Consider the following 72089-nt stretch of genomic DNA (forward strand, 5'->3'; position numbering starts at 1 on the left):
GTGACAACCATATTCAGATACTTGGTTTCTGTACTGTTTTTTTCATTATGGTTATTTTTGCTATAATGTACCAACTGTTCAATTTTCAGTTTGCTTTTAAAAAAAAAAACAATAAAAAGAGAATTGAAAAGAAAAGAACCTGGGTTAACCAGTCCGATGCTGTGTATATGTTAAACGTGGGACAAAATGTGATATAAACCTCCCCTAAAGTGTATGTCCACCTTTGAGCTTATAAAGATCATCCACATTGAGTGACTTAGTAAAACATGAAGACCAAATAAATTTGGTGTCTTAATAATTTGTAGTAAAAAGTGATTTTCCTTTTTACCATACCGACATCACTTTAAAAACCCATACAGAAGCCAAATGTTAACAGGAACATGAAAAACAAGAACATGAAGTAATTTAGAACGTACAGGGAGTGCAGAATTATTAGGCAAGTTGTATTTTTGAGGATTAATTTTATTATTGAACAACAACCATGTTCTCAATGAACCCAAAAAACTCATTAATATCAAAGCTGAATATTTTTGGAAGTAGTTTTTAGTTTGTTTTTAGTTTTAGCTATTTTAGGGGGATATCTGTGTGTGCAGGTGACTATTACTGTACATAATTACTAGGCAACTTAACAAAAAACAAATATATACCCATTTCAATTATTTATTTTTACCAGTGAAACCAATATAACATCTCAACATTCACAAATATACATTTCTGACATTCAAAAACAAAACAAAAACAAATCAGTGACCAATATAGCCACCTTTCTTTGCAAGGACACTCAAAAGCCTGCCATCCATGGATTCTGTCAGTGTTTTGATCTGTTCACCATCAACATTGCGTGCAGCAGCAACCACAGCCTCCCAGACACTGTTCAGAGAGGTGTACTGTTTTCCCTCCTTGTAAATCTCACATTTGATGATGGACCACAGGTTCTCAATAGGGTTCAGATCAGGTGAACAAGGAGGCCATGTCATTAGATTTTCTTCTTTTATACCCTTTCTTGCCAGCCACGTTGTGGAGTACTTGGGCGCGTGTGATGGAGCATTGTCCTGCATGAAAATCATGTTTTTCTTACCTTGCAGACTTCTTCCTGTACCACTGCTTGAAGAAGGTGTCTTCCAGAAACTGGCAGTAGGACTGGGAGTTGAGCTTGACTCCATCCTCAACCCAAAAAGGCCCCACAAGCTCATCTTTGATGATACCAGCCCAAACCAGTACTCCACCTCCACCTTGCTGGCGTCTGAGTCGGACTGGAGCTCTCTGCCCTTTACCAATCCAGCCATCTGGCCCATCAAGACTCACTCTCATTTCATCAGTCCATAAAACCTTAGAAAAATCAGTCTTGAGATATTTCTTGGCCCAGTCTTGACGTTTCAGCTTGTGTGTCTTGTTCAGTGGTGGTCGTCTTTCAGCCTTTCTTACCTTGGCCATGTCTCTGAGTCTTGCACACCTTGTGCTTTTGGGCACTCCAGTGATGTTGCAGCTCTGAAATATGGCCAAACTGGTGGCAAGTGGCATCTTGGCAGCTGCACGCTTGACTTTTCTCAGTTCATGGGCAGTTATTTTGCGCCTTGGTTTTTCCACACGCTTCTTGCGACCCTGTTGACAATTTTGAATGAAGCGCTTGATTGTTCGATGATCACGCTTCAGAAGCTTTGCAATTTTAAGAGTGCTGCATCCCTCTGCAAGATATCTCACTATTTTTGACTTTTCTGAGCCTGTCAAGTCCTTCTTTTGACCCATTTTGCCAAAGGAAAGGAAGTTGCTTAATAATTATGCACACCTGATATAGGGTGTTGATGTCATTAGACCACACCCCTTCTCATTACAGAGATGCACATCACCTAATATGCTTAATTGGTAGTAGGCTTTCGAGCCTATACAGCTTGGAGTAAGACAACATGCATAAAGAGGATGATGTGGTCAAAATACTCATTTGCCTAATAATTCTGCACGTAGTGTATTATATATTAGTGTGTATTCAGCCCTGCAGGTTTTATTGCTTTTTATCCAGTAATTATTACAGAAATTGCAGCAAAAATCGGACAATAACGCAAGGGCACTGCATTGGTTTATATAATTTTCTGATACCAATGGTTTTTTTTGCAAATATTTTCTGATATTTGTGGTAAAAAAAAAGCACAAAGCCTGCACCTAGAAATAAGCCCTAATGACCATCACATTTGTTCATTTTATCTGGCTTTTTATTTTTTGGCAACCTGTGTTTTCTTCATGTTACTTTTTTCCATATAGAAAAGGTAATGTGAGCTCCAGCCAAAAAGACAAAAAATTGTATCTAATAGAAAAAAAAACAACTAGCAAAAAAGACTTGTGTCCTGCATTTCATATTTCTCATAGCAAATATCTGGAGCTGCACCAAACATTCCATTAAAATGCAAACAAGCACAAAACATATCCATAAACCTACATATGAACCCACTGTTAAGAAATATTTATCCACGCTAAACTCAGGGGCCAGCCCGTAGCGGCATGACGTGAGGACGTGCTGCGCTCCCTCCCCTCCTCCCTCCCCCCCTCGTGTGCGATGGGTAGCGGCGTCTGAGCGTCCGAGCGTCCGAGCAGGAGCGGAGCAGAGCCTTACCGTGGTGTTCTCCCAGAGGGCGCCCTGGAGCCATGCCTGGTGGTGAGATGCCTGATACAGCCGTGGTCGGACAGGACGTGAGCGGCGACATGCAGTGAGCAGCATGAGCGGTGACATGCAGTGATTTCCCCGCTTCCCATGAAATGAAATGAGAAGACCGGTGCTGCTTCCCCCCCCCCCCCCCCCTGCTGGAGCGAGGATTTGGACGTGAGACGGTCGGAGGCGCCTCTCTACAGGCTTTACAGGCTCGTATCAAGTGTTATGTTGGTGATCTACGGCTGTGTATGTGGAGAATGGGCCATATAGGTGCCGAAGTCATTGAGTTGCATGGGGTACCTGCAGGGGGGTCAGAGTTGCAGTGCTAGAGGGTAACCCTGGTGGTATACCGCTGCGGATCTGAGTTGGAGAAGAAGGGGTTAAGTGGTTAAGCAGCATCGCAGCATTGCAGGAGTACAAGGTGAACCTGTGAGGTTCTTCATTAGCCGTAAAGAGGTGCAGCCCTTAAGTCCACACAAAAACGGTGGGGTATGCATATCTGAAGAACTGAGTACAGCGGTTAAAGAAGCTAAAGAAGTAGTATATTCGACCGAAAACGGGCTGGGGGCTGTGTCATCTGTTTGTACTTAAGCTCAGCCACAGCACCATTGAGTGGGACTCTGTACTGTACTGGGAGGATTTCGGACTATACTTCGGGACTCAGCACCTGCATCTAGGCTCATAAGTTTGATCTACTCTTTTTTTTTTTTTGCCCTTCCTCTCACCGCGGGAGCGAGAGCGCTTTTTGTACTATCAGAGTTGGGAAGGAGGTTAAATAGGAATGGACATTTTTGGTTCGGTTGATGAGCTGGACTGATAACGGAGAAGTGTCATCTGGATTGGAAGAAAAAGGAGAGAGAACTAACTGGGTTTTCCCTCTTACTTATTTCTTTTTTTTTTTTTTTTTTTTCTTTTTTGGGGGGGGGGAACCCACGGCATTCTTTGATTGTCCAATTTTTGTTTATTCTGTTTGTTGTTTCAGGTTTTGGGTATAGCTCTGGGGTACAGCGCTGTAATTATGCCACCCAAAACATATAATAGAAAATCAGTGGGTACATCCTCGCCGGGAGGAGGAAAGGGAAATAATACGATGACAGGTTTAGAAAAATTCCTCAAATCCCCCCCAAAGAGTAGAGGTACGCTTCGGGGAAACAAGGAAAGTCAGAGAGAAGTTGGTGACGTACAGATCTCGGATAAAGGCATGGGGGTGGATAGGGGGATAGATAGCGGAGAGGGGATGGAAGAAAGAATAAACTCAGTGGATAGGAAACTGGTTGAAATATTGGGGGCAGTAAAACAGTCCAATCACAGTCTAGAGGAACTGACCTTAAAGATAGCATCAGCACAGGTGGACCTCTCCCTTATTAAAGAAGAGATGAACAAAGTTAGGGAAAAGGTGAAAGAGCTTCAGATTTCCTCAGGTGGAATGAAAAAGGATATGGAGGGAATAAAGAAGAGAGTTGAAGGTATAGACTGGGAAAAGAAAATCTTGGTAGATAGAATTACTGTAATGGAGGATATGTCACGCAGAACGAATATCAGATTAGTGGGATTTCCAGAGGGTGTGGAAGGAGAGGATACAACGGGATTTATTCAGCAGTGGCTGCGAGATAGTTTTGATAAAGAGATTTTCTCTCCATGGTTCCTAGTGGATAGAGCACATAGGATACCGGGGAAACCGCCTCCGAAAGGGAGCCCGCCTAGGGCAATTTTAGCTAGAATCCTATGTTCAAAGGATAGAGATGCAATAATGAGGACTAAAAGGAAAATGCAAACTATAGAGTATAATGGAACAAATATAGAGCTTTACCCAGATTACTCTAGGGCAACACAGGCAAAAAGACGTGAGTTTAAAGAAGTAAAAAAAAGGTTAGCAGCTGCACAGATACAATACTCATTGATATATCCTACTAAGCTGCGTGTAATATATCGTGAACAAGTTAGCTTTTTTGGCTCCCCAGAGGAAGCGGTGGAATGGTTGGATGCCAAGGGAATAGGATTATGAATTAAGGTGAAACACACGAGGGGGGGGGGAGGTGAGGGGGGAGGGAAGGGGTATAGTGTAAGAGGTGGGGGGGATCTTCGATCTCGCCGATCAGTTGGGGGTAGAGGGGGGGGAGTATGGGAGGGGGAGGTGGGTGGGTGAAGCGTGGGCTGGTTGTCTTGGCGGGTCTAGTGGGGAGAGAGGGGGAAAATATGATATCACAGGTGGGAGGTACACATGAGTAGGATTGTGACATGGAATGTACGAGGTCTGGGAGACAGGGTTAAGAGGGTTATGGTTTTTGACTTGGTTACTAGACATCTCCCGGCAATCGTGGGATTATTGGAGACACACAATACAAAGGATAAGACAAATTTATTTATGAAGAAATGGGCGAAGTACCAGTATCATTCATGTTTCTCTACCTACTCATGTGGTGTTAGTGTATATATCCATCATAAAGTAGACTTCCTCCCACTTGATCAGAAGATAGACGATAGGGGTAAATATGTTTTTTTACATTGTCAGTGGAATGGGATAGTCTGTATTTTGGCCTTTGTGTATATACCACCGCCATTCTCCCCATGCGTAATTCACCGTTTGGTGGAATTTGCTGACTCTCGAGGTAAATGCCCCATACTTATTATGGGAGATTTTAACAATGTCATGAACAGTAGGTTGGATAGATATTCAGTGCTCTCAAATGATAAATATGACACAAGTCAACCAACACTCCTTAAAAGAATATCCCAGGAATTGTTATTAATAGATGTGTGGAGGTATCTATACGAAGACAAGCGAGTGTATTCATGTTTCAGCCGCGGGAGTAAAATAATGTCAAGAATAGACATGGCATTAGCCAGTCCGGAACTGGTAGAGCAGATAGAAAGAATGAGGTATGAGGCTAATAGTATCTCCGATCACTCGCCAATTAGCCTGGCATTGAAAACGAATGCAAGGTTAAAAAGTCGAGAGTTTCGGTTAAATCCGCACTGGCTGAATCTACTAGACAAGGATGAAAGTATTATGGAAGACATTTCGGAGTATTGGAAAATTAATTTGGGATCTACACAAATAGGGTATGTATGGGATGCATTTAAAGCATACCTACGGGGCATCCTTGTCGGCAGAATAAAGGGGTTAAAAAGGGAATTTGCTAAAAAGGAGAAAGAGTTGGAAGAGAATATAAAGGAAATAGAGGAGACTCTCCAGGTAAAAAACCTCCCCGAAACGGTGGGCCAGTTAGAAGAGGCTAAGACTTTATTAAAAGACTATCTGATGGATAAGGCACAACAAAAAGTGTTTTTTGAGGGGGCACGATATTTCAGGGAGTCGGGGAAATCTGGGAGACTGTTGTCCTCACTTATACAGAATCAAAAGGGGGGCTGTAGAATCAAGAGTGTTGAGAGGAGAGATGGGGGGATGACATCCAATCTGGGAGAAATGGAGAAGGAATTTGTTAATTACTACAGGGACCTCTACTCCTCGGAGGGAGTGGGGGGGTCCGGAGATATTGAACTGTTTCTGGAGGGAGTGTCGCTCCCTAGACTCTCCGGGGAGGAGAGGGAATTGTTGAATGGCCCTATTAAATTGGAGGAATTATGGGAAACTTTGAAATCTATACAGGGGAATTCTAGTCCCGGGTTGGATGGCCTCCCCTTTGAGATATATAGAAGATATGGAAAGGTTATCCTCCCAGTCTTCTTGCAGGTTCTCAATGAATCAATGGATAGGGGTGAACTCCCGGCCTCTCTATCGGAGGCTGTAATAACCCTGATAGGGAAGAAGGGGAAGGATGAGAGCAAGGTTGAGTCGTATCGCCCCATCTCTCTTCTCAACACTGATTTTAAAATATGTGCCAAATTATTGGCAAATCGTTTGAAAAGAGTTATAGAAAAAATAATACACCCAGATCAATCAGGGTTTGTTCCAAAACGTCAGGCCCAAACTAATATTCGTCGGACCCTGTTGAACATCCAGATGAGCGGGGAGGGTGCCCATTCCATCCTGTCCTTGGACGCGGAAAAAGCGTTTGACAGGGTGGAGTGGGCCTATCTCTGGAAGATAATGCACAAACTGAACTTAGGGGAAAAATTTATTAGCTGGGTACAGGTGCTTTATCGTCACTCGAAAGTGAGGGTGAAAATTAACGGTCAGATATCCGACTCGGTAATGCTACAGAGGGGAACTAGACAGGGGTGCCCACTTTCCCCACTGCTGTTTGCCTTATTTGTTGAACCATTGGCGTGTAAGATAAGAGCAGATGACAAAATCAGGGGGTTTGGGGGAAGGGGTGCATCAGATAAAATATGTTTATATGCGGACGACATTCTGTTTTTTCTGGAAGGAGACGTGTCGATAGTCCCATATCTGACTGGGATAGTAGAACAGTTTGGACAGATTTCTGGCTTTAGGGTCAACTGGACAAAGTCTGTTCTGCTCCCAATCGGATATGAAATAACGCAGAAGGATATAAATATCAAAACTTTGAAACCCACAGAAACATTTGATTATCTCGGAATAAAAATCAGTTCCAGGATCCAGGAATATATAGAATTTAATATCACCCCACTGATTAAAAAGGTTAAAAATTAAATAAGCACATGGCAAAGGTTATTGATTCGTCAGGCAGATCGAATTGCTATTGTTAAGATGGTTGTGTTACCGCAGATTCTATATGTTCTCTCCCCTTGTCCGGTATGGATAGACGATCATTTTTTTTATGTACTGGAGGGATTGATAAATGATCTCATATGGGGGAGAAAAAGGGTAAGGCTGAAACAAAAATATTTATGGTTAGATGAAGAAGATGGTGGTTTGTCCGTTCCCTGTTTTCGTGGCTATTACTACGCATCCCAGCTGCAATGGTTAATGACGGAAGATGACAGATTGCGACGTTTTCTGCTGGATAAGAGTGAAGGTACACATTATAACATGGTTAGTGTCTTAGAGACAGGGATGTTAAAAATAAAGGGCAGGAGGTGCCCAATTAGCAATATGATATATCTAATATGGGTTAAAGTTAAGAAATTACTGGGTATAAACTACTCATCAAGGATTACCCCTATATGGGGAAATATATATTTAGGTGAGTTTCAGAGGTTAGATGATTATTTATTTTGGGAAAGAAATGGTATAAAGTTTATTTCACAGATTGAGGTGGAAGGAAAGATGAAGACACTAGAAGAAATTGGGCTTAGTATAGAGGTAGACACCCTTACACGATTTAGATATTATCGATTAAAACATGCATTTGAGTCAACTAAAAATAAAGAATATTTAAACACAAAATATTCAGAATTTGTAGAATTCTGTTATTATCGTAATGGGACTAAAATATCAATTTCACAGATATATAAAAAAATCAAGAAGGGGTTAGGTGGGGTGATCAAATTTAAAAGTGAGAGTAAATGGGCACAGGAAGTGGAGTCTAATACTCTAGATTGGGGTGTTATTTATAAAAGTATAAAGAGGTGCACTATATCGAGTAATTTTCGGCTGATACAGTTTTTCATTCTCCATCGAACCTATATAACTCCCTGGGTGGTGAGTAGGATGTACAAAACCAACGATTCTAGATGTTGGAAGTGTAGAATGTACAATGCAGATTTCATTCATGTGATCTGGCACTGTCCTCGAATGCAGGTTTATTGGACCCAGGTATTCCAGGAGCTTACTGGAGTAACCGGGTGTAGTGTGCCACTGGAGATCTCGACGGCGGTGCTGGGCTACATGAAGGAAATTGGTTTGGATAGAAAAAGTGAAAGTAAATGGGAAAAGGGTCTAATGCTGGCGCGGGTTGTGGTGGCCAGAGAGTGGGGGGCGGATAGACCACCAAATATTGAAGAGTGGAAGAAGTTATGTGAGAGGGTGCAGAGATATGAATATGCCTGCAAGAAAACGAAATAGGAAACTTAATAGTATGAAAGGTAGGAAGAGTTTAAACCTGGAAAACCCAAAACCCCGATATGAGATCACGAAATCAAACTCTCTATAGAAACCACCAAGACAACCACGGGTGGGGGGGAGGGGGGGAGGGATAGGGCGGGGTCACAGATGTTTTGTATATGAAATGAGAACTGTGGACTAAATGTGCGAGCATATTTTTTTTTTTTTTTTGCTCCATGATCAATTATCTTGTTCATGTTCGTTTGTATTTTTATATGTTGAAAATAATAAAAAATTTATTAAAAAAAAAAAAAAAAAAAAGAAATATTTATCCACCAGTAACTTAGTTAAGCCATCTTTCTTAGTGGTCATTGGTAAAATTTAAATTTTATAATTCATTTGTTCCAATTTTGTTAATATTTAAACCTTAAAAAAGACAGCTGAAGCTAAATTTACTCAATATGTGTAATTTGCAATACCTTTGGAAATGCCCAGGTTTGGTTTATGAGTCCTCTTGCCAGGCTCTACTCAATTTATATTGTATGTCTCCTTTACATTACTTTCTCTGGGGGAAGTTAAAAGAATAAACAAAGCCATGTACAGGTATTCTCTATAGACACAGTTTTTTTTTCCCTCAACAATAAGTGGCAATAACTACTGTAACTGGAAATTATTTCTTTAGTTAATAAAATGGATTTATGAATAGCATCTCCAGAGTTTAACCCCTTATTGTATAATTTCTTTTTCATTTTTTCATGATGGGCTCTCAAGGGCTATAACTTTTAAATTTTTCAAACTATGTAGCCACATGGGGACTTTTTTTTTTTTTTTGCTGGGCAAGTTTTAGTTTTTAATGGTGCCATTTTGGGCTGCACATAACTTATTGACTAACTTTTGGTAAATTTCTTGGAGGGGGAGAGGAAAAAACAGCAAAACGGCCACTGTGTTTTTATTTTGCAGCGTTAATTTTTTTGGCATAAATAATATAAGTTTATCCTCAGGGCAGTACAATTCCAGCGATACCAAATACATATAGATTTTTTAACATTTTACTACATTTGCAAAATAAAACCTTTTTTTAAGAAGAAAATGTTTTTGCATTGCAACATCCCAAGACTAGGGATGAGCGAACTCGAACTGTATAGTTCGGGTTCGTACCGAATTTTGGGGTGTCCGTGACACGGACCCGAACCCGGACATTTTCGTAAAAGTCCGGGTTCGGGTTCGGTGTTCGTCGCTTTCTTGGCGCGTTTGTGACGCTTTCTTGGCGCTTTTTGAAAGGCTGCAAAGCAGCCAATCAACAAGCGTCATACTACTTGCCCCAAGAGGCCGTCACAGCCATGCCTACTATTGGCATGGCTGTGATTGGCCAGAGCACCATGTGACCCAGCCTCTATTTAAGCTGGAGTCACATAGCGCCGCTCGTCACTCTGCTCTGATTAGCGTAGGGAGAGGTTGCGGCTGCGACAGTAGGGCGAGATTAGGCAGATTAACTTCTCCAAAGGACTTGATTAATCGATCGATCTGCAGCTGTGCATCATTGAGCTGCTGAAATTCAATTGCTCACTGTTTTTAGGCTGCCCAGACCGTTTGTCAGTCACTTTTTTCTGGGGTGATCGGCGGCCATTTTATGTCTTGTGGTGCGCCAGCACAAGCTGCGACCAAGTGCATTTAACCCTCAATGGTGTGGTTGTTTTTTGGCTAAAGCCTACATCAGGGTGAAGCTGTCACACCAAGTGCATTTAACCAGCAATAGTCTGTTTATTTTTTGGCCATATACTACATCAGGGGCAACCTGCGCCTGTCACCAAGTGCATTTAACCCTCAATGGTGTGGTTGTTTTTTGGCTAAAGCCTACATCAGGGTGAAGCTGTCACACCAAGTGCATTTAACCAGCAATAGTCTGTTCATTTTTTGGCCATATACTAAATCAGGGGCAAGCTACGCCCGTCACCAAGTGCATTTAACCAGCAATAGTCTGTTCATTTTTTGGCCATATACTACATCAGGGGCAAGCTGCGCCCGTCACCAAGTGCATTTAACCCTCAGTAGTGTGGTTGGTCAAGCTGTCACACCAAGTGCATTTAACCAGCAATAGTCTGTTCATTTTTTGGCCATATACTACATCAGGGGCAAGCTGCGCCCGTCACCAAGTGCATTTAACCCTCAGTAGTGTGGTTGGTCAAGCTGTCACACAAAGTGCATTTAACCATCAATAGTGTGGTTATTTTTTTGACATATCCCAGTCTAATTCTGTCAGTAAACGTATACCTGTCACCCAGCGCCTAAATACTAGGCCTCAAGTTTAAAACCAGCTAAATCTGTCGTTACTGGTGTGGCTGGTCAAGTTATTTAGTGTCCGTCAAAGCACATTTTTTGTTCTGGGTTGAAATACAATTCCCAATTTAGCAATTTCATAATTTAGTGGTTTCTGCTATATCAGAGCTATTTGAAATCTATCCCTAAAAGGGTATATAATATTCAAGGTGCACATAGGGTCATTCAGAATAACTTCACACACACGCAACTGTGCATTTCCAAGTCTAATTCTGTCACTAAATCCATACCGGTCACCCAGCGCCTAAATACTAGGCCTCAAATGTATATCCCGCTAAATCTGTCGTTACCGCTGTACTGTTGTGGCTGGGCAAGTTATTTAGTGTCCGTCAAAGCACATTTTTTGTTCAGGGTTGAAATACAATTCCCAATTTAGCAATTTCATAATTTAGTGGTTTCTGCTATATCAGAGCTATTTGAAATCTATCCCTAAAAGGGTATATAATATTCAAGGTGCACATAGGGTCATTCAGAATAACTTCACACACACACGCTACTGTGCATTTCCAAGTCTAATTCTGTTAGTAAATCCATACCGGTCACCCAGCGCCTAAATACTAGGCCTCAAATTTATATCCCGCTAAATCTGTCGTTACCGCTGTACTGTTGTGGCTGGGCAAGTTATTTAGTGTCCGTTAAAGCACATTTTTTGTTCAGGGTTGAAATACAATTCCCAATTTAGCAATTTCATAATTTAGTGGTTTCTGCTATATCAGAGCTATTTGAAATCTATCCCTAAAAGGGTATATAATATTCAAGGTGCACATAGGGTCATTCAGAATAACTTCACACACACACGCTACTGTGCATTTCCAAGTCTAATTCTGTTAGTAAATCCATACCGGTCACCCAGCGCCTAAATACTAGGCCTCAAATTTATATCCCGCTAAATCTGTCGTTACCGCTGTACTGTTGTGGCTGGGCAAGTTATTTAGTGTCCGTTAAAGCACATTTTTTGTTCAGGGTTGAAATACAATTCCCAATTTAGCAATTTCATAATTTAGTGGTTTCTGCTATATCAGAGCTATTTGAAATCTATCCCTAAAAGGGTATATAATATTCAAGGTGCACATATGGTCATTCAGAATAACTTCACACACACGCTACTGTGCATTTCCAAGTCTAATTCTGTCACTAAATCCATACCGGACACCCAGCGCCTAAATACTAGGCCTCAAATTTATATCCCGCTAAATCTGTCGTTACCGCTGTCCTGTTGTGGATGGGCAAGTTATTTAGTGTCTGCCAAAGCACATTTTTTGTTCTGGGTTGAAATACAATTCCCAATTTAGCAATTTCATAATTTAGTGGTTTCTGCTATATCAGAGCTATTTGAAATCTATCCCTAAAAGGGTATATAATATTCAAGGTGCACATAGGGTCATTCAGAATAACTTCACACACACGCTACTGTGCATTTCCAAGTCTAATTCTGTCACTAAATCCATACCGGTCACCCAGCGCCTAAATACTAGGCCTCAAATTTATATCCCGCTGAATTTGAATACAATACATTGGGCAAAATAATATTTTTGTTGTTGTGGTGAACCATAACAATGAGGAAAACATCTAGTAAGGGACGCGGACGTGGACATGGTCGTGGTGGTGTTAGTGGACCCTCTGGTGCTGGGAGAACACGTGGCCGTTCTGCCACATCCACACGTCCTAGTGTACCAACTACCTCAGGTCCCAGTAGCCGCCAGAATTTACAGCGATATATGGTGGGGCCCAATGCCGTTCTAAGGATGGTAAGGCCTGAGCAGGTACAGGCATTAGTCAATTGGGTGGCCGACAGTGGATCCAGCACGTTCACATTATCTCCCACCCAGTCTTCTGCAGAAAACGCACAGATGGCGCCTGAAAACCAACCCCATCAGTCTGTCACATCACCCCCATGCATACCAGGGAAACTCTCTCAGCCTCAAGTTATGCAGCAGTCTCTTATGCAGTTTGAAGACTCCGCTGGCAGAGTTTCCCAAGGGCATCCACCTAGGCCTTCCCCAGCGGTGAAAGACATAGAATGCACTGACGCACAACCACTTATGTTTCCTGATGATGAGGACATGGGAATACCACCTCAGCATGTCTCTGATGATGACGAAACACAGACTGAACAGGAGGTTAGGGAGGAAGACGATGCAGGGGACGATGAGGTCCTAGACCCCACATGGAATGAAGGTCGTGCCACTGACTTTCACAGTTCGGAGGAAGAGGCAGTGGTGAGACCGAGCCAACAGCGTAGCAAAAGAGGGAGCAGTGGGCAAAAGCAGAACACCCGCCGCCAAGAGTCTCCGCCTGCTACTGACCGCCGGCATCTGGGACCGAGCACCCCAAAGGCAGCTTCAAGGAGTTCCCTGGCATGGCACTTCTTCAAACAATGTGCTGACGACAAGACCCGAGTGGTTTGCACGCTGTGCCATCAGAGCCTGAAGCGAGGCATTAACGTTCTGAACCTGAGCACAACCTGCATGACCAGGCACCTGCATGCAAAGCATGAACTGCAGTGGAGTAAACACCTTAAAACCAAGGAAGTCACTCAGGCTCCCCCTGCTACCTCTTCTGCTGCTGCCGCCTCGGCCTCTTCCTCTGCCTCTGGAGGAACGTTGGCACCTGCCGCCCAGCAAACAGGGGATGTACCACCAACACCACCACCACCTCCGTCACCAAGCGTCTCAACCATGTCACACGGCAGCGTTCAGCTCTCCATCTCACAAACATTTGAGAGAAAGCGTAAATTCCCACCTAGCCACCCTCGATCCCTGGCCCTGAATGCCAGCATTTCTAAACTACTGGCCTATGAAATGCTGTCATTTAGGCTGGTGGACACAGACAGCTTCAAACAGCTCATGTCGCTTGCTGTCCCACAGTATGTTGTTCCCAGCCGCCACTACTTCTCCAAGAGAGCCGTGCCTTCCCTGCACAACCAAGTATCCGATAAAATCAAGTGTGCACTGCGCAACGCCATCTGTAGCAAGGTCCATCTAATCACAGATACGTGGACCAGTAAGCACGGCCAGGGACGCTATATCTCCCTAACTGCACACTGGGTAAATGTAGTGGCAGCTGGGCCCCAGGCGGAGAGCTGTTTAGCGCACGTCCTTCCGCCGCCAATGATCGCAGGGCAACATTCTTTGCCTCCTGTTGCCACCTCCTCCTTCTCGGCTTCCTCCTCCTCTTCTTCCACCTGCTCATCCAGTCAGCCACACACCTTCACCACCAACTTCAGCACAGCCCGGGGTAAACGTCAGCAGGCCATTCTGAAACTCATATGTTTGGGGGACAGGCCCCACACCGCACAGGAGTTGTGGCGGGGTATAGAACAACAGACCGACGAGTGGTTGCTGCCGGTGAGCCTCAAGCCCGGCCTGGTGGTGTGTGATAATGGGCGAAATCTCGTTGCAGCTCTGGGACTAGCCAATTTGACGCACATCCCTTGCTTGGCGCATGTGCTGAATTTGGTGGTGCAGAAGTTCATTCACAACTACCCCGACATGTCAGAGCTGCTGCATAAAGTGCGGGCCGTCTGTTCGCGCTTCCGGCGTTCACATACTGCCGCTGCTCGCCTGTCTGCGCTACAGCGTAACTTCGGCCTTCCCGCTCACCGCCTCATATGCGACGTGCCCACCAGGTGGAACTCCACCTTGCACATGCTGGACAGACTGTGCGAGCAGCAGCAGGCCATAGTGGAGTTTCAGCTGCAGCGCGCACGGGTCAGTCGCACTGCTGAACAGCACCACTTCACCACCAATGACTGAGCCTCCATGCGAGACCTGTGTGCCCTGTTGCGCTGTTTCGAGTACTCCACCAACATGGCCAGTGGCGATGACGCCGTTATCAGCATTACAATACCACTTCTATGTCTCCTTGAGAAAACACTTAGGGCGATGATGCAAGAGGAGGTGGCCCAGGAGGAGGAGGAGGAGGAGGAAGAGGGGTCATTTTTAGCACTTTCAGGCCAGTCTCTTCGAAGTGACTCAGAGGGAGGTTTTTTGCAACAGTAGAGGCCAGGTACAAATGTGGCCAGACAGGGCCCACTACTGGAGGACGAGGAGGACGAGGATGAGGAGGAGGTGGAGGAGGATGAGGATGAAGCATGGTCACAGCGGGGTGGCACCCAACGCAGCTCGGGTCCATCACTGGTGCGTGGCTGGGGGGAAAGGCAGGACAATGATGATACGCCTCCCACAGAGGACAGCTTGTCCTTACCCCTGGGCAGCCTGGCACACATGAGCGACTACATGCTGCAGTGCCTGCACAACGACAGCAGAGTTGCCCACATTTTAACCTGTGCGGACTACTGGGTTGCCACCCTGCTGGATCCACGCTACAAAGACAATGTGCCCACCTTACTTCCTGCACTGGAGCGTGATAGGAAGATGCGCGAGTAAAAGCGCACGTTGGTAGACGCGCTACTGAGAGCATTCCCAAATGTCACAGGGGAACAAGTGGAAGCCCAAGGCCAAGGCAGAGGAGGAGCAAGAGGTCGCCAAGGCAGCTGTGTCATGGCCAGCTCCTCTGAGGGCAGGGTTAGCATGGCAGAGATGTGGAAAACTTTTGTCAACACGCCAAAGCTAACTGCACCACCACCTGATACGCAACGTGTTAGCAGGAGGCAACATTTCACTAACATGGTGGAACAGTACGTGTGCACACCCCTCCACGTACTGACTGATGGTTCGGCCCCATTCAACTTCTGGGTCTCTAAATTGTCCACGTGGCCAGAGCTAGCCTTTTATGCCTTGGAGGTGCTGGCCTGCCCGGCGGCCAGCGTTTTGTCTGAACGTGTATTCAGCACGGCAGGGGGCGTCATTACAGACAAACGCAGCCGCCTGTCTACAGCCAATGTGGACAAGCTGACGTTCATAAAAATGAACCAGGCATGGATCCCACAGGATCTGTCCGTCCCTTGTCCAGATTAGACATTAACTACCTCCCCTTAACCATATATTATTGGACTCCAGGGCACTTCCTCATTCAATCCTATTTTTATTTTCATTTTACCATTATATTGCGAGGCTACCCAAAGTTGAATGAACCTCTCCTCTGTCTGGGTGCCGGGGCCTAAAAATATCTGACAGTGGCCTGTTCCAGTGTTGGGTGACGTGAAGCCTGATTCTCTGCTATGACATGCAGACTGATTCTCTGCCGACATGAAGCCAGATTCTCTGTTACGGGACCTCTCTCCTCTGCCTGGGTGCCGGGGCCTAAATATATGCCAATGGACTGTTCCAATGTTGGGTGACGTGAAGCCTGATTCTCTGCTATGACATGCAGACTAATTCTCTGCTGACATGAAGACAGATCCTCTGTTACAGGACCTCTCTCCTCTGCCTGGGTGCTGGGCCTAAATATCTGACAATGGACTGTTGCAGTGGTGGCTGACGTGAAGCCTGATTTTCTGCTATGACATGCAGACTGATTCTCTGCTGACATGAAGCCAGATCCTCTGTTACGGGACCTCTCTCCTCTGCCTGTGTGCTGGGCCTAAATATATGCCAATGGACTGTTGCAGTGGTGGCTGATGTGAAGCCTCATTCTCTGCTATGACATGCAGACTAATTCTCTGCTGACATGAAGCCAGATTGTCTGTTATGGGACCTCTCTCCTCTGCCTGGGTGCTGGGCCTAAATTTATGAAAATGGACTCTTACAGTGCTGGCTGACGTGAAGCCTGATTTTCTGCTATGACATGCAGACTGATTCTCTGCTGACATGAAGCCAGATCCTCTGTTACGGGACCTCTCTCCTCTGCCTGGGTGCTGGGCCTAAATGTATGAAAATGGACTCTTACAGTGGTGGGTGACGTGAAGCCTGATTCTCTGCTATGATATGAAGACTGATTCTCTGCTGACATGAAGCCAGATTGTCTGTTACGAGACCTCTCTCCTCTGCCTGGGTGCTGGGCCTAAATTTATGAAAATGGACTGTTGCAGTGGTGGGTGACGTGAAGCCTCATTCTCTGCTATGACATGCAGACTGATTCTCTGCTGACATGAAGCCAGATCCTCTGTTATGGGACCTCTCTCCTCTGCCTGGGTGCTGGGCCTAAATATCTGACAATGGACTGTTGCATTGGTGGCTGACGTGAAGCCTGATTCTCTGCTATGACATGCAGACTAATTCTCTGCTGACATGAAGCCAGATTGTCTGTTACGGGACCTCTCTCCTCTGCCTGGGTGCTGGGCCTAAATATCTGACAATGGACTGTTGCAGTGGTGGCTGACGTGAAGCCTGATTCTCTGCTATGACATGCAGACTAATTCTCTGCTGACATGAAGCCAGATTGTCTGTTACGGGACCTCTCTCCTCTGCCTGGGTGCTGGGCCTAAATTTATGAAAATGGACTGTTGCAGTGGTGGGTGACGTGAAGCCTGATTCTCTGCTATGACATGAAGACTGATTCTCTGCTGACATGAAGCCAGATTGTCTGTTACGGGACCTCTCTCCTCTGCCTGGGTGCCGGGGCCTAAATATCTGAGAATGGACTGTTTCAGTGGTGGGTGACGGGAAGCCAGATTCTCTGCTATGGGACCTCTCTCCAATTGATTTTGGTTAATTTTTATTTATTTAATTTTTATTTTAATTCATTTCCCTATCCACATTTGTTTGCAGGGGATTTACCTACATGTTGCTGTCTTTTGCAGCCCTCTAGCCCTTTCCTGGGCTGTTTTACAGCCGTTTTAGTGCCGAAAAGTTCGGGTCCCCATTGACTTCAATGGGGTTCGGGTTGGGGACGAAGTTCGGATCGGGTTCGGATCCCGAACCCGAACATTTCCGGGAAGTTCGGCCGAACTTCTCGAACCCGAACATCCAGGTGTTCGCTCAACTCTACCCAAGACCCATAACTTTTTTTTTATTTTTCTTTCGACAAAGCTGTGATTTTTTGGGGGACATCTTGTTGTTTTCAGTATCATTTTAGGGTGCATAACACTTTTTAAATTGCTTTTTATAACTTTTTTGGTGGCAAATAAGCAAAATTCGGCAATTCTGGATTATTATTATTTTTTTTTATGGCATTGACCATACGTGAAACATTACATGATAATTGCGTAGTGCGGGTCATTATGGACATGGTGATACCAAATATGTGGAGGAAATTTTATTTTTCAATTTTATCTATTAAAAAAATGGAAAAGGATACTTTTATTGGGATTTTTTATTTAAAAGTCCCATGAGGGGATCATAATAGGTGATATTCTGATCACTTCTAAAATACAATACACTATTTCTATAGTGCACTGTATTTTAATGTCAGTGCTATGACATTCACCAGCAGGCTGTGTCACAGAGCTGCAGCCTGCTGGGAAATGCTGAAGGCCAACACTAGGCCCAAACATGTAAGGGGTTATGCAGCCCAGACCTGTACAGTGCTTAGACTGGCCATCATAAAAAGGTGTATTGGTGGCCACTAGAGGGTTAAGGCCTATTTTACACAGGTGAGTTTTCCGCGCGGGTGCAATTGCACCCGCACTGAATCCGGACCCATACATTTATATGGGGCTGTGCACATGAGCGGTGATTTTCATGCATCACTTGTGCATTGCGTTAAAATCACAGCATGCTTTATATTGTGCATTTTTCACGCAACACAGGCCCTATAAAAGTGAATGGGTCTGCGTGAAAATCGCAAGCATCCTCAAGAAAGTGATTTTCACACATGGTTGCTAGGTGACGATCAGGATGGGTACCCGATCTTTATGATATTCCCTTATAACATGATTATAAGGGAAAATAATAGCATTCTTAATACAGAATGCTAAGTAAATTAGTGATGGAGGGGTTAAAAATAAAATATTAAATTCAACTCATCCACTTGTTCGCGCAGCCCGACTTGTGTTCTTTCTTCTTCTTTGAGAACCTAGGAGAAAAGGACCTTTGGTGACGTCACTGCACTCATCACATGGTCCATCACATGATCCAGAAGAAGAAAGAAGACATGGCGGGCTGCGTGAAAGAGGCCTAACAGATGAAGCTAAACAAATGAAATGTGAAAATGTTATTTTTAATCTAGTTACATAATTATTCTCCACTAAAGGCTAATAATTCTGCATACATAGATATTTTCCTAAGAAAGCCAAAACCTCTCTTTTACTTTCTTAAATATTCAGGTTTGTGGTTGATTAACAATTTTTAATAAGACCAACATCACTGTAGTTGTTCAATAATAAAATTAATCCTCAAAAATACAACTTGTCTATTAATTGTACACACATTGTAGACCATTTTTAAATGCAGCAAGGAACACCAAATGTTGCAGAAAATGGTACAATTGTCATGACTTGTGACTTTTTTTAAAACCCAAAACTGACATATCTGATTTTATAAATGTCTCTCTATGTGTTTAAGCCCTTCCCGACATCTGCCATACATGTACTGTGGATGTCGGGTCCTTAAAGATGGCATGCGTTCTAAAGTGGAGCAAGCTCCATAGCAGCTGTCTGTTGTTTCGCACAGCAGACACCCGGGGCTAATGTCTACAATTGGGGTATTGCTGATCACGAACATTTAACCCCTCCGATGCCATGATTAAATGTGACAATGGCATCTGAGAAGCCAAAAATGCGGAAGCATTTGCTTACCAGGCAGGAACGCCTACACCAGGTGGAGATATAAAAAGGTGTTCCATTAAAGTAATAAGCCATAGCCTGCGCTAGGCTTCAGGTGGAAGCACCGAATTATAATATACTGATCTTTGTATATGGTAATGGATAAAGTTCCATTACTTTATAGAAATTGCAATCTAATGATTGCAAGTTAGGGTTCACTTCGGGTCTTTAAAATAAAAAAAATAGGTAAAACAAATTTGAAAAAAAAAAAATATATATATAAAAAATTAAAATATAAAAATTTTAATCACCCTCCATTTCCCAAAAATACAATTAAACAATAAAATGTAACATCATAGGCAATGCTGGGTCTGAAAATGCTCGTAGAATTAAGATATCAAAAATGTACAGTGAATACAGTGAATGGCGTAATGAAAAAAAAATGGCTGATTTGCAGTTTTTTTCTATAAAAAGTACAGATTGTCCCGCAAAAAAATTAGCCCTCACACAGCTCCATAGACTTAACTATAAAAAAATGTTATAGGGGTAAAAATATGGTGATGGAAAGAAAAAAAAATGTTTTTTTTCAAAATCTTTTATTTTTATTTAGTATTAAAACACAAGAAAAATTCTATAAATATGGTATCACTGTAATCATACTGACCTGGATAACTAAGAGCACGAGTCAGTTTTCCCGCATAGTGAACACCGTAAAAACAAAACCCATACAACTGAGGCAGAATTGCTTTTTTTTTCCAATTCTACCATACTTGGTTTACCCATAGCTACATATGTAAGTGTCACTCTGACATTATTTGCTATTGCTTATTGCTGTTGTTGCATTCATGAACTTAAAAGAGTTGTCTGCTTGTTTAATATTGATGACCTATCCTCAGGATAGGTAATCAATATCAGATCAGCGGGGGTCTGACATCCAACACCCCCAATGCTCGCTTGTGCGAGCGCTTTCTTCCCTTCATTGTTTACCTGCTCACTGTCGACATCGCAGCGGTGAGCAGGTGTACTTACAACCGGTCCCATTCACTTCTATGGGACAGCTCCTTCCTCTTCAAATGTATAGGAACAAGCCGCCCTAAAGAAGTGAATGGTACAGCAGTGTAATCACATCTGCTCGCCGCTGCGATGTCAACGGCAAGCAGGTAAACAATGAAGGTCACAAATCAAATTTTTGGAAAAAAACTGCCCAATCAGACATGAGACAAACATCAAGAAGTTTGCTCATCTCTAGTCATTTTTGATCACCTCATCTCCCCCAAAAAATGTAATAAAAAATTATACATTTATCCAAAGGTTACATGTATCTCAAATTGGTATCAATGAAAACTACAGCTCACCTCACAAAAAAAAAACTGATCTCACATAGTTCCATCAGCAGCAAAATTAGAAAATGATGGGTATCATAATATGGAAACACAAAGCAATCTTTAAAAAATAAAAACTTTAAAAACTTGTACTTATTTTAAATGTAATAACACATTACAAAAAAGATATCAATTTCATATTTACATTACCATATTGACTTGGAAAATTAAAAATTAAAAAAACAAACACAAAAAATAAGGAATTTTGTGGTTTTTTTCACGCCAACACCCTAAATATTTCTGAAAACTTATACAATACATTAGAGGTATTCCAAACTGGTGCCATTAAACATAAAACTATGTAATCCCACATAGAACAAACCCTTACAAGGCCATGTCAATAAAAAAATGAAATAATTGTCGAGCTTTAAAGGGGTTGTCTCATCTCAGACAATGGAGGTATATTGCTAGGATATGCCCCCATTGTCTTATAGGTAAGTGTACCACGGGGACCCACATCGATAACGAGAACAGAGTACCGGAAAGTGGTGACTGGAGGCTGGAGGACTCCAGGCCGGCCACCGCCATGCGCTCTCCCCGTAGAAGTCAATGGGAGTGCACTTCGCATGACCCGCCACTGCTCTCATTCGCTTCTATGGGCCTGACAAAAAATGTCGAGCCAGTGCTTCATAGAAATGAATGGAGGGAGGCTGTGCAGGGCTCTGTCCTCAATATTGGTGTGGGTCTCAGAAGTGGGACCCGCACCTATCTGAGATGAGACAACCCCTTTAAGTATCAAATTAGGCTTTGTCCTTAGAAGGTTAATACTTTATCATACAAAGTCATCTTTTGTTGCAATCACACTTTTATGTTCACAATATATATATTTTTTTTTAAGTATTGTGGGGATTTGCTCTGGTAGTTAGGACTAGCGGATGCATTATAGAGGCAAAGTACACAGTTCTTGAATCAAACAGCGGTGTTTATTCACACATTGGTGTATAACAAAATGCAGATAAGGTGTATCACAAAACCCAGGTGGCTTGGTGATTGTTCACACACAAGAAAAGTCCATCAACAATAAAAGTCACCTTTTCTCCTGGGTTTTAATTCACACCCTGTTAGCAGTTTATCCTCTTCAAGTCCATAGCTGGCCTGTTCGCCTTTAGAGGGGCCTGAGTCCTCCAGTCAGGCTCAAACCTCAAATCCCAGCACAACCCTCAGTTCACAGCACACAGACTCCTTATCTCCACTGTCATAGGGAGGTAAATCCACCCACCTGGCAGTGCTGGATGGCTTTTATGCCTGGCAAAACCTGGCCTGGAACATGGGGAGTAGTCATCCACCCAGCACTTTGACTACTCCCAGTAAGAGCTGTCCCGGATCAGCTATGACAGCCATGCTAAATCTCAAGGTGTCAATTAGAAATTGCTGCTGCTGACACGTAAAATACCGGCTCTTACTTTACCGAGGCCAGGAACCTCGGTGACACATACCTTCCATCCACGATGATTCCAGGTACCATCTTACATATATTGTCAGTGTTTTCCATGTAACTATCTATATTAAAAATTAAATTAAAATCTTGCCATTTGCAAATTGGCCACTGAACCTCATAATAGGTTAACACTTTGTGTTCTGTAGAGGTCACTTCCCATCAGTTATCTTGGACTGGATTACAATTAAAGGTAACACATAGTTTTAGTGATAACACAGGATCTTCCATTAACAATTCATGCTGGGGACAACAAACACCTCCTTTAATCTAAACAGTGGCTCTTTTATCTGTCACAGACCATGATCAGAATACTGTACCACAGAAGGGAATTAGTCATTTTCAGTCTTCATATTCCAATGTCCTTATGGCTGCTATAAAGTAAATATTTCACATCCCAGAGTAGCAGCTCAGGTTTTATTGATGTCCCATAATTATAGGCTGAAAATACAATTAAAAAAGTAAAATAAAATCAACAATTAGAAAAAAAAATGTTGATAACAGTCTGTAAGGGACTTTTTAATAGAAATGTAGAGTAAGTATCACTTCATAAAATAAGTTCACTTAATAAAATAAATTACTTGGTCCTAAGAAGAATTAATAGCTGCTGGCAGGGGCGTGGCTATAGGAGGTGCAGAGATAGCAGTCGCTACCGGGCCCAGGAGCCTGAGGGAGTCCAAAGATCTGTGTGCTGCATAAGAAGAAACTGGTATTATAGAAAGTCCAAGTTACACCTCTGGCTGGAGGGAAGAAGTTAGGTCAAGAATATTGCATGGGTGGGTGCAGTTTAAATTTTTGTCTCAGGCAGCACAGAGGCTTTGTGCTTTTGTGCCCCTGGCCAAAACCACTGAGGAAAGGGGGCCCAAGCTGAACTCTTGCACCAAGGCCCATGAGCCTTTAGCTATTACGCCGCTTGCTGCTGATATGGTGATTATTCACAGTGTGTTGGCTGTTAGCACACTCATTCCGCCTCCTGTGGATCATCTATCAGGAGAGAGATAGGTCCCTTAGTTATTTCCATAGCAGGTTTGGGCAGTACAGTTTTCTTAGAGGACTAGGTCACACAAATCTGCCAGGAGAAGCATCAACAGTGACTGGTATAGGTTTCCCTTTTGGCATGACCTCTTTAGTGAGGTGAATATTGGGTAATTCTGTTGGTCTACTGATGGTCTCTGGAGCACTGGGGTGTAGCTGCCTAAGTCGCCATGCCAAAGCTGAGACCCTTTTGTACTAACATAAATTCAGATGTATTTTCTTAGGAAATGTTTGGGGAGAGCATGTAAAAGGCAGATTATTATGGCTAGGGTGTTGGAAAAGGACCACTAGTCTTGGTTTGACTAGAGGAAAGATCAGAACTAAGCTCTTGTCATGAACAGGTGAAGGGCATCCAAACAGCACTTACCTTTTGTTTTGTAAATGGAAGGAAATGCTAACAGTATTGAGTCTGCTGCTGTGTTAATCTCTTCACTTAGTAATAATGAATCCCATTCCAGGAGTCAAGTGAAAGAAGAAGGTTGGTTCTTCTGCTATTGGATGGTTATATGGAGACTGAAGGTGGAACAACAGTGGGCAGGTTTTGTGATCAGGCTGGTTAGTAACAAATTGAGATGTGGGTTGCTCCCAGTGCTTTAGGCCGTGATCTTGTGACCTAACCAAATACAACCATACACCCATTGTTCTGCTCAGGAGGTTCTAGTAGGCAAGTTGGTAAATGTGAGATTAGTTCATGTATATTGGTTGATTGGGTTCAAGCAATCGTGGGCAAAATGGCCAAAATTTAGGTTCCAGGTGGCTGTGTGCCAGCTGATATCAGGGGAGGGGAGGGGTGGAAGTGTTCAGGCACCAAATGATCCCTCACTGAGCAAAAGAATGTACCACATATGCAAGAGAGTTTGGGTCCATTCACATGTCCGTATGTGTTTTTGCGGTTCCACAAAACACAGACACCGTCCATGTGCATTCCACATTTTGCGGACCACACATCACCGGCACTTATAGGACATGTTCTATGTTTTTTTGTGGAACAGAAGTGCGGATCCGCAAATTTGGATGCGGACAGCACATTCCGGCCTCATTGAAAATTAATGGGTCTGCACCTGTTTTGCAAAATTGCAGAATGGATGCTGACCCATTTTGCGGACCCTACTAGGGTTACAAGTAGGGAACAGGAGCTACATGGAGACAAGTATGATCAGTTCCCTTTCATTTGTAATTCTACCTTACTTAGAGTCCTAACCATAAATCTTGTTGTGTTCCCCTCACTACTTACATTTTTCTGTTTTCCATTTCCCATTATAAAGACCTCGGGGGTATTGCTTCTCTATGTGGACATCTCAAGAACTGCTATAGAAAATAATAGAGACCAAGCGATGCTCACTGGGAAAAAAAGATATGCAGATTGGCCAGAAATAAACTATAGGGATGCTATGTCCATCAGGTGGTACTATAGAGGCAGCTTTCTTCCTCTTGGTGAAGAGCTAACCTGCATAATCAGTAGAAGCAAAAGAGGAAAGAATGCCAGAGGTGGAACAATCTAATGGATCTTCATCAATGTTCCCACTGAGCTGTGGGGTCTGGAAAGAAAACATTTGAAATAGTATTCTAATGAAGTCAACAAGCACAAACACAGCTCTACCTGTCTACAGGGCATGTGATTTTTGACTGTATAATTTCCAGAGAACACAGCTTATGTCATTACGTTGTCTACTATGCATGCTTTGTCACTACTGCACAAGATACTGTAGAAAGATCAATGTATTGCAGTCAATAACTTTGCTGAAGCTCGTACGGTAAATGTAGTAACATTGGGTGCCCACTGCCTAACAGTGTTCTGCTCCCTAGGTGTATGAAGGGTTTCTGAACCATAAAATTGTTTTTGAATTTGGTATAGCATATCACCTACCCAGGAGTGCGGCCTCATCTGAGTGTTTACTACTGATGAGCTATACTAATGATATGTCATCAGTACCTGATTGTTGGGGGTCCTACTTCCAGCACCCCCACTGATCAGCTGTTTGAAGAGACTGCGGTGCTCTGTGATCTCAGTTGACTCTTCCTAGTCCAGTTATGTTACTTTCATTGGTCACATGGCTTTGGCACAGATCAGTCCCATTAAAAGGAATGGGGCTGAGCTGCAATAACAAGCACAGCCGCTATCTAATGTACAGCCCTGTGCTTGTTAAGCTGTGAGGAGGCCATGGAGCACACCAGAATCCTCTTCAAACAACCGGCCATTGGCTTTTCCTGAGGATAGATCATTAGTATTAAATCCTTGGACAACACTTTTAATTTTCTTGTTCAATTAGCAGAATATTTTTATTTACTTTTTTTTTGGGGGGGGGGGGGTTCTAAAGGATTTATTAATTTATTAAGTGATGTGTGCCATTTTTATGATATTAAAGAAGTTGTGCATTTTGGAGCATGTTAGTTTATTTTAGTCCACTTTCTAGCAGTGCCCACAAGAAAACCCCTTTAAATATCTAGATTTTAAAAATTTCCAGCACATTTTTTTCTATAATTCAGCATATTATAATCTCAGCACAGACTTATATTTAAAAAAACGTGTTTGAAAGTGAATATTCATTGTATACATGTGTTAAATGATTTCCTTTGTTACAGAGGAGAGAGGAATGTTGCTATGGCACGAGACAAATGGCATAGGATTGCTGGAGGATACCATGATGCCGACTATGCTACAGAACCCAGGAGCTTTACAATGCACCTTTGCAGACACTGATGCCTTTGTAAAAAAAATTGCTGAATAAAATATTATGTATGGCATTTTTTACTTCTTTATTCCTTAGACTGTAAATCAAAGGGTTTAGTGTAGGTGTCACTGCTAGGTAAAAGACTGAAAATATCTGGTCAAGTTCCTCTGAGTATTCTGATGGTGGTATCATGTACATACAGAGTAGGGTCCCATAAAACATTAAAAGGATGGTAAGGTGAGAGGTACACGTGGAAAAAGTTTTTCTCCTTTGATGAATAGAACTTAAGCCTAGAATATTTGCTAAAATGTTACTGTAGGACATCAAAATCAGCAAGAAAGGGCATAAACCCATGAGAAAAGCCTCTACCAATATCATTGTTTGGAACTCATGTATGTCACCACAAGAAATCTTTGTCAATGTTTTAATGTCACAAAATATTTGCTTGATGTATGTGGATCTGCAGAAGGACAAGCGAGAGGCAAAAATTGTAACAAAAAGAGAATTACAAAATCCAGAAAGCCAGCAACCGGCCACCATTAGGTCACACTTTTTCTTCTTCATGATTAACACATAGTGCAATGGAAAGCAGATTGCTACATAACGATCGTAAGACATCATGGTCAACAGCCATATCTCTGTGCAAGCAAAGGAAGAAAAAAAGTACATTTGTGTAAAGCAAGCTGCAAATGAAACTCGAGTGTTTTCAGTAATAATGATGTCCATTAATTTTGGAAGTGCCACTGAAATGTACAGGACATCTACAAAGGAGAGGTTACGTAGGAAAAAATACATTGGCTTCTGCAAATGAGGATCCATAAAGAGTGTCACAAATATTAACATGTTCCAAAGTAGACATATGAGGTAGAGAGAAAGAAATGTGGGAAATAAAATGAACGCTTGACCAAACACTTTGGAGAAAGCTATTATATAGAAGTCAATAACACGTGTCCCATTCTCCATCAAAGTGAATTATCTTGAAGGATACACCAACCCACAAGTGATAGGGTGATTCCAAACCTGTAAAACCTTAGGGTTTCTGGGAAGTTAATAAATGGTTCCCCAGAAGACAACTGACCTAACGCAATGTTTTAACTCATCTTCTCCAGTAGTTGTTTGTAATGTTGTATTATTATCATTGATTGGTTCATTTTTTTGCTAATATTTAAACCTCAAACAGGTGAAACTAAATTCACTCAATATCGACAATTTCTACCTTCAGAAATGTCCATCATTTGATGTCTGTGATCTTACCAAGTCTGCTGTATTTATAGCATTTTCCCCCTTATATTAGCTTAATCATACAGGTAATTATCTTGAGCATAGATCTTTGGGGAAACCATATACAGGTATTCTCTATAGGCCTATTCTTCTCTCTCAGGGATCATTTCTGATATCTAATTAGCAGTTATTTACGTAGTCAATAACTACAACACCACTGTAGTTTTTTTTTGTTATTTACTTTAAGTTATTAACATAATTAATTATTAAAATTATAATCATTTAAATAAATGTATAAATAATTAAATACTTGTACTAATAATATAAGTGCAATACACTTAAGGGGAATGTTTGATATATTATATCGCATTTCATTTATATTAAAGGATAATTCCTATCTTGCCCTTTCATGGGAATAGCCACAAGAGCAGCGCTAGAGTAGGCAGAGTTACAGAAACGAACCAGTGGCCGGTCAAGCATACTGGGCAATGAACTATAAAACAGTCTGACACTTCTTGTTATGCTAATTAACATAACCAGTAGATAACAGCTATAGATAGATAAAATAGCATCCACCAAACTCAATATGTGATAAGTTGTCTTCTCCTTTTCCCTGATCAGTAGAACACATTTTCAATTACAACTATTTTGAATAATGACTGGATCCTGGACTATTAGGAGAAATCCTTATGGGATTATAGGAATACATGGTGGGCTATTTTTCCTTTACTAAGGCTACTTTCACAGTAGCATTTTGATTTTCCGGTATTGAGATCCTTCATAGGGTCTCAATACCGGAAAAAAAAACGCTTCCGTTGTGTCCACATTCATTGTCAATGGGGGCAAAATGTAACTGAAAAGAACAAAATGCTCCAAAATGCATTCTGTTCCATTTGGTTTCATTCTCATACAGGAGAGCAAACTGCAGCATGCTGCGGTTTTCTTTCCAACATGGGATGCGGAGCAAGACGGATCCGTCATGACCCACAATGCAAGTCAATGGGGACAGATCGATTTTCTCTGACACAATAGAAAACGGTTCCTTTCCCATTGACTTTCAATAGAGTTCATGATGGATCCGTCTTGGCTATGTTAAAGATAATACAACCGGATCCATTTATAACGGATGCAGATGGTTGTATTATAAATAACGGAAGCATTTTTGCTGAACCCTGCCGGATCCAGCAAAAATGCTAGTGTGAAAGAAGCCTACGTTTTGAAGGGAAATTGTGTTAGGGAGGTCATGTAGGTTCCATCACTGGGCAGAGTTTGTGTCACGGATGATGTTGCAGATAGCTGGAAGTTATGAATAAGTCCGACTGGCTTGATCCCAAACTAAAGAGCATATAGGTGACCCCTATAAAACCCTAAGAGCTCACCCTGACTGCTAAGCACATACAAGGGTCTCAGAGGTAGACGATTGCATGCCCACGTACCTAGACTGTGTGACACCTGAAAACCCTATAATAGTGAGGGGACACAACCACCGGCTCCCTGCACTTCATACGGAGGGAGTCAGGGTCACCTAGAATCAAGCCAGCAAGGAAATGAGATGAGAAAGTGAAACCAAAACAAAGAACATCATGCAAGAGGTAGAAAAGGACGTCTGTCAGACCTTCTCACAGAACAGAGGATTAATTCAAAATGAACTTTCTGTAATAATTGGCAAAACCCAAAAGCCTCTCTAAAGCAAACAAAATTCTCACTAGCCCGAAGAACGTATCCGGAAGCGAGATCTTAGGCTCGGAACAAACTCCATGAACGCAAGCAGAACCGGTCACCTGAAACTGAGACACAGTTTTACGGAGATCTGCTACCTACAGGGAAAGACCTTGCATGCGGTCAATCAAGGCTGAAACCGGATCCATGCTTAAGACGGTAATGGCAGTTTGTAATGTCACGGATGATGTTGCAGATAGCTGGAAGTTATGAATAACGTCCGACTGGCTTGATCCCAAACTAAGGAGCATGAAGGTGTCCCCTATAAAACCCTAAGAGCTCACCCTGACTGCTAAGCACATACAAGGGTCTCAGAGGTAGACGATTGCATGCCCAGGTACCTAGACTGTGTGACACCTGAAAACCCTATAATAGTGAGGGGAAACGACCACCGGCTCCCTGCACTTCATACGGAGGGAGTCAGGGTCACCTAGAATCAAGCCAGCAAGGAAACACAATACATGAAAGGACTTATCTGAACAAGCAGCAGAAGTCTCCAGCAGTGAACGCTTCAATCCAGGAAGTAGTATAAACCGCAAAGTGAGGCAGTATGGGAGGGAATATAAAGAAAAGAGAATTAGTCTAAATAGGTGACACCTGGGAGAAGGAAATGAGATGAGAAAGTGAAACCAAAACAAAGAACATCATGCAAGAGGTAGAAAAGGACGTCTGTCAGACCTTCTCACAGAAGTGGCAGGGACAGTTTGCTAGTATAGTAAAATTCTGTTGGTACTGTGTCGTCAGTATTACAGGTATAATTTTTCACTGTCTACATCACTGTGCAGGCCCCAAACATCCTGCATACCGCCAAGCTAATGTCCCTGAGCAAATGCATTAATCCCACCATGGCGATTATGGCATTTTCCCTCCACCACTGTATGATACCTGCCTGCTGCTGCTTTTATGAACCCATGCACTGCTAGTGTGTTCCTTACAGGTAGTCTCTCAAGTAGCAGATGATATACCTCTCCTGCATTTAGTTGAAGATCTCCCACTGCTTCCACCCTGCTGTCTCACGGGCATGCTTTCACTCTGCTGTCTCACAGACATACTGCCACCCTGCTGTCTCACAGACACACAGACACCCTTGGCCATCTGATGATGACGATACCCCCTCTTCAACTGGCTCCCAAGTGCGATTGGCTACATTATCATCTACATCTGTTTGGTTGTCACTTATGTCACCCTCATCTGTCTATTGTGCACGTCCGTGACCTTTGGCAACATGTGCTCCCACCAACTGTAATCATCGGTAGTTCCAAGTCTCTGCTGGCCTGTAACTGCTGACTGTCCTCACAAAGTTCATCTTCACTAATTAGCGGAGCACAGCAGGTGGCTATCATTACTTGGCTAGAAGACAGAGCAACAAAAGCAAGAGTCAGGACAGATGGGGGCACAGAGGCAGTTCCTGGGCCATGCCAATTAAATGTGGTGTCAAAGGGACCCACCGATTCCTGGCTGTGTGTATCTGTTGTCCCTTCAGATGATGTTGAAGAGCTAAGTCATGGGCTTTTTCTCTGTCGACTGGATCGCAGTCTCTATGGTCGGTAAATGCATTTTTGGAAGCTTTGGGTCTTATTTTTGATGATCCGAATCGAACCTCTCTAGCCGAAACAATGCTGCGCTACCTTCATCAAGGTGATTGTTCCACTGAGATTTATTGCTCTGAGTTTAGGAGGTGGGCTACATATACGGAGTGGAATGATCCTGCCATCCATAGCCAGTTTTGTCAATTGTAATCAGAGAGGCTGAAGGGCGCTTTGGCCTTTCATGAAACCCCAGTGGCTCTGAAGGCTGCTATGTCTATTGCTATACACATTGATAGATGCCTGAGAGAGAGATCTAGGGGCACTCACTTTCATGACGTACTATCACATGATGTATCGTCATCCTCTGACACTTTGGGTGAAGCTACTCCTGGGTTTATGTCTGGGGACAAACCCATGCAATAAGGGGGAGCTACTCCTGGATCCGCTTTTAAGCATACTGGTAATAGGAAGGGAGTGCATTTTTTCCGCTGACAGAAGGGACGTATTATGAGAGTATGTCCATACATTCAACAGCAAAAAGAAAAAAGAGGAACATTTAATTCCCATCTTACTCTTGGAGGAGTGAGAGGAGAGTCAGAAAATTTGCATTTTTCTTTGGTAGTGATGAGCGGCATAGGCAAGCTGACACAAGGATTTGCAACCAAGTATTAAAAAGTGAAGTTTGATTTATGATTATTATTCTGTCCCATTACTTTTGGTCCCTTAACAAGTAGGAGGAACATATGCAAACTGTTGTAATTCCTACACCGTTCACCTGATTTGGATGTAAAACTCTCAAATTAAAGCTGACAGTCTGCAGTTAGAGCACATCTTGTTTGTTTAATTTCAAATCCATTGTGGTGGTGTATAGAGCCAAAAATGTTAGAATTTTGTCGATGTCCCAATATCCTGACTGTATGAAGTCACTTTGAGAAGCTTATGTAATAGAAACCACCCATAAATGACCCCATCAACAACCCCACAGGTATTTTGCAAAAAAGAATTTATACCAGACGGTGCAAAGTGAAAATTGCAATTTTCCAGATATGCCGTTTCAGTCTCAATATGTTCTGCCTATATCTCTATTTCGCCATAGCAATCTGCACCTGCTAGGGGTTGTGCGGGCTGAATTTTCCATATTTTTCTCTTTGTAGTACGTATTGGAGGCGTGGCGATCTCCAAGCAGTCAAGCACACCTGTCCAGTTAATCTGCCCCCTGGAGGCTGGTTTTAAAGTCAATATAAAACTGAGTCTGCTTATCCAGCACCTACCAGTAGCCATTAGGCTCCAGGAGAAGTATATAGTGGGCTCAGCATGCATGTGAGTACTTGCATCCCTGGATCTGTTGAAAGCTGTAATGGCACCGGACGGGGTTAAAAGCAGAGTGTGCTTGGCGTGCATGCTGTGCCTGCGCTCCCTGGACTTTATGTGGCTGTTATGGCCCATAAAAGGTAGGAACTAGTGTTAGGGACCACTCATGAAGGCGACCTTGACGTGGTGAGTGGCTTATTACGCTTTGGCCAAAATGTACACCAATGCCTTATTTAACATCCAGCATAAAGGCAAGGCAGAGTGCTGGTTGCAGTGTGCGATTGCATTTTGTGTTTTTACATGTTCTGCCTAGTGTTGAGCAAATAAAAGCTTTGGATCCTAGACTTCATTTTAATACTGTATGAAGATTAGTCTCTGTACAGCATTAAAGTGTATCGGCTCCGGCAAGGTGAAGTGAGTTATCTCCGAAGTATAAACTTTAAAAACCATTTTAAAACATGGATCCAAAGTCAGTTTTGGTACCGACTGGTACCTCAGTACCGAAGCCAACTTTGGATCCAAGTTTAAAAATCAAATCCCGAAGTTATTTACCAAAGTCCCGTGAGACTTCGGAAATAACAAATTTCCCTCTCCGTACAGCACTCCGGATCTAGGATCCGAAGCTTGTTTCATTCAACACTAGTTGTGCCCGCCATGTGCCAGTGTGAAAAGTCAGTCCTCTTATTATGCTGTGTTTCCTGGTTTTAGAAACACCCTACATGTAGCCATATTCTTTTTTTCTGAGCTTATGAAAGGGTTTAGGAGTAAAAAAACACCATGCACATTTTGAGGCCCGATGTGGTGAGCTAATTGAAGTCCATAAAGTGGACTTTAATGCAAATTTCAGGGAAAATTCAATTCGCCGCAAAGCCGAATTTCCTTGTGCTTCGCGATAAGGAATTGATTTCCACTGAATGGCGGTAAAAAATAGTGTTGAGCTTGAATATTCGAATAGCGAATATTAATCACAAATATCATCACTTTGCTAATTCGCGAATATTTCGAATATAGTGCTTTATATTTGCTATTTCGAATATTCGTCATTTTTTAACATCTGAAAACATGATTCCTCCCTGCTTCTTTCTTGGGGGTCAATATGTCATTGGCCCGCAAGCAACTTAAGCAAGAAGGAATCATATTTTCATATGGAAAAAAATTAGGAATATTCTAAAAAACGAATATATAGCAATATAGTGAATATATATTCGTTATTTAGAATATTCACATACTTTTTTCCTATCTGTACAGTTGTTCGCATACTCCTCCCCTACAAGCTTGTGGGGGAGCATTATACCAAAGTGGAATAACAGTACACATTGTAAAAAAATACGACAAATATTCTAAAAAAACGAATATATTCACTATATTGCTATAACTTTGTTTTTTAGAATATTCGGCATATTTAGAGTTGAGTGAACCCGAACTGTAAAGTTCGGGTTTGTACCGAACTTGACGTTTTTTTCCACCCGAACCTGAACATTTACGGAAAAGTTCAGGTTCGGCTTCGGTGTTCGGCGATTTCTATGGCACTTTATGAAAGGCTGCAAAGCAGCCAATCAACAAGTGTCATACTACTTGCCCCAAGAGGCCATCACAGCCATGCCTACTATTTTTGAATAAGTGTTTCAGAGACAGCACACCAGAGTCAGCACGGTAGCTTTATATTCAATCTTTATTTACCAGTGGTACAATCTCAAGACATTTATTGCTTATGGCAACGTTTCGGTCCCAGTTCGGTGCCCTTTGTCAAGCTATAAATGCAAATATAAACACAGAACAGTACAATTAAAAATGGAAATTTATATACACATCAGTGGAAAATCATATACATATCAATTCACATGAAATATTTCATATTTATCACTCCTTAACAAGTGAGAGCTCATCCAAAAGGCCATCAACAATTCATCCGTTGTTTTAATTAATTGATTTTATATCAATTAGACACATGATTTGATGGTAGACACAGCCGTAGACATCAGTTCCTCTATGATCCAACATTCGTATGAGGCACTGGCGCCAGTCAATTATTAAATTAAAAAGAACGGCTGTGCACTAGCGTTAAGAGTCATATGTGTATGATACAGGAAAGCAATGAATATCGTCAGGAAGGACATGCTGCTAAGGACATGTTTCAGGCAAGCATGATTGGGATATGATTGGGGAGACATGTTAAAGGCATGATTTGGGAAAAAATATTTTCTAGAAAAAAATGGGTTAAGACATGATTTGGAGAAAACATGATTAGAGTAGAGAGCCAAAGAGCCAGAACCTGATTAGAGCATAGAACCCAAAACACGACTGCAGTGGCAGGCTCGATACATGATTATAGGAAGACATTAATTTCAGGATGCAACATGGTTACAGTATATGGTCATCCTTAAGGTCTATGATTTAGATACAATTTCAGGGTTGTGGGGGTTGCCCAATTGAAGGTTCCCCTTTTCATATTATCACAAAATGAACCTGCCACTGCAGTCGTGTTTTGGGTTCTATGCTCTAATCAGGTTCTGGCTCTTTGGCTCTAATATTTGGGCCTAATGCCGTTCTAAGAATGGTAAGGCCTGAGCAAGTACAGGCGATAGTCGATTGGGTGTCCAACAGTGGATCCAGCACGTTCACATTATCTCCCACCCAGTCTTCTGCAGAAAGCGCACAGGTGGTGCCTGAAACCCATGCCCATCAGTCTGTCACATCACCCCCGTGCATATCAGGGAACCTGTCTGAGCCTCAAGTCATGCAGCAGTCTCTTATTCTGTTTGAAGACTCTGCTGGTAGGGTTTCCCAAGGGCATCCACCTAGCCCTTCTCCAGGGGTGGAAGACATAGAATGCACTGACGCACAACCACTTATGTCTCCTCATGAGGACATGGGAATACCACCTCAGCATGTCTCCGATGATGATGAAACACAGGTGCCAACTGCTGCGTCTTTCTGCAGTGTGCAGACCGAAAAGGATGTCAGGGAGGAAGACTGGGTGGAAGACGATGCAGGGGACGATGAGGTCCTAGACCCCACATGGAATGAAGGCAGTGGTGAGACCGAGCCAACAGCGCAGCAAAAGAGGGAGCAGGGTGCAAAAGCAGAGCAGCCGTGGCAAAGACAGTTCGCCTGCTACTGGCCACCGCCACCAGGGACCGAGCACACCAAAGGTAGCTTCAAGGAGTTCTCTGGCATGGCACTTCTTCACACAATGTGCTGACGACAAGACCTGAGTGGTTTGCACGCTGTGCCATCAGAGCCTGAAGCGAGGCATTAACATTCTAAACCTTATCACAACCTGCATGACCAGGCATCTTCATGCGAGACACGGGCTGCAGTGGAGTAAGCTCCTTCAAAACCAAGAAAGGGCTCAGGCCCCTCCTGCTCCCTCTTCTGCTGCTGCCTCAGCTTCTTCCTCCGCCTCTGGAGGAACGTTAGAACCTGCCACCCAGCAAACAGAGGATGTGCCACCAACACCACCACCTTCATCACCAAGCATCTCCACCATGTCACACGGAAGCGTTCAGCTCTCCATCTCCCAAACCTTGGAGAGAAAGGGTAAAATCCCACCTAGCCACCCTCGATCTCTGGCCCTGAACGCCAGCATTTCTAAACTACTGGCCTTTGAAATGCTGTCATTCAGGCTGGTGGAGACGGACAGCTTCAAACAGCTCTTGTCGCTTGCTGTCCCACAGTACGTCATTCCCAACCTTTACTACTTCTCCAGGAGAGCCGTACCTTCCCTGCACAACCAAGTATCGGATAAAATCAAGTGTGCACTGCGCAATACTATCTGTAGCAAGGTCCACCTAACCACAGTTATGTGGACCAGTAAGCACGGCCAGGGACTCTATAACTCCCTAACTGCACACTGGGTAAATGTAGTGGCTGCTGGGCCCCAGGCACAGAGCTGTTTGGCGCACGTCCTTCCGCCGCCAAGGATCGCAGGGCATCATTCTTGGCCTCCTGTTGCCTCCCCCTCCTACTCGGCTTCATCCTCCTCTTCTACCACCTTCTCATCCGGTCAGTGACAGACCTTCACCACCAACTTCAGCACAGCCAGGGGTAAATGTCAGCAGGCCTTTCTGAAACTGATGTGTTTGGGGGACAGGCCCCACACCGCGCAGGAGTTGTGGCAGGGTATAGAACAACAGACCAACGAGTGGTTGCTGCCAGTGAGCCGCAAGCCCGGCCTGGTGGTGAGCGATAATGGGCAAAATCTTGTTGCAGCTCTGGGACTAGCTGGTTTGACCCACATTCCTTGACTGGCACATGTGCTGAATTTGGTGGTGCAAAAATTTATTCACAACTAACCCGAAATGTCTGAGTTGCTGCATAAAGTGCGGGCCGTCTGTGCGCGCTTCCAGCGTTCTCATACTGCTGCCGCTCTCCTGTCTAGGCTACAGCGTAACTTCGGCCTTCCCGCTTACCACCTCATATGCGACGTGCCCACCAGGTGGAACTCCACCTTGCACATGGTGGAGAGACTGTGCGAGCAGCAGCAGGCCATAGTGGAGTTTCAGCTGCAGCACGCACGGGAAAGTCACACAGCGGAACAGCACCACTTCAGATCCCCCACTTCAGATCCTACTTTATGTCAGTTAAGGGTTTTACTATTGTCGAATAGTTCTGAATACATTTTCGGTAATTGTTGGTGAACCCCAAAAAACGCATAAGAGCCTTCAGATTTTTGGGTCGATCCCAGTCCAATATAGCATGAACTTTCTCTAGATCCATTCAAAAACATGAAGATGACAGCAGGTATCCCAAAAACTGCACCTCCTGTACAGCAAAAACACACTTTGCACGGGCGAATTGCGGTGTAAAAGTAGTGCGCTTCCTCTTGGTGCTAACATAGACCTGTAAGGCTAAGTTCACACTTGAGTTATTTGGTCAGTTTTGGCCCCATGACTGCCCAAATAAGTGAAGTGTGCAATTCTAAGAGCGATGCCTATCATCTGCATGTCATACGGACTCACAGTATTATTTCACTATTACAGCAGACTCCCTATGTGTGTTACTGAAAGGCACTGTGTTCTACACCACTATAGAGGCTCTTTGCAGCCAGGAAATAGGTATTTTTTAACGTGATTCGCCAAGACTAAATTCGGATCGAACCAAATTTTTCAAAAATTTTCGGCAAATTCGCTCATCTCTAGTGGTGTGCGTATGCTAGACTGGTGTATGAGGTTTCACATGGACTGGGTTTATGGATCAATTGATGTTGTTCTCAGTGTTTTTTTATGATCCTGATTCTCTTATGGTACATTTTGGGTGTGTAATTTAGGTCCGATCGGTAGCATGGAGTTAATTTTTAAAATGAAGTTGTGTTTATTGTCAATGTGTCGGCTTTTTCCAAATGTTTGTATTATTTTTTCAGATATTGCTGTTGTGTCTGTGTATCCTCCTATGAGAGTATTTGGAGCTCATTCGGAAACGTGTTAATTGTTAAATACAGTGGTTCATGCCATTCGTTTGGAGTATTGTCTTATCGTCATATTGACCTGGAACGTATTTGCCCAGCCTTTATTTTTCTCGTTCATCTTTCCAGTATTGGTTTGGACAATTTTTTTTTTTAATTTCGAGGAAAGATATAAATTATTTTCGGTGGGGTGGGGATGGCTGCGCATTCTAAAGGCTGGCAGGTGCGTGGGTCAAAATTGCTTATTGTTAAGTGAATTGGTGAAGTTTCTGGCTGAGCTTATATTTTATCATTATTGTTATTATTTAGTTTAACTTGGTTATTTATTTGGTATTATACATTTTATTATTACATTTTTCATGATTGTTAAGTAAATGTTAGTTAATAAGTTTAACTAATAAAGCCTGTGGCCAAGACATTTTCTGAATAAGATATGGTGTCTGTTCTTTATTTATTGTATTAACAAGGTTTGGGTTATTTCTGGCCATGTTTTGAATTATAATCCCATTGAAAAATGCTTCTATGTGTATGGTAGATATCACGGTCACATATACAGAGGTTCTTGGAGATGGGACTGAGCTACTAGGCATGTGTGTTTACTACCACCGTATACTTTAAGAAGGGATCTAAAAAATAGCAGGGGGTGCTGTAAAAATATTGTAACAGCCATATCTGCAGTAAACACAGGGGCATTTTCTTTTATTGCAATTCAAAAATGTTTAGTCTTATCAAACAGAGAAATGTAATTTTCAATCACAAGACAACTCCTTTAACCCCATAAATATGCATTTATTTTTGGCCATAGGGATGCACAGATTTTTTCATTCCTCATCACTCGGCCATAACTTATTTTTTTTTTAATAGGCATAGCTGTTTTATAGTTGTCGGAGTGGTTACCCTTTTTTTTTTTTTAGTTTTTGCCCCTTTTGATGGATGTTGACTAAAGATGAGTTAATTGTTTAGAAATTTGTTTCGATATTCGGGTATAATTAAATTCAACTTGAATAAAAAGTGCTCTAAATGACCTTAATATTCATGCAATAGATTTCATAAGACTTTCTCTTTTTTTTTTTTTTTTTTACATTTTAAATTTTTATCCTTTTTTTCTCTTTATCTTTCTTCGCTTTTAAGCTCTTTAACATAAAAACAGCATTAATAATAGAGTGACACTGAAACCTGTAGCTATGAATAAACATATGGTTGACTGTTTAACAGCCTGTTTAATAAAAAGAAAACTGCACCATCATGTTTATCATTCTTTTTAAAATTTAAAAAAGGTTCCAAAATGTATCCCTTATTGGGGGTAAATGCCTGACAATGTTTACACACATTGTAGTATCCAAAGAAGCAGTGTCTTGTTCTGAACAAGCAGCAATGCCTTAAATGGGACAGAATCAGATGCTTATTAGCTGTAGAATTTGCAACAGGTTTTTGGGAAAAAAGGTGTAAATGGACAACCTCTGCAGCCAACCTATATATTGCTGGTGAGGCAGTAAAATATGCTTATTTGTATACTTGTTCACTGTAGATCACTGTAGGAAATTTCCAATAGGTTTTTAGAGAAAAAGGCATAATTACACAGTGTCATGTGCAACTCTGATGCTTACACCATAATCAGATAGTAGATTTAAGCCTAGCTCACACTTTATGTTTTAGTCAGTGATTTTTATGAGTGATAGCTCACAATCACTGATGGAAATCACTGACCAGATGACTGAAGTGTGAACTATGCCTTATGGGATTTTTGGGTTAATAATTTGGCCGCTAGCTGGCTCCTGCGCCTAAAAAAGAGCTTTGACTCTGTAAATACCGATAGTCATCAAAGTCTGTATGTGTATATATATATATATATATATATACTGTATATATATATATTTATATATCAAGCCACAATACACTGATTGACCGTATACTGTCCCTAGTGTTATAATATTTTTGTCAAGTAATTCAATCTACCTAACTAAATATATCTTCCCAATCCCAAACTGCTGCTTCTATGACAGATACATCCTATAACATCAGTAGATAACCTGAGAATGATGTCTCTGCTTGGAAACTAACATTGCACCTAATAAACAAGTCAAGTCCCTCCTGATTGGCCATCAGGCTGACCACAAGGCATTCCCTGCCTTGTTTCCCTCACTGGTGTACTGTATTTTTATTGTAAATTTGCAGGCTCCATTTTGCCCAATTCACCCATATTGAAGTGCAAAAACTTAGGCTTTGTTTGGAAGTAGAATTTTTGGGAATGAATTAAATTCATTTAGAATCGATTTGCTCATCTCTAGTGTTGACAGACATACCTTTAATGTGTCATGATATTAAGCTTAGTGCCCCATAATCTTTTTATGCTTTGATTTAGATTCTAGTGCTCAAGGTCGCACATTACCTAAAAATATTTCCATCAATGTGAAGTATAGATCTTGTGATTTACATGCCAAACTAATCAAATCCCATCCTACGAATATAGCTGAAGGGGGGGGGGGGGGAATTATTATTATATCAGCAATCACTGCATTACATAAACACACATTTGCTAATTACATTATATACAGTATCATTGAGTGCCACCTTCTTTTATCCTCTTTTCTTATACCTTCTTTTACTTCCTAATTATACTCATACATATCCTTCTTCATCCTCAAAATAAATAAAGAACACACTAAATAATCAGATCATCTATATACAACCAAGACTCCCCGATGGGAATAATTGTTGAAATCTCTTTAGTATTCAACAGAGGTTTTCATGTATAAATTGTAGCATGTGAGCAAAATTCTTCAGTTTAAATCACTGCGCTGCACATTTACACGTCCAATATTCTGAGACGACATTAGGTGCATGAGACGAGAGGTATTTCCTTTTAAATGACTATGTAGTTATACAAGTGCCACACCAGTCAGATATCTGCTGCTTGGAAATGACATGCCACTGTTGCCCATGGGCTGTACATCTAGTATTGTAGATCAGCCCTATGTACATTAATTAAGATGAGCTGTACTTCTAGAAACAGCTCATGGATAAGACTGGCAGAATTTATTTTATAATCCCTAAAGGAATGTTATCAGAAGATTATTGTTTAAATAATGATTTTATGTGTTTTCCGAGACGTAAATACTGATGACCAATCCTCTGGGTAGCTCATCATTATCTAATTGGTTGAGGTTTGACACCAAGGAATCCCGCAGATCAGCTGTTCGAGAAGGCCGCCGCACTCGCAGTGGCCAAACAAAATATAATTTTCTCATGACACAATTCCTTTAATTTCTGTGATATAGGTTATGATGATATAAGCAGGGTGGGGAAGTGCAGACTTAGCAGTTGGTGCCTGAAGATCAAACTCCCTCTACCACATAGAAAAAGGCACCAGTATTATAAATGTCACATGCAGTGTCGGACTGGGGTGCCTAGGGCCCACCAGTAACATTTATTTTAGGGGCCCACCATACGGATACATTCAAATATTACCTGCTCACACAGCAGCAAGATGCTACCAGATGATTGAATATGGGGGTCCCTGCAGCATCTTTGAGAAGCTCGGTCCTGGGGAAAGGATGATACTGGCTAGTTTTCCTCTATACCTAGAAATCATCTCAGCTCTGATTGTGTCTATGTTAAAAAACTGGGGAGTTTCTTTAATAATAACGTTTTTTTTTAAATATGAACATAGGCTGGTTGAGGTGCTGTACATTGAATATACGTATGTAGTGCAGTAAGTTTACTATGTTATGTGCCACTTGTGCAGGGGGTGGGAGACTAGGGGCCCACTTTGATCAGGGGCCCACCGGAGGTTTTACTTGTTTCCCTGTAGGCCAGTCCAAGCCTGGGCAAACGTTAATTTGAGGGCTTGATGTTACTACTCTGGATGCATAGACTTCAATGGACAATGAAATCCCTAAGATGAAGATTGGTCTGATAGGAGAAGGTGATGAGGGCCGCAATGTACAGCAAGTTGGTGACAGTAAGTGCCTTGATTGGGCACAACTGATCGTGGCTAATATTGGCCACCCAAGTAGTAATTTCAACTCTCTCTGCAACAACCACACTCTCTCCACTTTGATTGGCAGGGCCAGGCAGTGACAACATCATCTCCACTAAGGGACTGTTAAGTGAATTGCAGTCAAGAATTCTGCTAACATGTCATCATATTGTGTTGAACCAAATTCAAGGTAAGGGTAAGCAACGTCTGTATGTACTGTACACCTCTCAATGCAAGCACATTTTTTGTAATTATAGAACATTTTTCTTCCTCTCTTCAGGATGATGAACATGTCCATTACCAAAGAATTCCAAATTGTGGCATTTTCTAGTGATGGTATGAGGCAGCCATTTTTGTTTGTTTTCTTCTTTGCCGTTTACTTAATTGGTATTCTTGGAAATCTCCTTATCTTTGTGGTCATTGTAGCAGACAGACATCTGCACACCCCCATGTACGTCTTCCTATGTAACCTGTCTTCTGTAGATATCAGTTACATGAATATTACCCTTCCAAAACTAATGTACATTCTTCTATCGGGGGACAACTCAATATCTTTTATACAATGCTTTACTCAACTGTACTTCTACAATTTCATTGTTGGTACGGAGATTATTTTGCTGTCAGTCATGGCTTATGATCGGTACGTGGCTATTTGTAAACCTTTACACTATCATCTCATCATGAAAAGGAAGAACATCATCCTGCTATTGTGTACAAATTGGTTATCGGGATGTTTGAACTCCTTACTTTTGATTTGCCTCGCCTCAAGATTGTCCTTTTGCCGTTCCTTAAAGATTCATCACTTTTATTGTGACGCAAAAGCTTTAGTAAAAATTTCATGTCCCTCCAATTCCTTCAAAGTAATACTTAACCTTGAATCTCTACTATTTGGGCCAGTTCCATTTATGATTGGCTTGTTGTCCTATATACAGATCATTCGAGCCATAATGCAAATAAAGTCAACTAATAGTAGAAGAAAAGCTTTCTCCACCTGTACATCTCATCTGACTGTTCTCAGCATCTTCTATGGAACAGTTATTTGCACATATATGACCCCAGTCTCTGAGAATTCGGAAATTTTTGATCAAATATTCTCAGTATTATACACGGCAGTGACTCCCATGTTAAACCCGCTAATATACAGTCTTCGAAATAAAGATGTAAAAAATGCAATTTATCTTCTTCTATCGCACAAATAAATTAAAAGTCTAGGCTATTTTTTCTTTTGTACCAAGACCTTGGAGGCTTTTAAAGAGATTTTTCCAGGAGTAAAATATTGATTACCTGGTAGCTCATCAATATCAGATCTGCGAGGGTCTAACAACCGGCACTGTCACCAATCACCTGTTTGAAAATGCCATTGTGCTCTATAGATATAAATTATTTTCGGTGGGGTGGGGATGGCTGCGCATTCTAAAGGCTGGCAGGTGCGTGGGTCAAAATTGCTTATTGTTAAGTGAATTGGTGAAGTTTCTGGCTGAGCTTATATTTTATCATTATTGTTATTATTTAGTTTAACTTGGTTATTTATTTGGTATTATACATTTTATTATTACATTTTTCATGATTGTTAAGTAAATGTTAGTTAATAAGTTTAACTAATAAAGCCTGTGGCCAAGACATTTTCTGAATAAGATATGGTGTCTGTTCTTTATTTATTGTATTAACAAGGTTTGGGTTATTTCTGGCCATGTTTTGAATTATAATCCCATTGAAAAATGCTTCTATGTGTATGGTAGATATCACGGTCACATATACAGAGGTTCTTGGAGATGGGACTGAGCTACTAGGCATGTGTGTTTACTACCACCGTATACTTTAAGAAGGGATCTAAAAAATAGCAGGGGGTGCTGTAAAAATATTGTAACAGCCATATCTGCAGTAAACACAGGGGCATTTTCTTTTATTGCAATTCAAAAATGTTTAGTCTTATCAAACAGAGAAATGTAATTTTCAATCACAAGACAACTCCTTTAACCCCATAAATATGCATTTATTTTTGGCCATAGGGATGCACAGATTTTTTCATTCCTCATCACTCGGCCATAACTTATTTTTTTTTTAATAGGCATAGCTGTTTTATAGTTGTCGGAGTGGTTACCCTTTTTTTTTTTTTAGTTTTTGCCCCTTTTGATGGATGTTGACTAAAGATGAGTTAATTGTTTAGAAATTTGTTTCGATATTCGGGTATAATTAAATTCAACTTGAATAAAAAGTGCTCTAAATGACCTTAATATTCATGCAATAGATTTCATAAGACTTTCTCTTTTTTTTTTTTTTTTTTACATTTTAAATTTTTATCCTTTTTTTCTCTTTATCTTTCTTCGCTTTTAAGCTCTTTAACATAAAAACAGCATTAATAATAGAGTGACACTGAAACCTGTAGCTATGAATAAACATATGGTTGACTGTTTAACAGCCTGTTTAATAAAAAGAAAACTGCACCATCATGTTTATCATTCTTTTTAAAATTTAAAAAAGGTTCCAAAATGTATCCCTTATTGGGGGTAAATGCCTGACAATGTTTACACACATTGTAGTATCCAAAGAAGCAGTGTCTTGTTCTGAACAAGCAGCAATGCCTTAAATGGGACAGAATCAGATGCTTATTAGCTGTAGAATTTGCAACAGGTTTTTGGGAAAAAAGGTGTAAATGGACAACCTCTGCAGCCAACCTATATATTGCTGGTGAGGCAGTAAAATATGCTTATTTGTATACTTGTTCACTGTAGATCACTGTAGGAAATTTCCAATAGGTTTTTAGAGAAAAAGGCATAATTACACAGTGTCATGTGCAACTCTGATGCTTACACCATAATCAGATAGTAGATTTAAGCCTAGCTCACACTTTATGTTTTAGTCAGTGATTTTTATGAGTGATAGCTCACAATCACTGATGGAAATCACTGACCAGATGACTGAAGTGTGAACTATGCCTTATGGGATTTTTGGGTTAATAATTTGGCCGCTAGCTGGCTCCTGCGCCTAAAAAAGAGCTTTGACTCTGTAAATACCGATAGTCATCAAAGTCTGTATGTGTATATATATATATATATATATATATACTGTATATATATATATTTATATATCAAGCCACAATACACTGATTGACCGTATACTGTCCCTAGTGTTATAATATTTTTGTCAAGTAATTCAATCTACCTAACTAAATATATCTTCCCAATCCCAAACTGCTGCTTCTATGACAGATACATCCTATAACATCAGTAGATAACCTGAGAATGATGTCTCTGCTTGGAAACTAACATTGCACCTAATAAACAAGTCAAGTCCCTCCTGATTGGCCATCAGGCTGACCACAAGGCATTCCCTGCCTTGTTTCCCTCACTGGTGTACTGTATTTTTATTGTAAATTTGCAGGCTCCATTTTGCCCAATTCACCCATATTGAAGTGCAAAAACTTAGGCTTTGTTTGGAAGTAGAATTTTTGGGAATGAATTAAATTCATTTAGAATCGATTTGCTCATCTCTAGTGTTGACAGACATACCTTTAATGTGTCATGATATTAAGCTTAGTGCCCCATAATCTTTTTATGCTTTGATTTAGATTCTAGTGCTCAAGGTCGCACATTACCTAAAAATATTTCCATCAATGTGAAGTATAGATCTTGTGATTTACATGCCAAACTAATCAAATCCCATCCTACGAATATAGCTGAAGGGGGGGGGGGGGGGGGAATTATTATTATATCAGCAATCACTGCATTACATAAACACACATTTGCTAATTACATTATATACAGTATCATTGAGTGCCACCTTCTTTTATCCTCTTTTCTTATACCTTCTTTTACTTCCTAATTATACTCATACATATCCTTCTTCATCCTCAAAATAAATAAAGAACACACTAAATAATCAGATCATCTATATACAACCAAGACTCCCCGATGGGAATAATTGTTGAAATCTCTTTAGTATTCAACAGAGGTTTTCATGTATAAATTGTAGCATGTGAGCAAAATTCTTCAGTTTAAATCACTGCGCTGCACATTTACACGTCCAATATTCTGAGACGACATTAGGTGCATGAGACGAGAGGTATTTCCTTTTAAATGACTATGTAGTTATACAAGTGCCACACCAGTCAGATATCTGCTGCTTGGAAATGACATGCCACTGTTGCCCATGGGCTGTACATCTAGTATTGTAGATCAGCCCTATGTACATTAATTAAGATGAGCTGTACTTCTAGAAACAGCTCATGGATAAGACTGGCAGAATTTATTTTATAATCCCTAAAGGAATGTTATCAGAAGATTATTGTTTAAATAATGATTTTATGTGTTTTCCGAGACGTAAATACTGATGACCAATCCTCTGGGTAGCTCATCATTATCTAATTGGTTGAGGTTTGACACCAAGGAATCCCGCAGATCAGCTGTTCGAGAAGGCCGCCGCACTCGCAGTGGCCAAACAAAATATAATTTTCTCATGACACAATTCCTTTAATTTCTGTGATATAGGTTATGATGATATAAGCAGGGTGGGGAAGTGCAGACTTAGCAGTTGGTGCCTGAAGATCAAACTCCCTCTACCACATAGAAAAAGGCACCAGTATTATAAATGTCACATGCAGTGTCGGACTGGGGTGCCTAGGGCCCACCAGTAACATTTATTTTAGGGGCCCACCATACGGATACATTCAAATATTACCTGCTCACACAGCAGCAAGATGCTACCAGATGATTGAATATGGGGGTCCCTGCAGCATCTTTGAGAAGCTCGGTCCTGGGGAAAGGATGATACTGGCTAGTTTTCCTCTATACCTAGAAATCATCTCAGCTCTGATTGTGTCTATGTTAAAAAACTGGGGAGTTTCTTTAATAATAACGTTTTTTTTTAAATATGAACATAGGCTGGTTGAGGTGCTGTACATTGAATATACGTATGTAGTGCAGTAAGTTTACTATGTTATGTGCCACTTGTGCAGGGGGTGGGAGACTAGGGGCCCACTTTGATCAGGGGCCCACCGGAGGTTTTACTTGTTTCCCTGTAGGCCAGTCCAAGCCTGGGCAAACGTTAATTTGAGGGCTTGATGTTACTACTCTGGATGCATAGACTTCAATGGACAATGAAATCCCTAAGATGAAGATTGGTCTGATAGGAGAAGGTGATGAGGGCCGCAATGTACAGCAAGTTGGTGACAGTAAGTGCCTTGATTGGGCACAACTGATCGTGGCTAATATTGGCCACCCAAGTAGTAATTTCAACTCTCTCTGCAACAACCACACTCTCTCCACTTTGATTGGCAGGGCCAGGCAGTGACAACATCATCTCCACTAAGGGACTGTTAAGTGAATTGCAGTCAAGAATTCTGCTAACATGTCATCATATTGTGTTGAACCAAATTCAAGGTAAGGGTAAGCAACGTCTGTATGTACTGTACACCTCTCAATGCAAGCACATTTTTTGTAATTATAGAACATTTTTCTTCCTCTCTTCAGGATGATGAACATGTCCATTACCAAAGAATTCCAAATTGTGGCATTTTCTAGTGATGGTATGAGGCAGCCATTTTTGTTTGTTTTCTTCTTTGCCGTTTACTTAATTGGTATTCTTGGAAATCTCCTTATCTTTGTGGTCATTGTAGCAGACAGACATCTGCACACCCCCATGTACGTCTTCCTATGTAACCTGTCTTCTGTAGATATCAGTTACATGAATATTACCCTTCCAAAACTAATGTACATTCTTCTATCGGGGGACAACTCAATATCTTTTATACAATGCTTTACTCAACTGTACTTCTACAATTTCATTGTTGGTACGGAGATTATTTTGCTGTCAGTCATGGCTTATGATCGGTACGTGGCTATTTGTAAACCTTTACACTATCATCTCATCATGAAAAGGAAGAACATCATCCTGCTATTGTGTACAAATTGGTTATCGGGATGTTTGAACTCCTTACTTTTGATTTGCCTCGCCTCAAGATTGTCCTTTTGCCGTTCCTTAAAGATTCATCACTTTTATTGTGACGCAAAAGCTTTAGTAAAAATTTCATGTCCCTCCAATTCCTTCAAAGTAATACTTAACCTTGAATCTCTACTATTTGGGCCAGTTCCATTTATGATTGGCTTGTTGTCCTATATACAGATCATTCGAGCCATAATGCAAATAAAGTCAACTAATAGTAGAAGAAAAGCTTTCTCCACCTGTACATCTCATCTGACTGTTCTCAGCATCTTCTATGGAACAGTTATTTGCACATATATGACCCCAGTCTCTGAGAATTCGGAAATTTTTGATCAAATATTCTCAGTATTATACACGGCAGTGACTCCCATGTTAAACCCGCTAATATACAGTCTTCGAAATAAAGATGTAAAAAATGCAATTTATCTTCTTCTATCGCACAAATAAATTAAAAGTCTAGGCTATTTTTTCTTTTGTACCAAGACCTTGGAGGCTTTTAAAGAGATTTTTCCAGGAGTAAAATATTGATTACCTGGTAGCTCATCAATATCAGATCTGCGAGGGTCTAACAACCGGCACTGTCACCAATCACCTGTTTGAAAATGCCATTGTGCTCTGGTAAGTGCTATGTTCTTCTCACTAGAGATGTCCCGAACTATTCGCCGGCGAACAGTTCCCGGCGAATATCGCATGTTCGTGTTCGCCGCGGCGGGCGAACATATGCGATGTCGGTCTGCATCCTATACATCATCATTGAGCAAACTTTGACCCTGTACCTCACAGTCAGCAGACACATACCAGCCAATCAGCATACTCTCCCTCCCAGACCCTCCCACCGACTATCAAAAAGTAAGGACAGCATCCATCTTAGATTAATTCTGAAGCTGCAGTGTCACAAAGTTGTAATCGCAATGCGATTAATACAGGTTATATTAATCACATTGCGATTACAACTTAGAGCTGGGTTCCTAATTGTTATATTGATAGAATATAACGAAGATTGAGAATATAGTGCTATGTTCGTTGTCAATTCTAGCAATACAACCATTAGGAACTCAGATCTAAGTTGTATTCGCAATGCGAATAATGCAGGTTATATTTATCGCATTGCGAATTCAACTTAGAGCTAAGTTCCTAATGGTTGTATTGCTAGAATTGACGAATATAACGAATATAACACTATATTCTCAATCTTCGTTATATTCTAGCAATATAACCATTAGGAACCCAGCAGCTCTAAGTTGAATTTGCAATGCGATTAATATAAACTGCATTAATCGCATTGCGATTACAACTTTCTCAAATCTGACAGTACATTCTAGCATGGAGCCGTTCCCATGGTGATGGGGATGCTCCAAGAGCACGGAAGTCGGAAGAAGCTCTAAGTTGAAATCGCAATGCGATTTATAGAACTTGAATTAATCGCATTGCGATTTCAACTTAGAACTTCTGCCGACTTCTGTGCTCATGGAGCGTCCCCATCACCATGGGAACGGCTCCATGCTAGAATGTACTGTCGGATTTGAGAAAGTTGAAATCGCAATGCGATTAATTCAAGTTCTATAAATCGCATTGCGATTTCAACTTACCACACTCTCTGTCAACTACGTAATTTTCCATGGGAGTTTTGCCATGGATCCCCCTCCGGCATGCCACAGTCCAGGTGTTAGTCCCCTTGAAACAACTTTTCCATCACTATTGTGGCCACAAAGAGTCCCTGTGGGTTTTCAAATTCGCCTGCCTATTGAAGTCTATTGCGGTTCGCCCGGTTCGCACGTTCGCGAACATTTGAAAATTTTATGTTCGCGACATCTCTACTCCATACAGTACAACAAGCACCTTGTGCAGTGGCTGTGCTTGGTATCGCAGCCCAAGCCCATTCACTAGATAAATAGGCCAGGTGACCAATGAACATGATGACCCTGGCCTAGGAAGAGGCTGCAATGCTCTTCAGAGTACCACAGCCAGGAGTCAGTTCCCCACCAATCAGATATTTATAACCTATCCCAGTGATGGCTAAACTCCGGCACTCCAGCTGTGGTGAAACTACAACTCCCAGCATGCTAAATTCATTTCTGTGGAGTTCTGAGAACAGCCAAGCAATTGTGCATCTTGGGTGTTGTAGTTTTACCACAGCTGGAGGTTAGCCATCACAGACCTACCCTGATTAGAGATGAGCCAATCAAAGCTGACAAAGTGGAATTCAATACGAATTTCATGAAAAATTTGATTCGCACCGAAGCCGAATTTCCTCGCACTTCGTGGTAACGAATCACGTTTTTTCCTAAAATGGCTGCTGCACGAGTGAGGACATGGAGAAAGGAACTCTGGTAAGGAGGGATCACCCAGATTGACATGCATGCATGCAGCCAATCAGCAGCCAGCCAGCCCTGTGATGTTATATCTCTATTTATAGCGGCAGCCATCTTAGATTCTCCCATTTACCAGTGTACTGAGTGCAGGAAGAGATGTCTGCAGGCGCTAGGGACAGTGTTAGAAAAATTTCATTTAATTGTGCAGAAAAAGTGATTTACCAGTGCAGGGAAAGATTATTTAAGGTGTAGGGAAAGGATAGGGAGGAATTATTCCACAGCGTTTTTGTTGAACAGGGTTCAGTAGGGGATGTTACAGCCTGGGTAATAGTAACAATCCCATTACATCTTGCTGCACTGACTGAGAATCCAAATTTCCATTATACAGCTCTGTAATTCCAGCAAACCATTCCTATTTGGGTGCAAGTGCGGTTTGATACAGCCAGTAGCAGGTATTATTACAAGGAAATATTTCTATATCTTATTTGCCCTTTTGCTGTGCAGTTATATGTACTAAAGCATTTTTTGGCTTGTATTAGTGGGAAAAAAGGGCTTATTAGTCGTTGTGTGTTAAAGTGCGAAAATGACAGCCCTTTTTGGCGTGTATTAATGGCAAAAGTAAAATATATTTGCTGGTCAGTGGTGCAGTCATCTGATCTAAATCAATTTTTTTGCAGTGTATTAATAGCAAAACAAAAATATATTTGCCGTTTAGCGATGCAGTTACCGTATATGTTTTAAAGCCTTTTGTGGCGTGATTTTCCGTAAAAAAAAAAAATATAATTGCTGTTATCTTTTCTGAGGCCATTTTTGCCGTGTATTAGTGGCAAAACCAAAGTGTATTTGCTGATTAATTACCATTTTAAAGCCTTTTGTGGAGTGTATTACCAAAAAAATTATAATAATAATTGCCGGTTAGCGGTGCAGTTATCCGTTTTAAAGCCATTTTTGCCGTGTAATAGTGTCAAACCAAACATATATTTGACGGTCAGCAGTGCTGTTATCAGTTCTAAAGCCATTATTTCTGTGTATTAGTGGCAAAACCAAAATAGATTTGCTGATTAGCGGTGCAGTTACTGTATATGTTTTAAAGCCTTTTATGGCGTCAGCGGTGCAGTTTTCTGTTTTAAAGCCATTTTTGCCGTGTATTTGTGGCATAGTGGCAAGCAAAAATTATATTTGACGGTCAGCAGTGCTGTTATCTGTTGTAAAGCCATTTTTGCTGTGTATTAGTGGCAAAACCAAAATATATTTGCTATTTAGCGGTGCCGTTAGCATGTATGTCTTAGGGCTCTTTCACACCTGCGTTCTTTTCTTCCGGCATAGAGTTCCGTCGTCGGGGCTCTATGCCGGAAGAATCCTGATCAGTTTTATCCTAATGCATTCTGAATGGAGAGAAATCCGTTCAGGATGCATCAGGATGTCTTCCGTTCCGGACCGGAACGTTTTTTGGCCGGAGAAAATACCGCAGCATGCTGCGCTTTTTGCTCCGGCCAAAAATCCTGAAGACTTGCCGCAAGGCCGGATCCGGAATTAATGCCCATTGAAAGGCATTGATCCGGATCCGGCCTTAAGCTAAACGTCGTTTCGGTGCATTGCCGGATCCGACGTTTAGCTTTTTCTGAATGGTTACCATGGCTGCCGGGATGCTAAAGTCCTGGCAGCCATGGTAAAGTGTAGTGGGGAGCGGGGGAGCAGCATACTTACAGTCCGCGCGGCTCCCAGGCCGCTCCAGAGTGACGTCAGGGCGCCCCAAGCGCATGGATCACGTGATCGCATGGCACGTCATCCATGCGCATGGGGCGCTCTGACGTCATTCTGGAGTGCCCCGGGAGCCGCACGGACTGTAAGTATACCGCTCCTCCGCTCCCCACTACTACTATGGCAACCAGGACTTTAATAGCGTCCTGGCTGCCATAGTAACACTGAAAGCATTTTGAAGACGGATCCGTCTTCAAATGCTTTCAGTTCACTTGCGTTTTTCCGGATCCGGCGTGTAATTCCGGCAAGTGGAGTACACGCCGGATCCGGACAACGCAAGTGTGAAAGAGGCCTTAAAGCGTTTTGTGTCGTGTGTTACCATAAAGAGAAAAAAATATAATTGCCAGTCAGTGGTGCAGTTATCTGTTTAAAAGCTATTTTTGCTATGTATTAGTGACAATATATTTGACGTTCAGCGGTGCAGTTACCGTATATATTTTAAAGACTTTTGTGGCGTGTATTACCGTAAAAAGATAAAATATATTTGACGCTCAGCGGTGCAGTTATCTGTTTAAAGCAATTTTTGCTGTGTATTAGTGTCAAACCAAAAATATATTTGCCGTTTAGCAGTGCAGTTATATGTTTTAAAGCCATTGTTGCCGTGTATTAGTGGCAAACCAAAAATATTTTGGCAGCTCAGCGGTGCAGTTATCTGTTCTAAATCCTTTTGTGTTTAACCGTAAAAATAAAAAAATTATTTGCCGCTCAGTGGTGCAGTTTAGTGATGAGCGGCAGGGGCAATATTCGAATTCGCGATATTTCGCACACTGTGAATGGAATCTTGTGAGTATATCTCTTCCTTGTGGTTTTAAAACACAGTGGCAGTACTTCACCATATGGAGTTTCTATTTGCACCCAGCAGGCACTTGTAGATCTGAGGAGGATTTTTTCACATCTTGTGAACCTGGTGAAAACCTAGTCTTTCCCTTTAAATCCGAGGAGAGAAGTTTGCAGAAGAAAAGAGGAAGGAGAAAAAAATTAATAAAAATTATATTCTTTTGGCAGCACAGTCTCTTTTTTTGATTGAACTTTGGTTAAGTGACAAAAACCCACATCACTATTTGTGACTTGCAGCGCCGAGGATTTACCGTAAGATAACTAGAGACATTTTCCTTTGTATTTTTGAACATAAAATGCATAAAAATAAAAAAATAATAATCTTGATCTAGGAGGAGGAGGTCCATATGGAGTAGGGGGTTGAGGAGGCTGTGGATGTGGCGGTGTAGGTGGAAGCGGCGGTGGAGAAGGAGGTAGCCAACACTGTTTTTTTTTTTTTTTCAAATTTGGGTACACCCCAAAACATTGGGAAATATAAAAAATAAAGTGCGGTGGAGTACAACAATGGCTGGGTGAGGCCAGTATATATCTCTATTCTGCACAAGGTATGGAAAAGTCCTATAGGATCCCTGCCTGGTTCATTTTAATGAACGTGAGCTTGTCCACATTGGCTGTGGACAGGCGGCTGCGCTTGTCTGTGATAACGCCCCCTGCCATGCTAAACACACGTTCAGACAATACACTGACTGCAGGGCAGGCCAGCACCTCCAAGGCGTAAAGGGCAAGCTCAGGCCATGTGCCCAATTTGGAGACCCAGAAGTTGAAGGGGGCAGACCCCTCAGTACGTGTAGGCGTGTGCACACATACTGCTCCACCATGTTGCTGAAATGCTGCCTCCTGCTAAGACGTTCCATATCAGCTGGTAGTGCTGGTTGTTGTGGCGTGCTGACAAAGCTTTTCCACATTTCGGCCATGCTAACCCTGCCTTCTCAAGTGCTGGTGGTGCCCCAGCTGCGTTGGCGACCTCTTTCTCCTCCTCGGCCTTCGCCTTGTGCTTCCACGGTGCCCCCCGCTGTCAGGTGGGAATGCCATCAGCAGCACGTCTACCAGTGTAATGATCATGCTCCAGTGACGGAATTAAGGATGGTACGTTGTCCTTGTAATGGGGATCCAGCAGCGTGGCCACCAAGTAATCAGCACAAGTCAGAATGTGGCCAACTCGGCAGTCTGCAGCAGACTGCAGCAGGCCGAGACTGCAGCAGAAGAGGAAGCAGGCGGAGCCAGAGGACTTTCTTGGTTTTTGAGGTGTCTACTCCACTGCAGCTTTTGTTTTGCACTTTAATGCCTGGTCATGCAGGTTGTGCTTAGGTTTAGAACGTTTATGCCTCGCTTCAGGCTCTGATTGCACAGCGTGCAAACCACTCATGTCTTGTCGTCAGTACAATGTCTGATGAACTGCTACGCCAGGGAACACCTTGGAGCTGGTTTTGGTGTGCTCGGTGCCTTGGAGCGGTGGGCAGTAGCAGGCGTATTGTCTAGGGGTCCCTGCTCCCTCTTCTGCTGTGCTGGTGGCTCTGTGCGACCACCGCCTCTCCCTCCAAACTACACAGGTCACTCGCATGGCCTTGATTCCATGTGGGGTCGAGGACCTCATCGTCCTCCACATCATCTTTCACCCAGTCTTCACCCCTGCCCTCCTTCTCGGTCTGCACACTGCAGAAAGCTGCAGCAGTTGGCACCTGTGTTTCGTCATAATCCGAGACGTGCTGCTATGGTCCTCCCATGTTCTCATCCTGAAACATAACTGGTTGGGCATCAGTGCACTCAATCTCTTCCACTTCTAGGGCAGGGCTATGTGGCTGGCCCTGGGAAACCCTGCTAGCAGAGTCATCAGAAAGCAGAAGAGACTGCTGCATGACTTGGGACTCAGACTGCTTGGCTGATTTGCAAGGGGGTGAGGTGAAAGACTGAATGGCCATGGGCTGCAGGTGCCAACTCTGATCTTTCAGCAGGAGACTGGGTGGGAGACAATGTGAAGGAACTGGAGGCACTGTCAGTCTCACAATCTACTATCGCCTGTTCTTGTTCTGGCCTCACCATTCGTAGAGCCGCATTAGGCCCGACCAAATAACGCTGAAGGTTCTGCCGCCTATTCGCACCTGAGTAAGGTGTTTTACTTGTGCTTGTAGCTGGCACAGATCGACCACGTCCTCTCCCTGTAACAGGAGCTCCACCAACACCAGCAGCACCTCGATCGGGGCAATGTCCCTTATTTGACGCTCTCCGAATTCTTTGCATTCACCAACCAAGCTAACAGATGGATTATGTCCGGCGACTTTGTAACTGCCAATAGTCAACAATCTTGAGGTCAAACAACAGTGTGACAGGCCAATTTTATACAATTACTTCACAGTCACAATTTTTTTAAATTTGTCAACCTACAATGTAACCGCAGTATTGACTGGTTGTATTGGACTGTCACAAATGCAGCAAAGGCCCCAAATGTATTATCTTGCACAAAATTGGTGTTTTTTTAACCCAGAATATAACTGCAGTATTTAAAGCTTGTATTGGACTGTCACAAATGCAGCAAAGGCCCCAAATGTAGTGTCTTGCACAAAATGGGTGTTTTTTTAAAACCAGAATATAACAGCAGTATTTAACGTTTGTATTGGACTGTCACAAATGCAGCAAAAGACCCAAATGTAGTACCTAGGACAAAATAGGTGTTTTTTTAAAAACCAAATTTAACAGAAGTATTTAACACTTGAATAGGGCTGTCACAAATGCAGCAAAGGCCCTAAATGTAGGGTATGTTTTTTTTTAAAATTAGAATATAACTGCAGTATTTAAAGCTTGTATTGGACTGTCACAAATGCAGCAAAGGCCTCAAATGAAGCGTTCCCCCCCCAAAAAAAAAAATTTTGAAACCGGAATATAACAGCGGTATTTAACACTTGTTTTGGACTGTCACAAATGCAGCAAAGGCCCCAAATGCAGTATCTAGGACAAAATGGGTGTGTTTTTTTAAATCAGAATATAACTGCAGTATTTAAAGCTTGTATTGGACTGTCACAAATGCAGGAAAGGCCCCAAATGAAGCGTTTTCCCCCCCAATTTTTTTTTGAAACCAGAATATAACAGCGGTATTTAACACTTGTTTTGGACTGTCACAAATGCAGCAAAGGCCCCAAATGTAGTATCTTGCACAAAATTGGTGTTTTATTAAAATCAGAATATAACTGCAGTATCTAACGCTTGTATTGGTGGGGGAGCTGTGGAAGGCATTATGATGGGGGGGTCTGTGGATGGCATTATGATGGTGGGGGGGATCTGTGAATGGCATTATTATGATGGGGGGATCTGTGAATGGCATTATTATGATGGGGGGATCTGTGGATGGCACTGTGTCATCCACAGATCCCCCCATAACAATCCCATCCACAGATCCCCCATCATAATAATGCCATCCACATACCCCCCCACCATCATAATGCCATCCACAGACCCCCCCCATCATTATCCCATCCACAGATTCCTAGAGAGGGGCTGTATTAGGCGGGGAGAGCGGCGGGGCAGTGCAGGCACTGTAGTCTGGCCCCGCCGATCAGTATGTACTGTATTATAGGTAGTGTTAATCATCATATCTAAACTGAATAATGATGCGCTCCCCCTGTGTACCGTACTTACCAGTACACATGTCACGCTCCTGTAGTAAGCACTAGCAGCTAGCAGGCAGGCCGGACGGCCGTAACTCACGGAGGTCACATGCCTGCTCCGCCTGCTTCATTCATAAAGTTTTGGCCGCCCGGCCTGCCTGCTAGTGCTTACTACATGAGCGTGACATTTGTAACGGTAAGTAAGGTACACATGGGGAGCGCATCATTATTCAGTTTAGATATGATGATTAACACTACGTATAATACAGTACATACTAAGCGGCGGGGCCAGAGTACAGTGCCTGCATTGCCCCGCCGATTTCCCCGCCTACTACAGTCCCTTCTCACTAATACATCGCAGACTGCGATGTAAATTGCCAGCATTCGCCCCATATGACTTTCCCCCCACTTTTGGAGGGGGGGGGGGCGTCTTATGGGGCGAAAAATACGGTATTAAACAAACACCAGCTTGGGCAAAAAATAATATTTGGCAGCATTTGCTGCAGATGTCATTATGAGATACACCCTTTAAATACAGGGGTTATATTCAGATATTTGAAAAATACCGCCAATTTGTGCACAAATCTTTAATTGCTGCTTAGTGTGGGTCAGGCCGTGTGAGATACACCATGTATATACCGGCCTTATATTCTTCTATTAATAAAACAACCTTTTTGGGGCAAAATACACAATTGTTGCGCCCTTACATCATCAAGAAGTTTGAAATTCCTTTTAAATACAGGGGTTTTATTCAGGTATTTGAAATGCAGCCATTTTTGGCAAACAAAATTAATTAAGGCATAGTATGGTTCAGGGCGTGTGAGATACACCCTTTAAATACAGGGGTTATATTCAGTTAAATGAAATACAGCCATTTTGTGCACAAATCTTTAATTGCGGCCTAGTGTAGGTCAGGCGTGTGAGATACACCATTTATATGCAGGAATTATATTCTTTTATTAATAAAAACATCCTTTATTGTGCAAAATACACAATTGTTGCGCCCTTGCAGTATTAATACGTTTGAAATTCCAGGGTTATATACTGCTGTCTTATTCAGTTATTAAACAAACACCCGCTTGTTAAAAAAAATTAAAAAAATTGGCAGCCTTTGCTGCAGTTGTCACTGTGAGATACACCCTTTATATACAGGGGTTATATTTAGTTAATTGAAATACAGCCATTTTGGGCATAAATCTTTAATTGCGGCCTAGTGTGGGTCAGGGCGTGTGAAGTAAACCCTTTATACACAGAGGTTATATTCTGTTTTTTAAAATACAGCCATTTTGGGCATAAATCTTTAATTGTGGCCTAGAGTGGGTCAGGGCGTGTGAGATAAACCCTTTATATACAGGGATTCTATTCAAGTATTTGAAATACAGCAATTTTGGGCATAAATCTTTAATTGCGGCCAAGTGTGGGTCAGGGCGTGTGAGATACACCCTTTATATACAGAGGTTATATTCAGTTATTTGAAAAAACAGCAATTTTGGGCATAAATCTTTAATTGCGGCCTAGTGTGAATCAGGGCGTGTGAGATAAAGCCTTTATATCCAAGGGTACTATTCAGGTATTTGAAATACAGCCATTTTGGGCATAAATCTTTAATTGCGTCCTAGTGTGGGTCAGGGCGTGAGAGATACATCCTTAATAAACAGGGGATATATTCAGTTATTTGAAATACAGCCATTTTGGGCATAAATCTTTAATGGCGGCCCAGTGTGGGTCAGGGCGTGTGACATACACCCTTTATATACAGGGGTTCTATTCAGGTATTTGAAATACAGCAATTTTGGGCATAAATCTTTAATTGCGGCCAAGTGTGGGTCAGGGCGTGTTAGATTCACCCTTTATATACAGGGGTTATATTCAGTTATTTGGAATACAACCATTTTGGGCATAAATCTTTAATTGCGGCCTAGTGTGGGTCAGGGCGTGTGAGATACACCCTTTATATACAGGGGTTATATTCTGTTATTTGAAATATAGCCATTTTGGGACTAAATCTTTAATTGCGGCCTAGTGTGGGTCAGGACGTGTGAAATAAACCCTTTATATACAGGGGTTAAATTCAGTTATTTGAAATATAGCCATTTTGGGCATGAATCTTTAATTGTGGCCTAGTGTGGGTCAGGGCGTGTGAGATACACGCTTTATATACAGGGGTTATATTCAGTTATTTGAAATGCAGCCATTTTGAGCAAAAATATTTAATTGTGACCCAGTGTGGGTCAGGGCGTGTGAGATACACCCTTTATTTACAGGAGTTCTATTCAGGTATTTCAAATACAAACATTTTGGGCATAAATCTTTAATTCCGGACTAGTGTTGGCCAGGGCGTGTGAGATACACCCTTTATGTACAGGGGTTATATTTAATTATTTGAAATACAGCCATTTTTGGCATAAATCGTTAATTGCGGCCTAGTGTGGGTCAGGGCGTGTGAGATTCACCCTTTATTTACAGGGTTACTTTTCAGGTATTTGAAATACAGCCATTTTGGGCATAAATCTTTAAGTGCGGCATAGTTTGGGTCCGGGTATGTGAGATACACCCTTTAAATATAGGGGTTATATTCAGTTATTTGAAATACAGCCATTTTGGGACTAAATATTTAATTGCGCCATAGTTTGGGTCAGGGCGTGTGAGATACACCCTTTATATAAAGGGGTTATATTCAGTTTTGTGAAATACAGCCATTTTGGGCATAAATCTATAATTGTGGACTATTCTGGATCAGGGCGTATGAGATACACCCTTTATATACAGGGGTTATATTCAGTTATTTGAAATACAGCAATTTTGGCATAAATCTTTAATTGCGGCCTAGTGTGGGTCAGGGCGTGTGATATACACCCTTTATGTACAGGGGTTTTATTCAGGCATTTGAAATACAGACACTTTGGGCATAAATATTTAATTCTGGCCTAGTGTTGGCCAGGGCATGTGAGATACACCCTTTATATACAGGGGTTATTTTCAGTTATTTGAAATACAGCCATTTTGGGCATAAATCTTTAATTGCAGCCTAGTCTGGGTCAGGGTATGTGAGATACACCCTTTTTATTCATGGTTTATATTCTTCTATCAATAAAAATACACAATTGTTGTGCCCTTGCACTATCAAGACGCTTTCAATTCCAGGGTTATGTACTGCTGTCATATTCAGTTATAAAGAAAAAAAAAATACTTTGGGCCAAAAAAAGATTATTTGGCAGCCTTTGCTGCAGATGTCATTGTGAGATAAACCCTTTCTATACAGGGGTTATATTCAGTTAATTGAAATACAACCATTTTGTGCACAAATCTTTAATTGCGGCCTAATGTGGATCAGAGAGTGTGAGATACACCCTTTAAAAATAGGGGTTATATACAGTTATTTAAAATACAGCCATTTGGGCCACAAATATTTAATTTCGGACTAGTGTGGGTCAGGGCATGTGAAATAAACCCTTTATTTACAGAGGTTATATTCTTCTATTAATAAAACAAACTCTTTTTTGGGCAAAATACACAATTGTATCGCCCTTGCAGTATCAAGTTTGAAATTCCAGGATTATATACTGCTGTCATATTCAGTTAATAAACAAACATCCATTTGGGCAAAAAAAAAATATTTGGCAGCCTTTGCTGCAGATGTCATTGTGAGATTTATATACAGGGGTTATATTCAGTAAATTGAAATACAGCCATTTTGTGCACAAATCTTTAATTGCGGCCTAGTGTGGGTCAGTGCGTGTGAGATACACTCTTTAAATACGGGGGTTAAATTTAGTTATTTGAAATACTGCCACAACTGTGATTTCGTAGTAAAGAGATCACAGAGAGGCACGGAGCATTATCAGTCATGTTAATACTCCGTGCCTCTGCAGTCTGCATCGGGTATTTGCACTCTTTCACGGAGCGGATGCCACGCACGGCATCCGCTCGTGTGAAACAGCACTTATTTGAAATACAGCCACTTTAGGCATAAATCTTTAATTGCGGCCTAGTGTGGGTCAGGGCGTGTGAGATACACCCTTTATATACAGGGGTTAAATTCAGTTATTTGAAATATAGCGATTTTGGGCATGAATCTTTAATTTCGGCCTAGTGTGGGTCAAGGCGTGTGAGATACACCCTTTATATACAGGGGTTATATTTAGTTATTTGAAATGCAACCATTTTGGGCATAAATCTTTAATTGCGGCCTAGTGTGGGTCATGGCTTGTGAGATACACCCTTTATATACAGGTATTATATTCAGTTATTTGGAATACTGGCATTTTGGGCATAAATCTTTCATTGCGGCCTAGTGTGGGTCAGGGCGAGTGAGATACACCCTTTATATGCAGAGGTCATATTCAGTTATTTGAACGACAGCCATTTTGGGCATAATTCTTTAATTGCGGCCTAGTTTGGGTCAGGGCGTGTGACATACACTCTTTATATCCAAGGGTTCTATTCAGGTATTTGAAATACAGCCGTTTTGGGCATAAATCTTTAATTGCATCCTAGTGTGGGTCAGAGCGTGAGAGATACACCCTTATTATACAGGGGATATATTCAGTTATTTGAAATACAGCCATTTTTGGCATAAATCTTTAATTGCGTATTGAGATACACTCTTTATATACAGGGGTTCTATTCAGGTATTAAAAATACAGCCAATTTGGGCATAAATCTTTAATTGTGGCCTAGAGTGGGTCAGGGCGTGTGAGATACACCCTTTATATACAGGGGTTTTATTCAGTTATTTGAAATACAGCCACTTTGGGCATAAATCTTTAATTTTGGGCTAGTGTGGGTAAGGTTGTGTGAGATACACCTTTTATATACAGAGGTTCTATTCATGTATTTGAAATACAGCCATTTTGGGCATAAATCATTAATTGCGGACTATTCTGAATCAGAGCGTGTGAGATACACCCTTTATATACAGAAGTAATATTCAGTTATTTTAAATACTGCCATTTTGGGCATAAATCTTTAATTGCGGCCTAGTGCTGTTCGGGGCGTTAGAGATACACTCTTTGTATACAAGGGTTATTTTCAGTTATTTTAAATACAGCTATTTTGGGGATAAATCTTTAATTTTAGCCTAGTGTGTGTCAGGGCTTGTGACATACACCCTTTATATAAAGGGGTTCTATTCAGGTATTTGAAATACAGCGATTTTGGGCATAAATCTTTAATTGCGTACTAGTGTTGGTCAGGGCGTGAGAAATACACTCTTTATATACAGGGGTTATATTCAGTTAATTGAAATACAGCCATTTTGTGCACAAATCTTTAATTGCGGCCTAGTGTGGCTTCATGGCATGTAAGATACACTCTTTAAATACAGGGGTTATATTTAGTTATTTAAAATGCAGCCATTTTGGGCACAAATCTTTAATTGCGGCCTAGTGTTGGTCAGGGCATGTGAAATACACCATTTATATACAGGGGTCATATTCTTTTATTAATAAAAACACCTTTTTTGTGCAAAATACACAATTGTTGCGCCCTTGCAGTATCAAGACGTTTGAAATTCAGGGTTATATACTGCTGTCATATTCAGTTATTAAAAAAAAAATTTTGGTCAAATTTTTTTATTTGGCAGCCTTTGCTTCAGATGTCATAATGAGATACACCCTTTATATACAGGGGTTATATTCAGTTAATTGAAATACAGCCATTTTGTGCACAAATCTTTAATTGCGGCCTAATGTGGTTTCAGGGCGTGTAAGATACACTCTTTAAATACAGGGGTTTTATTTAGTTATTTGGAATACAGCCATTTAGTGCACAAATCTATAATTGCGACCTAGTGTGGGTCAGGGCATGTGAAATGCACCATTTATATACAGGGGTTATATCCTTCTATTAATAAAACACCCTTTTTTGGGCAAAATACACAATTGTAGCGCCCTTACAGTATCAAGATGTTTTTAAATACCAGGGTTATATACTGCTGTCATATTAAGTTATTAAACAAACATCCGTTTGGGCAAAAAAATAATAATATTTGTCAGCCTTTGCTGCAGATGTCATTGTGAGATGCACCCTTTATATGCAAGGGTTATATTCAGTTAATTGAAATACAGCCATTTTGGGCACAAATCTTTAATTGTGGCCTAGTGTGGGTTAGGGCGTGTGAGATACACCCTTTATGTACAGATTTTATATTCTTCTATTAATAAAACACCCTTTTTTGTTCAAAATACACAATTGTTGCTCCCTGTGTGGTGATGTACCACTGCTATACCTATTAGACCGGTAAAACAAAATAAAAAATTGTCAGCTACATTTTCTGGTGAAATTCACCAATTTTTGGGTGTGAAGTACCACTGCCATACCTAGTAGACAGATTAAAAAAAAAATTGTCTGTTACATTTTTGGGTGAAATTCACAAATTTTGGGGTGTAATATACCCCTCCTCTACCTAGTTGACAGCTTAATAAATTTCAATAATTTTTCTTTTACATTTTCGGGTGACAATAAACAATTGTTTTCTGTCATAGATCCCAGCTCTACCAAGTAGACAGGTTAATACATTTCTGTTATTTTTTCTGTTACATTCTTGGGTTGACATTTTACAATTTTAGATGTGAATAAACCCCTGCACAGCATAGGTGACAGGTAATACAATTTCAGAAATTCTTCTTTAATTGATGAACTTTAACAAGTTGTACCACATTTGCGCTTCAATAATGTGTCCCACATTTCCGCTTTACTTTTTTGTGGCCCACATTTGCACTTCAATAATGTGTCCCACGTTTCCGCTTTACTCTTTTGGCCCACATTTGCGTTTCAATAATGTTTCCCACATTTCCGCTTTACTCTTTTGGCCCACATTTGCGCTTCAATAATGTGTCCCACATTTCCGCTTTACTCTTTTGGCCCACATTTGCGCTTCAATAATGTGTCCCACATTTCCGCTTTACTCTTTTGGCCCACATTTGCGCTTCTGTAATTTGTCCCACATTTGCACCTCAATAACTTTTCCCATATTTCCACTCGATCCCCAAAAAATTTATAAATTTATCTCCCATAAATTTGGTCTCTTTTTCTCATGATACCTCTCTGGCGTGAAACCCTGATTCGCCAAAAACCGCGATCAACATGGTAGGCTCAGAAAAGAACATCGAAAGTTGATAAAGAAGATATCCAAATAGATGGTGGATGTCACTGGGGCACCTCTACATAGGTGAAAGGAACATAAATTTAAAAAAATCGTCAATTACATTGTCAGGTGACATTTTTCAAATTTTGCCGGATAGAAACCCCTGCTCTGCATAGTTGACAGGGAATAAAGTTTAAGAAATTCTTCATTAATTGATGCGCGCCACATCCTTTCATTTAATGCTTAAACTTTAAAAAGTTGTCCCACTTTTACGCTTTAATACTTTGTCCCATATTTCCTCTCTATAATTTTAAATTTAAAAAAAAATAATCCTCCCTTGGATGTGGTCTCTCTTTCTCATGCTCCCTTTCCGGCCTGGAACCCTGATTCACCGCCACCCGTGATCACCATGGTAGGCGCATAAAATAACATCGAAAGTTGATAGAGCAGATATCAAATTGGATCGTGAACATCACGGGGATGCGCGACATGGTGGGGCAGTAAGTATGCACACGCCTACACGAACTGACTGACAGGGGTCAGCCCCTGCAACTTCTGGGTCTCCAAATTGGGCTCATGGCCTGAGCTTGCCCTTTACCCCTTGGAGGTGTGGGCCTGCCCTGCAGCCATTGTATTGTCTCTGAACTTGTGTTTAGCACGGCTGGAGGGGGTTATCACAGGTTGTATTTCCCAATGTTTTGGGGTGTACCCTATTTAATTTTTTTTTAGATAAATGTAAAACTATAAAGCAGTGTAGGCTACCACCTCTACCACCGCTTCCACCTACACCGCCACATCCACCTCCTCCTCAACCTCCTACTCCATATGGACCTCGTCCTCCAAGATCAAGATTATTATTTTTTATTTTTACATATTTTATGTTATTTAAATTAATTTCCCTATCCACATTTGTTTGCAGAGCACTTGCCATGCTCTTAACCACATTTTGATGCCATTTGCAGCCCTCTAGCCCTTTCCATTACATTTTTACAGCCATTTTAGTGCTCAAAAGTTCGGGCCCCCATTGACTTCAATGGAGTTTGGGTTCAAGTTCGGGTCAAGTTTAAGTCCCGAACTCAAACTTTTTTGTGAAGTTCGGCCGAACCTGTCGAACCCGAACATCCAGGTGTCCGCTCAACTCTAGTCTTCACCATAAAATCTTGTTTAAAAAAAAAACAAAAAAAAAACCTGTCATATCAGGTAATGCCACGTTCGTAACGACCTGCTCTATAAAAATGATGCATAATCTACCACCTCAGATGAACGCCGTAAAAAATAAAAATAAAAACTGAGCAAAAAACACATTTTTTTTTTTCATTTTACATAACAAAAAGTGTAATTCCATGCAATCAAAAATAAATATGTACCCCAAAATAGTACCAATCAGACCGTCATCCTTTCCTGCAAAAAATTAGCCCCTACATAAGACAATTGCCCAAAAGATAAAAAAGGCTTTCAGAAAATGTAGACACTAAAACATGATTTTTTTTTGTCAAAAATGCTTTTATAGTGTAAAACGGAAATAAATTAAATAAAGTAGACATATTCTGCATTTTCACATCCGTAATAACCTGTTCTATAAAAATATTATGTAACTTACCCCCTAAAGTCAACACTGTAAAAAATAAATAAAAAAAGTGCCAAAAAAATGTGTTATCTAGAGATGGCCTCGCAGTTCGCCCGGTGGTCGTTTCGCGATTCACCGAACATATGGAGATATTCGCGCCCACTATATTCTTTTACATTGTGAAGAACTTTGACCCATGACACATCTATCAGGTGGTACAGGACAGCCAATTTAGATGTTTCAGCACATGGACAAACCCCCTACCTTATAAATAAACCTGATCTGGCCGCCATTTTACATTCAGTGTTTTGCCAGTGTAGGGAGAGGTTGCTGTGTGGAGCAGGGACAGGCTGTTAGGGATACCAAATGCTAGCCAATAGGGCCACAAAAGTATATTTAAGGATCTGTATAGGTGTGCTATCAATAGGTGTGATACGCAGAGGGGTGCAATACAGAGGCGTAGCTAAAGGCTCATGGGCCCTGGTGCAAGAGTTCAGCTTGGGCCCCACTTCCCTCAGTGCTTTGTGGCCAGGGGCAGGGAAACACATAGCCTTTGTGCTGCCTCCCCCCCCATGCCAAGTTCTTGACTTAACCCCTTTCCTCCTGCCAGAGGTGTAACTTGACCAGCTTGCACTTTCTACAATACTGGTGTCTTCTTATGTGGCACAAGGGTCTTTGGGCCCCCTCAGGCTCCTGGGCCCAGTAGCGAATGCTACCTCTGCACCCCCTATAGCTACGCCCCTGGTGCAATATACTTATAATATACTTTTATAATGAGTCAAAAACACATAGATCTATATAGTGATCACCTGGAAGTCAGGGGCCTAGGGGCTAGGGCCTTACTAGGGCCATTTTTATATAAGGTAAGTTTCCGGGCGGGTTGCTCTTATCAGGGCGGGTGGTCTGTGGTTAGCACCCCCCTGTAGGGCAATATCAGGGACAGTTTATTGCCCACCCTGTACTTCAATACCACACCATTAGCCCAGGGATAGATGTTTTTTGCTTTCCCTCCGGGATTCATGGATGTGCACTGGAACCCCCTGGATTGTGGTAGGACATATGGTTTCTGATTTGGGGCCACTGAGCACCTGATTTAGTGACGCCGAGCACTTGTTATTTCCTACTACATCTATGCTTTTTGCTTAACTTTAATAATTTAATTTATTTTCATTTTTAGGGATATCTTTTCCATTCACACGTCCGCAAAATGGGTCCGCAATTTTTCTGAACGGGTGCAGACCCATTTATTTTCAATGGGGCTGGAATGTGCTGTCCGCAACAGCATTCGTGGATCCACATCCGCACATCCCACATTTGCAATTGCAGACAAGATTAGGCATTTTCTATTATAGTGCCAGCGATGTGCGGTCCGCAAATTGCGGAATGCACATTGCCGGTGTTCGTGTTTTGTGGATCCGCAAAACACTTACGGACGTGTGAATGGACCCTCATTGTAACATTATTAAAGGTTACGTTTTACCTTTATGTCTATTCTAATGTATTGCCTTGCTTGTACAATGTTATAATATACTTTCTATGTTATAAAGTATATTATAGTGCATTTGTATTATGCGGCAGTTGTGTGCGGTTCTGCTGCGATACTGCAGGTATATAGAGGGACAAGCGTTATTGGAACAAATTAATTTCTACTGGTGTGATATACCAGTCCCCCCAAAAAAAAACTGATTATAGCAGGGTGTTATATACCAATATACTTTCTTTATAGTGCATTTGGGTACTGTATAGTGCATTTGCGGATGCGTGGTACACAAAAATTATATTGCCGATATTTCGCATTGAAAAAAATTATGAATGGAGATCGCAAATTCGAATAATACATCTAGTATGTCACTGTTTATGTTGTGGGACTATTTGTGCACTTCTAGTAAGTATTTGGTGGCTGCAAATATGACCTAAAGGTTTGTCAGATTCACCTGCCATTAAAATGAATGGGACCCGCCGAGAACTTGCGGTTCGCAAACATTTGATCGCGCTCGCGAACCTTCCCGGCAGATGTTCGTCCATCACTAGTGTTATCCTCTCTGGTGGCTGGGACAGTTTGAGTTCACATAGGCTGGTGCTTTTTACTATAGTGTACAAGCATGACCAACACTTATGGATTGCATAGTGGTCATAAGCATGGAAACGGGAAGTATATAATGTGATGGAAAAATGAATCCAGCCAGCAAAGGAGGCAATATGGACAATCAAAATACATTAGTAAGTGCTTCTTATTAACTTTCTCTACATGATAAATGATATTTGCTAAAGTGAGACAACCCCTTTAAGTTTCAGGTAAAGTGGTTTGGATCCTTGGGCATCCTTTTGTCCACTGGACAAAGAAAAGAGCCAGTGAATGTTATTATGGAGTTAAGCTTTCTTTTTCATCTGTGAGGTGGTGCACGTATGCTGGCCTGGTGTATGAGGTTTCACATAGACTTTGTTTATGGATTAATTGCTATTGTTCTCAGTGTTTTTTCATGATCCTGATGCTCTTATTGTACATTTTGGAGGGATTAATTTAGATCCGATAGGTAGCATGGAGTTCATTTTTAAAATAAAGTTGTGTTTAATGTCAATGTGTCGGCTTTTTCTAAATGTTCGTATTATTTTTTCAGATATTGATCCCCGTTTGTTGTGCCTGTGCTCTCCTATGAGGTATTTGGATCTCATTCGAAAACGTGTTAATCGTTAAATGCAGCGGTTCATGCCGTTAGTTTGGGGTATTATCTTATCGTCATATTGACCTGGAAGGGATTCGCCCAGCCTCTATTTTTCTGAACTCGTTGATCTTTCCGGTATAAGTTTGGACATTTTTTTATTTCGTTTTTTTGGGCAAAGAAAATTATTTTTGGTGGGGTGGGGATGGTTGTGCATTGTAAAGCCTGGCAGGCGTGTGGACCAAAATGGCTTATTGTTAAGTGAATTGGTGAAGCTTCTGGCTGAGCTTATTTTTTATCATTATTGTTATAATTTAGGTTAACTTGGTTATTTATTTGTAATATACATTTTATTATTCATGATTGTTAAGTAATTGTTAGTTAATAAGGTTAACTAATAAAGGCTGTGGCCAAGACATTTTCCAATTAAAATATGGTGTCATACAGGGTGGTCTGGTGGCAGGCAGGCAGCACAGGTGATCTGGTAGGTGGCTCGGTGGTGATCTAACAAAGTGACGTCACATCCAGTGATGAGTAGAAAGTTTTACCTCAGAGTACTACCCATCTAAAATCTAATGGATGCTAAAGGACAATATGGCCTTTTAGGGGTTAATAAAAATTACTTCATCCACTTGCGCACACAGAGCAGTCACTCCTTTAAGTGCAAGTGGCAGGGGCAGAATGGCCATAGACCTTGTTCATCTCATAATCAGTGCAGTCCGACAGAAGGCGTTCATTTTATAGTCAGTATAGTCTGCCAAGTGGCATTCATTTTATAGTCAGTGAAGTCTGCCAAGTGGCATTCATTTTATAGTCAGTGCAGTCTGCCAAGTGGCATTCATTTTATAGTCAGTGAAGTCTGCCAAGTGGCATTCATTTTATAGTCAGTACAGTCTGCCAAGTGGCATTCATTTTATAGTCAGTATAGTCTGCCAAGTGGCATTCATTTTATAGTCAGTATAGTCTGCCAAGTGGCATTCATTTTATAGTCAGTGCAGTCTGCCAAGTGGCATTCATTTTATAGTCAGTGCAGTCTGCCAAGTGGCATTCATTTTATAGTCAGTGCAGTCTGCCAAGTGGCATTCATTTTATAGTCAGTGCAGTCTGCCAAGTGGCATTCATTTTATAGTCAGTGCAGTCTGCCAAGTGGCCTTCATTTTATAGTCAGTATAGTCTGCCAAGTGGCATTCATTTTATAGTCAGTGTAGTCTGCCAAGTGGCTTTCATTTTATAGTCAGTGTAGTCTGCCAAGTGTCATATATTTTATAGTCAGTGCTATCTGGCATTCATTTTACAGTCTGTAGACTGCCAGGTGGTGCTTATTTTATAGTCAGTGAAGTCTGTGAGGAAAAAATGTTCATTTTATAGTCAAAGCGGTCTGCCATGTGGCCTTGAATTTATAGTCAGTGTAGCCCATCAGGTGGCATTCATTTTATAGTCAGTGTTTTCTGTGAATTGGAGTTCTGTTCACTTTATAGTCTGTGGTCTGCCAGGTGGCGTTCATTTTCTAGTCAGTGCAGTCTGTCAGGTGATGTTCATTCTATAGTCAGTGCAGTCTGTCAGGTGATGTTCATTCTATAGTCAGTGCAGTCTGTCAGGTGATGTTCATACTATAGTCAGTGCAGTCTGTCAGTGATGTTCATTCTATAGTCAGTGCAGTCTGTCAGGTGGCGTTCATTCTATAGTTAGTGCAGTCTGTCAGGTGATGTTCATTCTATAGTCAGTGCAGTCTGTCAGGTGATGTTCATTCTATAGTCAGTGCAGTCTGTCAGGTGATGTTCATTCTATAGTCAGTGCAGTCTGTCAGGTGGTGTTCATTCTATAGTCAGTGCAGTCTGTCAGGTGATGTTCATTCTATAGTCAGTGCAGTCTGTCAGGTGATGTTCATTCTATAGTCAGTGCAGTCTGTCAGGTGGTGTTCATTCTATAGTCAGTGCAGTCTGCCAGGTGGCGTTCATTCTACAGTCAGTGCAGTCTGCCAGGTGATGTTCATTCTATAGTCAGTGCAGTCTGTCAGGTGATGTTCATTCTATAGTCAGTGCAGTCTGTCAGGTGGCGTTCATTCTATAGTCAGTGCAGTCTGTCAGGTGATGTTCATTCTATAGTCAGTGCAGACTGTCAGGTGATGTTCATTCTAAAGGTCAGTGCAGTCTGTCAGGTGGCGTTTATTCTATAGTCAGTGCAGTCTGTCAGGTGATGTTTATTCTATAGTCAATGCAGTCTGTCAGGTGATGTTCATTCTATAGTCAGTGCAGTCTGTCAGGTGATGTTCATTCTATAGTCAGTGCAGTCTGTCAGGTGGCGTCCATTCTATAGTCAGTGCTGTCTGCCAGGTGATGTTCATTCTATAGTCAGTGCAGTCTGTCAGGTAATGTTCATTCTATAGTCAGTGCAGTCTGTCAGATGATGTTCATTCTATAGTCAATGCAGTCTGTCAGATGATGTTCATTCTATAGTCAGTGCAGTCTGTCAGGTGGTGTTCATTCTATAGTCAGTGCAGTCTGTCAGGTGGTGTTCATTCTATAGTCAGTGCAGTCTGTCAGGTAATGTTCATTCTATAGTCAGTGCAGTCTGTCAGGTGGCATTCATTCTATAGTCAGTGCAGTCTGTCAGATGATGTTCATTCTATAGTCAGTGCAGTCTGTCAGGTAATGTTCATTCTATAGTCAGTGCAGTCTGTCAGATGATGTTCATTCTATAGTCAGTGCAGTCTGTCAGATGATGTTCATTCTATAGTCAGTGCAGTCTGTCAGGTGATGTTCATTCTATAGTCAGTGCAGTCTGTCAGATGATGTTCATTCTATAGTCAGTGCAGTCTGTCAGATGATGTTCATTCTATAGTCAGTGCAGTCTGTCAGGTGATGTTCATTCTATAGTCAGTGCAGTCTGTCAGGTGGTGTTCATTCTATAGTCAGTGCAGTCTGTCAGGTGGCGTTCATTCTATAGTCAGTGCAGTCTGTCAGGTGATGTTCATTCTAAAGGTCAGTGCAGTCTGTCAGGTGATGTTCATTCTATAGTCTGTGGTCTGCCAGGTGGCGTTTATTCTATAGTCAGTGCAGTCTGTCAGGTGATGTTTATTCTATAGTCAGTGCAGTCTGTCAGGTGATGTTTATTCTATAGTCAATGCAGTCTGTCAGGTGATGTTCATTCTATAGTCAGTGCAGTCTGTCAGGTGATGTTCATTCTATAGTCAGTGCTGTCTGCCAGGTGATGTTCATTCTATAGTCAGTGCAGTCTGTCAGGTAATGTTCATTCTATAGTCAGTGCAGTCTGTCAGGTGATGTTCATTCTATAGTCAATGCAGTCTGTCAGATGATGTTCATTCTATAGTCAATGCAGTCTGTCAGGTGATGTTCATTCTATAGTCAGTGCTGTCTGCCAGGTGATGTTTATTCTATAGTCAATGCAGTCTGTCAGGTGATGTTCATTCTATAGTCAGTGCAGTCTGTCAGGTGATGTTCATTCTATAGTCAGTGCTGTCTGCCAGGTGATGTTCATTCTATAGTCAGTGCAGTCTGTCAGGTGATGTTCATTCTATAGTCAATGCAGTCTGTCAGATGATGTTCATTCTATAGTCAATGCAGTCTGTCAGGTGATGTTCATTCTATAGTCAGTGCAGTCTGTCAGGTGATGTTCATTCTATAGTCAGTGCAGTCTGTCAGGTGATGTTCATTCTATAGTCAGTGCAGTCTGTCAGGTGATGTTTATTCTATAGTCAGTGCAGTCTGTCAGGTGATGTTTATTCTATAGTCAATGCAGTCTGTCAGGTGATGTTCATTCTATAGTCAGTGCAGTCTGTCAGGTGATGTTCATTCTATAGTCAGTGCTGTCTGCCAGGTGATGTTCATTCTATAGTCAGTGCAGTCTGTCAGGTGATGTTCATTCTATAGTCAATGCAGTCTGTCAGATGATGTTCATTCTATAGTCAATGCAGTCTGTCAGGTGATGTTCATTCTATAGTCAGTGCAGTCTGTCAGGTGATGTTCATTCTATAGTCAATGCAGTCTGTCAGGTGATGTTCATTCTATAGTCAGTGCAGTCTGTCAGGTGATGTTCATTCTATAGTCAATGCAGTCTGTCAGGTGATGTTCATTCTATAGTCAGTGCAGTCTGTCAGGTGATGTTCATTCTATAGTCAATGCAGTCTGTCAGGTGATGTTCATTCTATAGTCAGTGCAGTCTGTCAGATAATGTTCATTCTATAGTCAGTGCAGTCTGTCAGGTGATGTTCATTCTATAGTCAGTGCAGTCTGTCAGGTGATGTTCATTCTATAGTCAGTGCAGTCTGTCAGGTGATGTTCATTCTATAGTCAGTGCAGTCTGTCAGGTGATGTTCATTCTATAGTCAGTGCAGTCTGTCAGGTGATGTTCATTCTATAGTCAGTGCAGTCTGTCAGGTGGTGTTCATTCTATAGTCAGTGCAGTCTGTCAGGTGATGTTCATTCTATAGTCAGTGCAGTCTGTCAGGTGGCGTCCATTCTATAGTCAGTGCAGTCTGTCAGGTGATGTTCATTCTATAGTCAGTGCAGTCTGTCAGGTGGTGTTCATTTTAATTATCAGTGCTGTCTGCCAAGTGGCATACAATTTACAGGCTGTGGTCTCCCAGGTGAAACTCAAATTTTAATTTCTCCTATGCAAAATATGGACACCTTTAATTTTTTTTGTTTAATTATAATATTTGAGGCCCTGTGTGCTTTCCCCAGTTTTTTGGAACTATGTAAACTAACAAATGGGTCGTCCACGATTACAAAAACATGGTTGCTTTCTGCCAGAAACAGCGCCTCCCCTGCCCATCCTTTGTGTCTGCAGTTCTGCTCCATTGAAGAGAATGAGAATGAGCTGCAGTATCACACACAACCTTGGCACAGATGTGGAACCATTTTTGGAATGCAGCAGCCATGTTTTTCTACCCCACAACCCCTTTAACACTTGGCCTGTGCTATGTTGTTTGCTGTAACCTTATAGCCCAGGATTCCTATCATTTACATTACAATGCGTGTCACACATTATACAGATATTCGCTAAGGTTAATCCAGGTCATGAGATTTCATTTGGTTTGTTCTTCGTGCAGAAGGTAATAAGTCCATAGAGACCTTGTCGCTATTTTAGAAAGAATAACATTTAATTCATTAAACACATTAATCTAACTGTGGTACAGAAACCATTATTACAAGACTCAGGGAGACCTATTAGACCATCGGGATTGTGGGAAATCAGAATTCAGCTGTTGTAAGACACAAATAA

At 41.6% G+C, this 72089-nt stretch overlaps 3 protein-coding genes across 3 annotated transcripts; 2 read left to right on the forward strand and 1 right to left on the reverse strand.

Moving 5' to 3' along the window:
• Positions 1-25922: 25922 nt before the first annotated feature.
• LOC122925536 (olfactory receptor-like protein OLF4) lies at positions 25923-26882 on the reverse strand. The gene has a single exon (XM_044276895.1). It carries the CDS (start codon positions 26880-26882, stop codon positions 25923-25925), a length of 960 nt encoding a protein of 319 aa, XP_044132830.1.
• A 14481-nt stretch (positions 26883-41363) lies between these two features.
• On the forward strand, positions 41364-42281 carry LOC122925537 (olfactory receptor-like protein OLF4). The gene has a single exon (XM_044276896.1). It carries the CDS (start codon positions 41364-41366, stop codon positions 42279-42281), a length of 918 nt encoding a protein of 305 aa, XP_044132831.1.
• Positions 42282-46551: 4270 nt separating this feature from the next.
• On the forward strand, positions 46552-47469 carry LOC122925539 (olfactory receptor-like protein OLF4). The gene has a single exon (XM_044276898.1). The coding sequence runs from the start codon at positions 46552-46554 to the stop codon at positions 47467-47469; it is 918 nt and encodes a 305-aa protein (XP_044132833.1).
• The last annotated feature ends 24620 nt before the right edge of the window (positions 47470-72089 follow it).

This window comes from Bufo gargarizans, chromosome 2 (assembly GCF_014858855.1).
Source record: "Bufo gargarizans isolate SCDJY-AF-19 chromosome 2, ASM1485885v1, whole genome shotgun sequence".
Taxonomy (NCBI): Eukaryota; Metazoa; Chordata; class Amphibia; order Anura; family Bufonidae; genus Bufo; species Bufo gargarizans.

Bases quoted from the DNA above. Each gene is read 5' to 3' on its own strand.
- LOC122925536 (XM_044276895.1), bottom strand. From the start codon at position 26,882: ATGGAGAATGGGACACGTGTTATTGACTTCTATATAATAGCTTTCTCC.
- LOC122925537 (XM_044276896.1), top strand. From the start codon at position 41,364: ATGATGAACATGTCCATTACCAAAGAATTCCAAATTGTGGCATTTTCT.
- LOC122925539 (XM_044276898.1), top strand. From the start codon at position 46,552: ATGATGAACATGTCCATTACCAAAGAATTCCAAATTGTGGCATTTTCT.